Genomic DNA, 69,525 nt, shown 5'->3' with positions numbered 1-69,525 from the left:
CTGTCGGCGCGGCGGCCGCCGCCGTCGTCCGGCCGACGGATCGACTGTTCGCTGTGAGATGTGGACATAGAAGATATCGCGTCAGACTGCCTCCAGACGAGAGGAATTCACTTGACTCACCTCTGTCTCAACGGATTACGGAGGCCACGCAGCAGAAATATTCTCTGAGGTATCCAGCAGCAGCAGCAGCGACGACGACGTCAAGTACGGCAGCCCTTGCGGGAATTTATTTCGCTTTTTTCCAATCGTTCCTATTCATTCCCGCCACGGTGCATTCGTCGTTGTCCTAGGCGGACGGTCGCAGATCTGGATTCGCCTATGTGCTCATCCAGCGAAAATGGTTGGGAGAGGATGCCGGAATCGTGCGCATTTTCGGAATATTATCGGGGAATCTGTGCCTTGACCACTGCTCCGTGCGAGACCTGTATGAGAAAACTGATTCCGAAGGATTCGCATCGACTGAACGAATCTAATGACAGCGTCGGAACAAAACAAGAATCGTTGACGGCGGCCGTCGATTAATGTGTCGGTAGACGATGCGAAGAATTCACTCGGGACGATTGAGACTAAGGTTTCGACTCCACCTGTGCGTCTCCGGTGTTCGAAGAAGCTCCGACTCATGGCAAGTGTCTCGTGTAAATGAAGCCTCTCAACCAGAAACGACGATCATGGTTCTAATAATTGCCCCCTGTCGCGAAATAGCTGTATAATCTTAGCGAAACAAATCGAGCAATATTCTAGGGCGGTACCGTCTAGCGTGCGACCCATATTATTATTCAATTTTTTATCATCGGTTCCGTCGAGTCCCACATATTCGTTCCCGACGCTTCCATACTGTAACCGAGCAGCCCGAAGCAAAGCCATTTTGAGGCTCAAGGGTAGGATTAAGCACACCCTCTCGTGAAGGAGCCGCTGAACTTGCAAATGCGGGGCAAAGTCTCGGGGTCTCAAGTCGCCGCAAACGGCTTTCCTCCCGTCGTGCCCTGAGAAGGTCATTCGTTGCCGATTCTGGGCTCCGGCCGTATGCGATGCGAATACGTCCTTATACGATTCTCAATATCGAGACGGGAACGGAGCCATGATTCGTAGTGCAATAATTCGAGAAGATGTCGAGACTTGCAACAGAAGACGCGAAACAATAAACTCAACGCCTGGGTCTGGGTTCCTATCACTCAGAGAAGATCCTGGAACGTTATTCTTCCCGCTCCGAGCATTGGCTGGCGCGAAGAGCGGGTAGTCGCATTAACGAGGTGTTGATGCGCTACTCTCAGAGAACACTCTACAAAAGCTGGCCTCAACTTTACGCTGCTAGTCACCATCAAGCATAAATTATAGAAGGGATCCTCCTTGAAGTTCAGACGAGAATTTGATGCATGCTGAGTAACCGGCGAGCGGGCGCATAGACGGATGGACGGACGAACCGACCGAGCGACTAACCGACCATCGGACCAACGAAGAAGCGAGCGAACGTGGTCGATTCTTATGTGATTTTCTCTCTTAAGGACACTCTAATCCGAGTAGACAGAAACCCCCACTGTGTGATCTTCAGCGCTGGACTGGATTCCTGAGGCCCTCAGGCATAACGTCACACAGCCGGTGACGTCGGATAGGCTTCCCGACTACCTGCTCCAAACTCAGTCGACCGGGCTGGCGGCTACACCCAATTGAGCTATTTTTAAATTAGCATTCTACGTGATATCCAGAAAACCTATGTACATAATCGAAAATCACTTCCTGACACTTCTCCACGGTCCTTGAGCTCTATGATGCTGGGTTTTCCCAAACCCGAGCTTGTCCGGGGAGCGCTATCTACCTCATTGTACCAACGTTGAACTGAGACGACTATCGCCGTCGAAAAGTCCTCCCGGCCGACACGAACTCGGTCGATTATGTAATCAGTGAAAAATGATCTAAAAATCCAGGAGACATTGTTCCTCTCCGGACATAGAGTCCGATCGGAAAGGAGCCGGGTCGGGCGGCGGGCAGTCCGGCCGAGCGAGCGACCGATCGGACTAGCCAGCGGATGGACAGACGAGCGGACAGAGCTGATGGTTGAGCAGTTTGTGTAAAAAAAAAAAGAAGAGAAAAAAGCCGAGCCATACGAGATGATGACGATCTCGCTGCTACCCCAACACGTTCGTCAGGAGATCGAAAGTGATCGGCACAGGATATGGGAGGTGAATTTTTGAACACGAGGAGGAAAGTGAGGCTTGCATTGCCATCGACATAATTAATGCAACCAGCATCCTCCCAACGGTCGACCCTAACTCGAGAAGTTAACTGACTTACAATAGTGATTACGGAGACTGGCGCGGCTAGTTACGCTTACTTAGCTTTACTTAGTTATATTTCGAAAAGGAAAGACTTTCGTTGCACGTTTCATCCATAGCTCTCGCTTTGTCGCGTTATCGGTTATCCTTAATGAGATGCTCCTTCTTCTTGGGATGCAAGCACCGAATGATTTGACGAAAGAATCCCTCAACCAATTACTGTTTGGCTTATGACTAATTTCTTTGTTCTGAGCTTGCTCCTAATCCATCCCAATCGAAGAGCAGCGAGATATGGATCGGCTTTCGAAGTTATTTGCGTGATTACATTGCAGTTCAGATGCGTGAACTCTCCTCCCTCACATCCAGAAGGACCGTAGACACGATCTTCCCTATACGTCGTCGCTCAAAAAACGAAACGGAGAGTTTCGAATACACAAGAGCGCCCCCCGCAATCAAAGCTCTACCCCATCAAGCCAGACGGCACCTGTTACAGGAAAGAGGTACTACGCTGTACAGACAGACGATCATGCAGACGGGCCCCAGACGACAGCGGCTGCCAGCATTCGAGTTCCAACTGCTAGTAGACGACGACGGCGGCAGCGGCGGCGGCTACCCTCAAACCGCTCAAACTCTCTACCCTTTTCAACGTGGGAACGAGCGAAAGAACCGCACTGTCATTGACAGGACGTTACGCTGAACTACCATCGGAGTTTGTCCGGCCGGTAATGAAGATGGAGCAACGCCGAGAACCAGCTCTACGCACCACAAGGATCGAGTCAAAGCCAGGAAATCGAAATCGGGTGGACGGCAGAAATTATCCCCTCCCTGTAACCTCAGTCTGTATCAGCTTTTTGCATTATTCAATTAAGGTACCAGAAAATCTCGGGTTAGTCCCCGCAGAATTACGCCGTCTCGAGCATCATCGCTGTAACGATTGAGCGTCATCCGCGGAATTCCATGGAACCAGGGCCACGATGCATCGTCGATATTAGAACAAATACCCAAATGATTCTATGACGGTCGCGAAGTACACCGAATCAATTCGAGCGACCTGCCGCCGTCGATCGTTCGGTTGACGACGCCGACGTTCGACCGATAAGACGTGTGCGTGTCGTGATTGTTTCCTTCTCTCATTCGATAATTTGTCGATCATCTTCGGATTGATTAGTCCTCAGAACAACATAAACGGCAGCGGTCAGAAAAGTGATTCGTGAACGTGACCAGGAACTCGACCCCATTCCTCGATGGATTTCTCCGCAGCGATTTTCGGTGTATTTCGCCATTCATGTCCCCACGAAGGTCTTATCGGACTTACTTAAGCGTATCAGGGGTGAAGCGCAAAGGAGAAAAGTCATGGAATGCCAGGGAAAAGCGTAGAACATTGGCGCCGAGTCATCTGGGGAGCCCGACGGGAAGGGAACGGTTCAGAAATCCGCCACCCAGACTTTTGAGTACACCGAATCGTTTTTTCGCGACGACCGCGCATCAGCGATACGAGAGCTTAAGTATCTCCAGTTGAAATCACTCTCAATTTAGCGACGATCTACCAGCGTCGACGACGACGACCGTGTCTCACGCTGGCTCGGACCCGAGTTGCAGACTTTGTGACGTAACTTATGACCTGGTCACCTCACGAGGTCAGCTTCGCCCCTTCGACGAATGTGCCTCTCCTAGCGAGAGGGACACCCCGCCAAGTAGACAATAGTGAGAAGAAGAGCAAGCACACTTTCAAACTTCAAGTCGCCAGCTCATACGCCGACTTCAAGTAGGTACGTACAGTATGGTGATGATGACGATAATGCCTGCCTGCTTGCCTACATGTCTGAACGCCTGTTCCGATGCCCCATAGTCACTCGAACCCCTCGATTGAGGGTCTATGGTCGCCGTCGTCGCCGCTCTTCCAATCAGACCTGGCGACGTCACGTGAAAATCGCGTAAGAAAAGGACCTCCCATTCTCCTGAGACATGCGTCCAGGCTCGGAAAATTCTTTGGACTCTTCGACTTCAATTCCAGTTGATTTTTTTCTAGATATCCAAACTCCCGAATTTCTTCTCCGTACCCTCGGAAATTTCGATATGCGAGCCAAAACTAAAACTGTGTGAAGCTCGATGATGTATACGAACTGGGAGACCTACTGGTTGTAGGCCCGGATCCATGTATGATGTATACTCATGTAGTACAACTTCTCCTAAGCATTCATACTGCTCACACGGTGGCTCCTCATACAGCATACATCATACTGGACGTCATCATCGTTGGCCTCCCGCTTGATCTCTTCGCCCGCTCCGAATGATGTTATTGATGGGAAAGGCTTCCCACTGACCAGTGCTGCCGCTGCTCCTGCCAGATGGCTTAGCTCTAGGATTTTTTATGGCAGCGCTCCCTGACTGACTGCTTGCTTGACTGAATGGCTGGCTGGCAGGCAGGCAGGCGGCCTGCTTGACTGACTGACTGACTCTGATGTAACCCTGCCGCCCTCACATCGAGAGACATCCTCACAGACACAACAACGTTCTCGCCGCTCCCCCACATCTGACCATCCATCCCACAAGGTCATCAAATTTGTTGCACTTCTTCTGAGCTCGTTCTCCCATTCGTTCAACCACAATCGTTCTCGGCTCAAATTCCCCCTTTTTCCTCTCCCGATCGGGAGTAAGTCCGTCAACCCTCTTCAACGCGGATCCTCGACGAATTTTCAATATTCGAAGATTCGAGAGCGAAGCAGTTTACGCGACCTGTGGCGTCGATGTTGTAGCCGTTGGACTAGCCGGTTACGCAAGAGAACCTCGCGCTGGTTCCGCGCACGAAACACATTAAGGCGAAGCATACAATTGCCACGAAATATGGATGCAGGCTCAACGCCGCCGATGACGGCCATGGAAATCAGCTGGGCTCCGACTCGGGGTGCAGCTCGCGGTCAGGCAACAGTTGACAGATGATGAATCGAGCCAATAATAGGGTTAATAGCGGGGGAGGTCGTGGTTCTTGAACACGGACCCTCCGAGCATCTCGTTTCGGATCTCCCGCTTGCGGTCGCTCGACCATTCCTCATCGGAGTGAAAAATTGACGGAATGAAACCCTGTCAGTTTTAGAACAATGATGAAGATAATGATAATAACACCAATTCCAGGGAGAGTTCACGAAATTCAGTTCCCCTAGAAAAAAAGGATCAATCCGAGGGTCACGGCCAGCCTATTCAAGAACAGACGCCTAACGGGTTACTCGTATGATAGAGTGCTCACAGACTCCCAAAGGGTAATTGACGTCGTCGATGTTGCAATCAGGAAGCGGAAGTGGACACATCATAAAAAAACACTCTTTTTTGCACGAACATCTTCCGAGTTCGTTTTCGGCAGCGATCATGACGACGCTCGCGGGAAACTATCGATTGCCGAATAGGTGAACTCGGCGGTCAGTGAATGCCGGTTCTCGTATGGTGATGATCGCGAATCTGTCATCCGTGAGCAAAGGGTCACATGTTCACCGCAACATGGGGGTGAGAACCACAGGACGGAGCGGGCACACAATCGACACGCGAGATGTGCCGACTTCATCTTCTCGAACCGGAATGATAAATGCCAATGGCTCAAAAGGCAGAATTGAGATGCGAGTCATCGAGTCTTTCAAGCACGCTTACGAAACTCGGGTCCTGTCTCTTCTATATTTTTATCTTCAACTCCTTCGAAAATGGATCCCGTCTCCCGCGGGTCTCCGAAAGGAGTCGCCTCTGGAGAGGCTCTCGTGTAACAATATTTCCCTGCGAACGCAAAAGTGAGGAATCTTCATGGGCTGATGCGGGACACAGGCACAGACGCTCCGTCGCAGAGAAGGCCCAGCGTAGAAATCGTGGGGATCCGACGGGGGGAATCAGGAGATCTGGGTAGCGTCTCGGACGAGTGTCCGAAACACGACTCTGCCGGGATGGCTTAAGATTGTCAGCTTTCGTTACATCCTTTTGTCCTCAGGGCCACATCAGATGTATCCGCATCGTTGCAACGTCTCGTCAAAAGGCTTATGCAAGGATCAACCGATCATCATGCGGTCAGGTGGAAGCGATCTTGTCCATGCTCATGATCACGGAGACAATCCCGAATTCGATTGATGGATCCCTCTCTTTCTCTCTGCGCGATTCCTCGAGTGAAGGCAGACTGTTTCCATGAAGCTCGGTCCGCACGAATTTCTCGTTTTTGGCGCAGGTCGAGCGCGTCGCAGGATGGACCAGACTCCCCTGCAAGGACACGGTTATATTTTTCGGCTATCCGGACACGAGGTTTCCAGGCGCGATGTTTTTCCGGGAAAAGCCGCCCCTTTCGTGAGTAAATGTGTATCCAGAGAAAGTGTTGATCTTCTCGCATGGCTTGGCTCGAATAAAGAAGTCCTGTATTCCGAGGCTGACGCGCAGAGAACCGGACAGTTTTGATCTCATACCGACGATTTTCGACCCGCATATTCATCCGCCTTTCAGCATTGGCATCCGACATCGAGCGCGTGTCCGGTCGATCCGCACAGTCGACTCTCGATGACCTGCAGAACAGCGCCTAAAAGTCCATCGTGACTCGTTTTCGAAATTATTCGCGGGAATAATGCACAGATTCCGAACGAATGTTCAAAGAGGAGGGTACTCGTTTCGGAGGCTACCATGATCCATGATGCTGAGAAACCTCCTTCGCGCCCGAATTCGACAGGCTTCCGAACATTCGCATGCCAATATTTTGCTGATCGGATTAAGGAGCCGGAGACTTCGGTTTTTACGTCTCCGGAAAACCCGAGGAATCTGACTCCGAGTACCAACAACCATTTGAAGAAAGGTCTCGCTCCGTCACCGTTGTGCGGAGGGCGGAAATTTCTGATGCGAATCGGGTTCAGAAGCGAGAGAGCTAATTTTTCCGAAACACATTCCGGATCGATTACCGACGTTCCTTAAGCCCGCTGAGTGACATTGCCGACCGCCATTACCGGTAGACGCGCAGAGGGACTGCAGTGAGCTCGAGAGCGAACACAAGTTTTTGTACAACGGATGGAGGAAGCTCCGATACATGCTGGAACGAGAGGAGGTCTGTCTTGAATTTAAACGACAGCCGGGAGGAACAGCCTGCCTTGATCTTGGCGATGATGATCATGTCGACGACCGGGAGGAGCAATGGAGAACATCTTGGAGAGAGAAGGTGTCTGGAACACTGTCTGGAATGAACCAGGAAAACACCGCCCGCTACGGAACAACGCGGAAGCGGCTGCCGCATCTGCGCGCCGACGGCTGTCACGACCTCATAGATCGCCCTCGGCGCTTGCGTGGTGAGTAGTTTAATCCTCTCCGGCTCATGCGCCAATCATAATCTGACACTCTGGGCGAATTTATCTCGTGGGGAATTTCTAGACGATTCCTCTTTTTGGCTTTCAAATGAAAAAGCGCGAGCCTCTTGAGACACAAAGAGTTCCTCAGCCAGCCGAGTCCGATCGGTCGGCCAGCAGTCAGTCACTCGATGGCTCGCTCGGACCAACGCCAGTCAGTCAGCGTATGCATGCGAGTGAGTCAGTCGGAATTCTTGATGGTCTGGTCTCCTTCTTCGAATTCAACGAAAGAACAAAAGGAGCTTGCCCTAGACTTGTTTACACTGGTCGCCGTCAAGATCGGGGTACATAGTCGACGAGGGGCGCCGCCGCCTTTTATGGGGGCGTCTAACATTGTGACATATGCACGCCTTTCGAGTTTATGTTGTAATATGATAATTGTATGTGTTTTGAACAAATAAACAATCATACACCGATTCGACCATGCGGTTCGAGAGGCCAGAACGTGTACAAATCGGATTCGCGTGCGATGTCGCTCCGGCATAAACATGGAAACAAGTGACCGATGTCAATTGTTCGCTATCTCACTTAATGGCTCTCATTTCGGCGAGGCTCTGATGCTCACTCGATTCCACAGATTATCATCATCAGAGGGCGGACGCTCCGAGAGGTGACTCAAATGATCACTATTGGGATCAAGCGACACATACTCTGCTCGGAAGAGAGGAGAGACTTCCTTGAAAACACCTCGAAAATGGGAGATATTTTTCCGAGTTCAAAGAGCTCAGGACGGGACTAGGACCGATCAGACGCATCATCATCGGGGTCCTCTGATGTTTTTATTTCTCGAACTATATTCTCTCCCCTATGATTCTGCGCAATCTCCAATTTATCTGTACTGCTCCTTATTCCCCGGAAGCTCCTCCCGCTCCTTCGAAGGGGGAGAGCGTTCCCTCGGTCGGTCGATGCCTCGAATGAGTGCAATTCATGGCAGGGCAATAGAGAGGGTTCGCCTACGGAGCCGAACTTCTACTGCGGTTTCCCTGAAACTATCCTTCGATGCGGACGGGGCTATCAGCACCATTTAGATGTCTGAGAGATGAGAAGTATTGAATTGAAAGAAGCGACGGCTTGTCTGCTGTTCGAATGAAGGTCACATGGTCACTGCCGAGTGAAGGGTGTAAGAGAGCTGCTCCGAGGAGGATGTCGCCCAATTTCTCCGCAGCCCGTCGCGGGAAGTGGACAAGGTGTCTGAATCAATCCGTGACCATTGGTCGGTAATCGGTTTCTGGAGAGAGATGGGATCCGGGGGAAAACCAACATTTTCAGAAGCAACTCCATCATCATAAATCTCGCAGAGGAGATTCCTTTCCACCGAGGAGTGAAAGTGTTCGTTTAGCTCTTCATGAATCAACACTCTGGCCTTCCGGTCATCCGCTCGTTGAAAGCCGTGGCGACTAAATCAGTGAGAATCCTTTCAGCACCTGGTCACTCTCGGCGTTAAAGAGATCCGCGCTTTTCCAGAAGACCATACCTCTCGCGCGCGTTCTGTGCTGCTCCTGATCTCATATTGCGTGACGGCATCGTTGAAAGTCCTTCGAGAATATGTCTGCTGAATCCGGAGCCGATCGCTGATCATCCATAAGATGCCCGAATCTTCAGGCCGGATTCCGGAGGAAAAACAGGGATTCAGATCGTTCCGTGCTTGACTACCTAGAACACTTACCGAAGAACTTCGAATGCCGAGCTATCCCGCGTTCGAGACTGGGTCGCTGTTTCTTTTGTAGGTGTTGAAGATATATCCTGTTTTCGTCATGGCGGAGCTGGCGACGCGTATCGAATGAAAAAGTAAACGCTGCATCCGTTCTTGTCGATCGCGGGACTAGTAGGACGTTCGCACAAACTACATGTGCGTGCAAATGTTACTATGTCCGCTGGCTGTGCCGTCTCTGTTTGCTCGTGTGTATAAACGAGCTTACTGGAAACGGAATCAACTCCAAGAAACCCGGAATCCTTGCTGTCCCCATCGAAATCAGCTCCGCCTGCGAGCCCGATCGATTTCTGCTCAGGATGCCTCGTCCTTCGTCCGAATACCTGCGAGAGGAGCTCGAACAAAATCTCCTTAAAGAATGCGTATACTTTTTTTTTCATCATCATCGTGCGGAATCCTGACATGGAGTTTTCATGTTCAGTGTTTTTCAAGTATTTCCGTTAACGGGAAGTCTGGATTTATGGCCTGTAGACTGACGCGAGACAGAGCTGCGACTCGGTCTTATGTTCGGATGTCTCGTACTGAACCGATTGATGAACGGGGATGCAACAAGTCACTGCGAGCTGGGTACAAGGGCGGTTCTTGTCTTTCTGCAGAACCTCGGTTGGCTGTGCCCGTGGACTACAAAGCGATCCCACTTCCGAGAGCACTCGGCTAATTAAGACGTTCTCAGCAGCTCCGTAGCTCCCCATTTGTATTCGGCGAGGCTTTCACGCTCGATATTAGGCGTAGGCGGATCACGAAATCGACGTTCCTGGAAAGACATTAGTCCTAGAAGCGGTTTCTGATCAGTGCTTGTTTTGCCGAGTCAGCTTATCGAGTAGATCCGGCAACGAACCGGATTGGACTTGTTCCTGAGCCTGTAAAACCGTCTGAGGATGCGATCATGAAGTTTGATAGCGAGCTCCCGCTCCCAAATTAATTTCCGAAACGTCTTTTTCATCCAATGATTTTCGTTCACGACAAACGGGGGAGAAAAACATGGAAACAATTTCGTCCGATTGAGAAAGCCCAGATAGCTGGGATTTGAAAAGGAACAGTTCGAGACGATTCGAACCTAGGAAGCGCTCGTAGATTCAGGCTTTACGAGCACGAGGTGTTCGAGCAAACAGAATAGCGTTGTATTCGATGACCAGGTGGCTGGAAATTGGTCTCTAAAGACCCGATTCCCTGGGAAAAGGGATCAATTGAGATCGCGCATAAAGCGGCTCTTTGTACTTCCCCTGCTCTTCCTCCTCCCGAGCTTAGGTGACAGACAGTAGTCAAGCAACGTCGAGAAGGAGGCTTATTAATTCGTACGGCGGTCGCCTACTCCCCGCTCACTCGGTCGGCCAGCTTAAGGTCTGCTCAAGGTAGGTCTGCTTAAGGTCAGTAACTTCGGCGTGGGCTCAGACACTGGCTTTCCTTTCTTCCCCGGAAGCAAGGAAGCCTCTTCCTGTTGTGCATCCGGAATCTCTGGCCTGCTCGACGGAGCGACTGACTGACTGGCTGGCTGGTTATATAACTCGGAGGTCAAGGGGTGTGTGACAGGAAATATCTGAAACTTTCAACTGTACAAAAACGAATTCTGCTCCCGCCTAGAAAACTGCCTTTGGGTGGAAACCGAGGATTCGTTCCGGGGTTCATCCATTAGTTTGTACTTGTTGTTGTGTTCCGGCTCCGAGAGAGGAGTTGGCAAGAAGAGCTACGATGTGTCAAATGTGACCTACGGGTGTTCTCTAGTTCACTGGAAACCCCACCGGTGCCGTCGGACATGAACCTGACTTTCAGAAACGCTAGAATAGGCACAAGGCAAGGGAAGTCACTTTCTCGCAGAAAATCCTCTCGAAATAAGAAAGGCGATTTGAGATGCGCCAATAATCGCGCTCGTATTTCCGCTTCATGTCCAGCTTCATTTGTCCATAACCACACCCTGAGTTCGGACCGCGGTTGGCCAGCGGTAGCCTCTGGCTATCGGGTGCTCGAGACCAACTGGCGGTGATAGCGCCGATCATATTCAGAGCGGACGTTCCCATCGGTGTTTTGCTGAAATCTTTTTGTGGCCCCCGATGTTACATAAGTCGGGAAGTCCAGTCCGCTCGGTTAAGTCGTAGCGTTCGGCTTCCCACACCCTTTACTAGAGCTGGCCCCGGGTGACCCCCAAAGAGCGCGGGAACGACGGACCTCCAAGGCTCTGCTGCGACGACGACCGTTAACCCTGTGAATACAAGCTCAGTCTGGAACCAACCATCGCCGCAGCCGCCGTGGATGTGTGTACAGGTTCCCCCGAGTACGCACCTGAACCTCTCACTTTTCTCCAACGAATAGAAGACAATGCTAGAGTCTGGCGCACCGAGACAAAGGAATGGATTCCCGGAAATTTCCGACAGTCGCGCTGCCCTTGAAAATCCTCACGAACAAGATCGGAGTTGTTCCGGACAATTTCAAGTCTCCCTCAGGGAGACAGTCCCGAGCTCCTCTCGTGGAGCTCGGGACTGAGGGAATGGCGCCGGAAACCTTGTAGCGAGGCTTGAAGGAGGAATGGATTTTCGTTAATTTCCTCCATAACCTGGTCGAGACACGAAGGAGTTCACTGATGGCGCCGCTGCAAGCAGTGGTCTCTTCTCCGCTCTGAGGCTTAAGCAGATTTGAACATTTTATAAACGACGGGCCTACATAAGGCAGGCCATCGGAAATCCTTTTAAAGACTCGAACACACTTAAATGGTGGACGACGTCGGCGACAACGGTTCGTCTCTTTATCTTTTTCGTCACACTCGCCGTTTTCGCAGCCGTCGACAGATTCAGTTACGAAATAAGTATGTCGCCGTAGCGGGAGAGAGAGGAAGAGCTTCAATCCGAGCCGATGGTGGATATTCAACAAGAAGCTTTTAACGCTCGAAGCCCGAGAGGATAAAGCGCACACGGCGGGTAGACGTCGACGCTCCGATCGCTCTTCTGAGCCTGTCTTAACGAACGAGGAACTCAACTTCCAAGTGGGATTTCTATTTCAACGCACTCGCTCTGAGGATAGGAACCCTCGGATACAGTGAGGAGAGCAGGATTCCCGCAGTGCGCGGAAAACCACGTACCGTCTTCTCTCAGGGGACGATATTCTCCGCATCAACCTTATTTCCCCCATGACGCACGAATATTCCCCATCCGTAACGAACTCTTCCACAACTGCGATAATCGCGATCGGGATTCATAATATAATCGGCGTTCTCTAGCAGACCGAAGAATCGGGCCCATGGAATCGAGATCCGACGAAGGACTCGTTTCGGAAAGCTTCTCGTCCGAAATTTCGATCGAGTTCAGCACGAACTAATCAACTCGATTTCGAAGTGGTCCGCTCTCAGGTTCGCCTCTTACAGAATCCTTCGGTCATGGGGGGTGAAAGAAAGCACGAGAAATGAATTTCACCGGCGGTATTTAAAAAAAAAACGATTTCACTCAGCATCCGCTGCGGCAGATCGCTCACCGACTGACTGAGAGCTCGGACCCATCGGAAAGAACCGAGAGTGGACGAGAAGTGGACGCTGCTGGCGCTTCATGAGGTAAAATCGCTCTTTTTCGCCGGCGCTGTGCCTGAGTGTGTCCCCAGTGAAACTGCCATCCTCAGATGATGTATGGCTTCATACGGAAAGACAGACGCGGGCTTGTCCGATCAGCCGGTCGGTCGGTCGATACTTGCGTTTGCTAGTTCCCTGGCTCGCTTCTTGCTTCAATTGGTCTTCGAATCGCTACAAATCATAATCGTCTGCCAGCCTTCATCAAAGTCAAACTCCAAGGTCATTCCGTGGTGTTCACAGCGATTTATGCTTTTGGCAACAATTTTGCTATTTCATTTTGCTCTCATTTGTTCTCCATTGCGACACGGCTCTCGGGCGGGCTCTCTCTCTCTCTCCGTCTGTCCGAGGTCTCTCGTGTCGTCCACTCCGCATCGCTCATATTGGATCATGCTTGAGTGTTACGGGATTTCTTTCTCGGGGCTCACTCGAGGCGTTGATCTGATCGCCATCGAATCAACGAGTTACCCTGTTCTTCCCTCAGAGCGATGCCGATTCGCTCGGCAGGAGGCTCTATGGACACGCCGGTCTTGCGCTCTCGTCAGATTATTCTAGTGTTGTTCTAAATTCGAATCGCGGATGGATACGTCGGGAGATCTAATAATGGATTTAACGAGTACGTTGGTGGCCGTCGGGCTGATTCGAGTCGGCATGCTCAGACAACGCATTGTTCTGTGAATAATGATTAATAACGTCGAATCAAACGCGCGAAATGTTTGTTTACACGCGAAGTGGCGAGTCGCTCGTTCGTGGGAGTGTGAATCACCAAGATTTTCTTACTCGAAATCAGAAATTCCTAGTCAATTCTCATCAGCCAAATAATGGGTTGCTCGCGGCTCAGGAACGAGTAGAGGAGAATTAAATGCACGGATAAAGTCCGACACGCACGAACACAGTAGGGGTCGGAGATTGCGATTCCCTTCATGCACACTCCACTGACTGACAAACGGATTCTCGCTATCTCCGGGATATTCATCGTAGATTCGGTCGCGGAGTCCTTCCATTCGACTTCTTTCCTCGTCCGTTCATCCCAAAGTCCAAACGATGAGCAGCAGGTGCGGTCGAAGTCGCGTTAGAAACAATGAAGCGAAAATACGAAAGAGACAAGAGCGAGAGAACAAGGGAAGAAAGTAGCTCACAGGGGGCACGGGAGTGGACGACATCGACCCCCGGTTTTCCCCGAGTCTGTCCCCTTCCATAACCTCCGAGAGCGCATCTCTTCTTGGAACAACGGCCTACAATCGGTGGGAGTCGCTCTCGATATATGTATGTACAGAGAGAATGCGGGTCGAATTTTTTCTTATTTTTGAGCGACCCGAATTTTCAAGCGGAATTGGATTTTAGCTTGACATACATTTCGTTCCCGATGGCGACCACTGATTCGTTACTTGATACGCGGCGGGGCCGGCAGAGAAAACATGCCGCTGATTGTGAGTGAAAATCACTCAGACGACCTTCGAGAGTCTATTTTCGCCACGGATTCCACATTCTCGCGCGATGCATTTTAGCTTTCGAGCTTCCGGATTTTCTTCTCGAGCGCTCAAGTGCTTCATTCTTATCTCCTTCCGTGATATTAGCTCTCTGAGTGCGGCCGATAGTCGGCTCCTCGCGCGGCCCGCGACGCAGGATGTGGAGGGAGCGAAGTGAGCCGGGACAAGAGTCAGATGAGGGGAAATTCGGGAACAGAAGGTGCTGTCGCAAGGATACTCCCGGATCGTGCGGGTCAACCTGAGCTCGGGGTCAGAGCAGGCGGTGAGATCCGGGAAAACAAGAGAGGAAAGTGTGGAGAGAAACTAATTTCACTCTGTTGTTCGCTGCTGTTATCTGCGAGGAGCTGAACGAGCACTCAGGCAGGAAGGAGCACCGAAGACGAGACAAGCAATCAAAGTCGAAGCAAGGCGTTGCAATTACTTTCTTAACTGGCAATTTAATCTCTATCGAGTTTGGTTGGTCGCTCCTTGCGCGGGAGAGAGAAAATTCAATATTCCGACAGAAAACGGTTCCGATTCGAACACGCAACGTCATCAAGTCATCCATCCATCGTTCGAACCGAAGAAATAATCCATTTATCAGACACGTTTTCGTCACCACGTTATTTCGGAACGGAAATGGAACTCCCCGGCTCCTGACGATTTCGGTTGCAGCCATTTTATTTGTCATCGAATGCGAGCGAGAATACTTCCACGCCTACTCGGAGACCTCATCTGCTTGTTGAAAAGATCCTAAACACGTCATCCAGAAACTTTGATTCGATTTCGAATCGAGTTCATTGCTCGAGGGTCCACGACTCCCTTCCTCAGAAACTCCCACAATAACTAGTGATTTCAATATTTCAGTTCACGCGTTCATTGAGAGTTCTCCCTCCCGGAGTTATTTTCGATTTTGGTGCTTCAAGTGTGTTATCCTGTGATTGAACACCAATTGTCCGACTGGGACCGCTCCTTTCTCGAGAGACTTGCCCTCGATAATCTGAGCAACCACGATCAGAGGGAGCGGACAAAGAAGCTTGTCGCGATCAAACTCAAAAACAGGCCAGGCTAAATACTGCGAGCTCCTCGAGGGGGGGCTTGAGCTCGAGCTCGCTTGCCATGGCGCGTGTTTCACTCCTTGCTTTAATTTGTTTGTTTGTTCGTCAGCGAATGATTGGGCAGACACGCTCTCCTCGGCCACCCCATCCACCCGAGTTTTTCTCTCCGCTCCGAGCCATACTCGCTAGACGCGCATTCACGTGATGCACAAAAACAGTGTCACAAATTGAGATGGAGCAAGTGGACAGGCTAAGAAGTGACTGATTATACAGAAGAGATCGGACGTCTCTATAACAATGTCATCAATCCTCACAAACCCTTCGATATTTGAATCGCCGCGTCTCTGTCCTAGAAGAATCGCATCCTCGTCTCCTGGTAGGGCAAAATGACCCGAAACATTCCTGAATCCCTATTTTGATCCTGAATCTGGTGAATTCTTTCCCAAAAACCCAACGCATCTATTCCGTCGCGAAAATCTCTCCGCGAGGAAGAGAAAGGCTCACAGAGTAGCAAGGACCAAGATCACAGGAAGTTCTCATTCGGATAATATCGTGGAGAGGAAAATTGCAACGGATTCACGCATTTCGCTTCTGGTGGAATCCTCAATACCACAAACAGAGAATATACATGAGTTCCTGCACAGAGGAAGAGTTCTAGCTTGGCCCTGGGTCAATTTCCATGAATCGCCCTTGCGCCGACGTTCCCAACAGCTGCCAAAAACACGGCTTTTTTTTCGGAGAAGCGGACTCCATTCTGTGAGTGCCCACGGGCCTCGTCGTCGTCGTCGCGAAGCTTATGCTGAATTCTTGTGACTGCTCGCCACTCGCTGACACAACGCGGCACTCATTGCCTCCTCACCGAGCAGACTTGGCGCTGCGCTCCTTGGTTATCCTGCTCCTCGTTGTGTGTGTATGCTGTTTTTATCCCGATTTTTTTTGTTTCGTCCGTTTGTTCTTCGTAAAGAAGAAACGCCGCCAGCCAGAGAAGAGAGGGTTAGACAGGAATGAAGCTAATAAGCAAAATGAATCACAAATTAAACCTCTGGCCGCGCGGTCCTCGGTCGGAACAGCAGTTTTTGCCGCAGTTGCCACAACTCGGTTAATCAAGAGGGCGCGATACTCTGAGAGAACGATATTTTTCAGTATTGAGCCTTCCCCTTACGATAAGCTCGCAGCAATAGAATTCAATCGGGAGAGAGGGCGGAGTATCTGAAGGAGAAGAAACGAATGTCTTTCCGCAGCACTATTTCATATTCAGGGCAAACTCTCTCACTCTACCTGGAGCCGTACACCTACGAGTGAAGCTCTCTCTGCTTGACATTTTTCGCGAACACTGATCGTCGAAGAAGTGGGTGGCTTTGCACACTCGAAAGGAGCCGGAAGAGGAACTAGCGAATGGACGTCGGATAATACGGGCAGAGCGACCGAGGAGAGACCATCTGCGGGAGCGAGAGCCCAGCAGACACGTCGGAAGCGAGGGTAGGAATTCCAAGTAATCCTACAATGACCTACCTGTGCAAAAACGAGACTCCGAACGGCCGCTCATTTCAATTCCTTCCCTCGCCCTACATAGACGCGGAACTCACGTTTCGATTTGTCCGCCGACTCAGAGAGTTACATGGGTACATTCATTCCCCCGCCGCCTGCTGCCCAGTTCCAGAGGCTCCGCTAGAGGAGTTTGTCGCTCCATCCTTTTCCGATTCAGTCTCCGTCCAGTGAACTTCTCGGCGAAATTCTTTTTTTTGTGCTGGATCTCGCCCGGAGGCTTCTTCGTTCTCTCCTTTCGGAGAAGCCCAGGAGCAGAGTCGGAAAAAAACACGGGATGGAGGAAAAGGGGCAAGGGGCATGAGAGGAGGCAGCCGAGCAGCAGGCTCGACGGGCAGTGTGGTTCAAAAAGTGACTGTTGATGATGTGTTTCTTATGAAGGTTTTTAGTTGTGTCTCAGTTTCCCCATCCAGACGACGAGTCTCCTGAATAAAGAATAGCTGGGGGCAAAGGGAAAGAGAGCCAGGCTAGGGTTCGCTACGGCACTGACGAGCGAGATAATGCTCCTGAGATTAGAGCCGTCCGACCGTCCGTCCGTCACTTCGTCCGATCAGACAAGCAGGCAGGCGGACAGCGAACTGGCGCAGCAATCTCCGCTGGTTTCTCGGATCTCTTCTAAGTGTCCCTCCCTTGTCCGCACCGTAAGCTATTCTCCTCTTCACAGAGTCGTTCTCTCCCAGGACGTACGCAGTGCATGTCTTAGTTTCATCACTTTTAATGGTGGCGGTTGTGCCTCTGGCTTCGCCACGCTGCTGGATGCGGCGGTCGGGACTAACTCAGATGTCGGTACCCTCGCCATCGACAACGATATCGAGAAAGAGGAAAAACGTACTTCTGGAATTTAAATTTTCCGGATCGTACAGTGGGCAGAATCGGATCGAGAGTCCCTCTGCCGGTCTGCTGTGATCGCGGAGCTTTCCATGAAAATCCTCCGTCCCTCACAATGAGAAGGTGAACATTTATCGGTGACATGGTTGAAAATTGTATGTTTGAAAGCATTATGTTTCCGCGAGCCGTCGATTTCGGACCATGCCTGACGCGGCATTCCCGCAGCTGAATGGGGTCTCCTTTTTATGTTGGCCTTTTAAGGGCGGGCCTCTTTCGCCGACGGCATCATCCGGGCCTGCCTTTCGGAGAAAGCCGCCGCCGCCGTGGCCGCCGTCGCCTGAGGAGGCATCTCAACCAACCAGGCAGGCAACCAACCGGCCGGCCGGCCGGCCGGCCGACCGACGACCCACCAACCAGCCAGCCTGCTCCTCGGAAACCCGCTTGGCAACCTGTTTACCACGCTCGTCTCTGCTTTTGTGCTCCAGGATGCTCAGGATGAGGGACGACCGCTACGCCCTCTGGATGCGCCTTATGGTCCGAGGCCCGCAACAACATAAGCACACGTGCTTATCTCATCTCTAAAGATCGGGAGAATCCACGTATGTCCATCAGTCGCGCAGTTCCGGAAGATTTGAGGAGTTCCCTACATCCGATTCTCGGGAAGGACGAATTCTCGATCCTTTCCCAGAGGATTCATATTTTATACATATATACTGACGTGCCCCGTCGCGCTTCGCTGCGGCTCCCTGTTGGTCGTATTGGAATTGCTTAATGTGGGGTGAAAAGACGTTCCCAAGATTTCTGACACCCTTTCTTATTTCCCCTTATGACAATGCAAAGTATTTTTTGAGTTTTATATATGTAAACCGTTGCATTCTATATATTCACAAAATGGCGTGATGGAGAATTTCTCCGCTGCGAAACAGTGCAAATATCGATTTCCTCATCGGCGATAAGGATCTGCCGACGTTGAGACGCAGACGACGGATACCGACGGATTTCTGTGTGCTTTGTCCTTCCATTTCGATGATTATTATTCATCAAGCTCGTTGAAGCTGTTCGTGATTTTTGTAATTTTCAGAGCCGCTCCCGTGTTCTCACAGCATTCATGCTCGTATGGCATCGATGAAAAGACGCTTGCTTTGCCGATGAAAAGCAAACACGAGTTCAGTCGCCACCGCCGCCGCACGTCTTCAGATGGATGAAAACATCAAACGTTTCGATATCTCCCAGGAGAACTCGTGATCCTCAGGGCGATTTTTTCTCTCCTCGTCCATGTTTTTTTTCCTCTTCGTTCTCCTTTTTCCTCTTCTCTCACTGCCGCTACCGCCGTTCCGCTGGTTCCCTTCGTCGTCTTCTGCGTCGTTCGCCCGGTCTTTGGATGGCATGATGAAGAGAACGAATTAAGAATTCGTTCTCTTTGATCAAACACAACACTAATTAGAATGTTCTCAAAGACGTTGACGTCGTTGGCGTTCCTGCCTCAGTCGTCGTCGCTGCTGACGGTTTCACTCTCACATTTCGCTCTCGTTCTATCGTCTCTAGAAGTTTTCCTCCAGGGTTAGCTGGATCGAGGTATCTCATAATTCCTCCCGAATCCTTCAACGAGACTGGATTCGAAGGGAACCATCCACAGATCCGGCGAGGTGGCTGGAAGTTTGATGACTCGCCAGTTGTCGAGGTGTCGTCGCGTAGTCGACGGACTCGAGGAAACGGCAAATTAATTCGTCGTCTGTCAAGATAGTGCGTGTAGCCACCGAAAGGTAATCACGGACTTGAGTCATTAATTCCAGCGGAGAAGTAAGCGGAAAAGGCAACGACGAATTTTTCGAAACTTGTCTTCACGGTGGTGGTCTTCAAAGGCTCCCGTCGTCTGATCAAATTTTAATTCGTATGTTTTTGTCAGATCCCCACAAAAACCTCCCTTCCTCCCCTGATACGGGTTGTCGGCTAGCTTAAAAAACTTCCTTCTCTCGGACGGCGGGGGAATGGGAGGGAATCGAGCAGGGATGGTAAGGGGTCTGCGGGGGGAAGCACGGGTGGTAAGGGGTTTAGAAGGAATCGGTCGGAGGCGAATGGAAAATCGAGGCCAGAGGGGACGGTGAGGAGAAGGGAGGGTTAGTGGGCGAGAGCGGAAAGGGGGAAATGACGAGAGAGGGCAATAGTTTCGAACGAGTGCGTTTTTTTAATTACTCTCTTCTTCGAGAGCGAGCCTTGAGCAAGACTTTCAGATGGTAAGGAGGGCCTCAGAGGGGAGCAAGCGGGCTCCGCTCTCCTCCGCCTTGCGACTAATATGCAACGTCGGGACTCCCGCAAGTTGAACTGGAGTCGAGTTGGACTTACTCTTGGGGTTCGGACTCGCACCAGATCTTGTGGAGGAGGACGACGACGACGACCTCGACCACCACCGGCACAGCTATGTGAGACTGACGTGGCTGTATGTACTCAGCTGATTGTATCCTAACAAAGCCACTCTCAGATCACGCTCCTCAGGGGATGGATGTATTTCACGATCAACAGAGAAAAGAAAGGAACAGACAAACTCCAGACTGACCGACTTTGCCCGGACCGGGCGAGCGAGCGAGCCTGCCCCCGAGAGTCAGACAGATACTCATTTCCACTCTGAAAACCTTGAGGGCCCGAGGCCCTCGTTACCCCTGCGCGGCCTCTCATTTGTGTTTTGGAGAACCGTCGGGGGGAATCAGGGATTCCAAAAGGGTCTTCGAGGGGGTTGGCACGCAGACACACGTACCGGGTCGTTACCATGGGGGCGGAAGGGCCCGGACCGTTGCTGGTCGGGTGGTGGGCGGAGAGCGGACCGACGGACATGCCCGCCGAGCGACCCGCTAGCCGGCTGGCTGGGTTGTATTGTTCTCCAACGAGCTGACCCCTCTCGGGCATCTCTTTGTTTCAAGGAGGCCAAGCGAACTCTAGGAGCTCCACTCATCACTAGAGACTCTAATTCAGCAGCCTTACCCGAGGTTTTGTGCGAGAGACGACGACAACGACGAGGGTCGGCAGCGGCGGGCCTTCCTGCCATTCAGCAGCAACAACAACGACGTCGACACACGACAATGTCGTCGCAGACTCATAATGAACTTCACGTCATCATCAGCACCTCCACTGAAATCGCCGCCGCAGCGGACAATTCCGCCATCGCTCTTTCGAATGTTTTGAACCAGAAAACATTAACAACCTTGTTGCACAGAAATCTGACTCCTGGAAACGGTTATCGCAAAAATCACATGATATGACTACGGAAGCGGAATCTCCCAGACATCGCCGTTCTCTAATGCGATCCAGGGACGGTCCGAATTCTCGCCCCCATCTGAAAATACGAATGGGCTCTGAGAGAGTCGATAAGCCGCATTCATTGATGATGACTAACAGTCGGTGTGAACTGTTTCGAAGGAGTCAGGAAGCATCCTCGACTGAAAAGGTCGGACAGCGATCAGTTTCGAGCTCATTTTTGTTTATCATTCGGTCGATGAATCGGACGATGACGAGTCGCCTCGAGGAATGAAGTTAAAAATAAAAATTCAGCGGCAATTTTTAGAAAACCAGGGGTGTTTTGACCATTTGCTGCCGGCCCTCGGTCCCCTCCGAATGCTGCTGTTGTTGTTTAGGGGAGACGATCCCTACGGAGGAATAGATGTTTGTTCCTCGTCGAACCAGCCTCTGACTCACACAAGATGCACTATATCCGTTGCCAAGCGGGGAAAATCGGGGGAACGCATTCAGTTCAGGAGGGACAAACCCAGGCGAGTGGGCAGCGTTGTCCATTTGAAGAAGCGATTTGCTGCTGCTGCTGCTCGAAAATAGAAAATCTCCATTCGACACGCTCGACGAGATAAGAATTCTTTTGAATAAACTTCAAGGAAACTAGCCGGAATAGGAGGAAAAAATCCAGATGCCTACGGAGTACGAGAGTAAGCGACAAATCACGTCAGCGTAGAATTTCCAAGCTAGCTCATGCTAGGCGCTTCTTCTGCGTGAAGGAAACTCGTCACGTGAATTCGAGAATGAGCACACCTATTACACATTTGCATCTCTCGAGTCGACGATGTCCATTCTGAAAATTGACCGGCGATCACTAAACGACATCTGCATTGAATTGCAGCTGTTGGGCTAATGGATTGCGCCTGTCGGATCGAGAACGATGATGCAAGGGAGAGGAAATGTCAAAGGACGAGAGCTTGACCGAGCCAGTGGACGAGCATGCACCCCCAGAGCTGGACAGTGGTTTTTGTTGTTTTTTTTTTCAACGAGAAGTCTACAACTCGATTAAGACCTCGAATCTTGACGAAATTGAGCGCAGCAGATCGTTCGTCAGGAAGCAATATTTAGCAGATCCTGCGTCCATTAGCTCCGAGTACCGCTCGAGTGTATTTCTATTTTGCATGAAAGCAGTCTGTCCAGACCCCAGTCCAACTCACGGGACGGTGAAGAGACTCGGACGGAGGGGGATCAGATCAAAAACGAATGAAGCGTTCGTTCAAAACGGAATTTCCGGTCTGAGTGTGTTGCTCTGGAACTATCCTCTCATTGATTTTCACCTCCCTGATCCCTTGAGAGCGAGGCGAAGAGTGAAATTGAGATATGTGTTTCCGTGGATTTAGGAGGCATACTCTGCGGTGCTGGTCGCCATTATTGGGAAAGTTCGGAAGGCTGGGCTGACTGCCATCTCAGTTTAATCTGACGTCGGCGTCGCAAATGTCTTGCTCGTTCTCGGCCAAGTTCCAGTCGGTTTTCGCTTCTTCGCAACTAATCCTCCCCTAATAACCTCTCAGCTGCTGACCCGCCGGCCATCCAGTTCGTTCGGTGGACGGCCAGCCCGCCGACCGGCGGCAGCCATCCACTCGTCGTTCTTAATGCAAATATGGAGATATTTTTTAATTACAACTTTTCCTTGGAGCGTTCATTAGCGCAGCAGCAGCCCCTTCGGTCCGCTTCTGCTCTCTCGCTCATTCGACACATCTAGCGAGCGCACTCTAATTTCTCTCGTGTCTTTCAGCCGCCATCCTTGCTTTTTCGTCGTCCCTTCGAAGTCCCGACTTTCTCCGCTCGGTCGGTCGTCCACTCCTCTGCTCGGTCCGTCCACTCAGTGGAGAAAAGGACAAAAATTCAATTTCGAATCTTCAACGAAGTCGAGACGAACTGCGCTCACGGCAGCTCGGTGGCTTTGGTTCCGGCACTCGTTTAAAAATGAATATTCGGGGAGGAAGGATGATCGACCATGGACACTAGAGAGTGGCTGCCTCAGGAGCTCAACTCGTCGGGAGGCGGAATAGCGAATTCGACTTCCACTTCAACCAATGAGGAATGCCGATAGAATCCTCAACCAGACATTCTCTCGCTTGCTCTATACTCGAATCGTATTCTTCCCATTAGAGAAAGGTTCGGGAGCATCGCGCGACGGATTGAAAAGCTTGTGACCTGCCTCGGTCGGAATGATGAGATCCGGATCACTCATTGAGGATCCGCTTGTATCTCCTGTACCCATATCTGATCGATGTTTTCCGGAACAAAGATCGTGTGGAACAAATTATTCATGAATGCGAAATAATCAAAGTCTTAGTCGGACGCGCAGCCCATGCTCGAGTTATCTCCACCTTCGCGCCTCGGGGCCCATCCTTGCGATGAGATTTTATAAAGATGGCGCGGTACGCACACGAGTTTTGTATTGTATAATAGATGCGCATCATTCCTGCCCTGTTTCCGAACTCAGGAATGAATTCAGCGTTCGCTATTCTCCTGCCCTCTGCCGTGATATTCCGCAGACAGCGCGCGGTACAAAAATAGTCGACAAGCTAACATCTGAGAGCCATCGCAATCGATGATTCCGATGCGAAGCGCGGATCTTGATGACTATCATCGAATCGACGGGTAAGGGATGCAAGACATGATCCCATTGCAAACCTGTAGACCCGCGCTCGGGGATTCGTCTTTCTGGAAGGTGATCGGGCGATGGCCATGATTCGCCGTTTCCCAAGCCCATGAACGTGGTGTCTCAGAAGACTAATCTCCGCGGCTCCAGGAATTCCCCGAGTCGGAGAGGTGCAAAAAGACCGCTCAGCTAGGATGCATGGGAACATATCCGGGCTACCTTGGAGGATCCGCAATTCCGGATCCCCATGGCTAAACTACCGAAAACTCGACCGACAAGTGTGACCTTCGACAGGATAATCAGGTACGGCATCATTCGTCTATCCAGTCATCGAAATGAACATCGAGAGTTTTCGCGTCGTGTCCCAGAGCAGGGTCTCGGAGCAGAACGATGGGCACTGACTAGGTGTTGCATAAAGTGCGCCGACTTATCCGAAGATATCCCTGTGTCGAGTCAGTTGTCATCTGAACACTCTCGAATAATTCTCGAGGGTTCCTGCCTGTTACGAAGAGAGCAGATTGAACTGCTGATTCTTCCCAATATCTATGAATGGGTATCTCTCGTCAGCTGAAGCTTCTGTCTCTGCTCTCTACCACATGCATTAGCGTGGCACGAGAGCCAGCGATAATCCTTTCCTGCACCGAGAGCGATTATATCGAGGAAGGAAAATTTCAGCAATCGAAGAGTATGGGAAATGATGATTTTCCGCGTATAGGAGGCACTCTCCTCCAAGAGACTTTCAACTTTCCCCAAGGGGTCTCTTTCAAGTGGCTTCGACCGTAGACCGGAATTCAACTATTTCAGCATCCGCTCGAAGGAACAGGAGGAGCATGATATCGATCCTCCTCCGACCTCAGTCCTCGAACGCTTCAGATCGATTCGAATCGAGCCTCGGAATCGGGGGCTCATCTCGGAGGCTTTCACGATAACGGTCGAGTGCGGAACACCTGGCGCCACCTGGTGGAGAATCGGGAAAGCGGCCAGTGTGGGATTGCCGAGAGAGTTTGCTCGGCGGGAAGTCGTGGATCAGGAAAGTATCTCATTTCCAAGCACGGACAGCTCTGGCAATGCACCTATGCGCGGCTAATGAAGAAGGGCAGTCGCAGCCAACGACAATTTCGCATGGCAGTGGGCTTCCCTGAATTTCATCCATGACGACAGATTCCTTCCGCGCCGAATTTCCTGAAACAAACAGTGCGGGCGAGATTCGCCGATGACCATGAATCCATCATATGCGAGAATAATACGCCCCCCAAAAATCTACAATTTCTTCCGCGGCAGCTCCTTTCAGAGTCTCAGATCCTCGGAGTTTTCCACGGAGAGCCAGCTCCTCAGCATATTATATCGCTTGGCACGATCCGCGGCAGATTCGTCCAGGTTGGAAACGCTGAACTTTCACCGCGGTTTGGAGAGATTCCGGAGCAGTCAACAGAATGGATTTCAGTCTCCCAGAGACCGCCGGGAGCTCGGCTTTGCAAGAAGCTCCCTTTAAACTCGATGGGAATTTCTACTCTCATGGCGAGACAGGTCTCGGATTCCTCCTTAGGGTCGAAGCGGCCAAGGTGATTCCGGCCTCCACAAGTACCAGTATTGGGAATGAAGATCTTGGAGGGACCTTCGCGCCGGAATAGCAGACGATCCACAGAACAAACTGTTTCGCTCGACTGATCGAGGTCTCTGAGATGGCTCGGATAAGCTTTTCCCGCCTTGGGTCAATGACGTTGAGAGCCTAGAATCGAAGATGTTCTGGACGCTGACCCTCAGTCTGAGGTTGCTTCTAATCCGGGCTCGCCGTCTCCCTCCGACCCCTTCTCCGATGGGATGGATGCGAGAAACTTATGTTTGTAGCGTTCCTCTGAAGCTGGATGCGAGGATCCTACCAAGCTTTCGAAAAGCTCACAGAGCGCTTCCAGGCCGCCGCGCTGATGTCTCAAGACGATATCGCGGCACTCCGTACTAGAGCTTGCACGGCTGCAGATACGGTTGCATTCATCTTACAGAGAAGCTCATACGTGTGGTCAGCAGGATAGAAGCCGGCAGTGTCGCAAACGAAGCTGCACGCGGAAGTTTCGCGTTTATTATGAATATATATAGAGGGGATTGCACGATTCCCATTGATTTTTCTCAGTCTTTTCCTCCCGGCTGGTGATCAATGCGGGTAATTTGACAATCGAAAGCTCCACAGGAGATGAATTCGATACCGGACAAGCCGTGCCGCAGGCAGACTGTTTGAAGCCCGTGACGAGCAGTAAGTGTGGATTTCTGGGATGACATGATCAATAATATAATTAGACTTGAGGGTGATGAAATATTGCGTCTCTGACCGAGAGATCCCGGAGGCACCTAAGCCTTTGCATCTATTCTCGATCGGAGCGATTTTCGAATGATGGAACCGAGAAATGGCCCACCCACCACAGATAGTGGTTCGCCCGTAGTCCCTGGTGTGATCGGAATCGTTCATGAGACAACGAGGTCTGATTTGTTTTCCGGGAATTAGCACTGATATATCACGGAGGAAGAACTCATCGCGGGATTATCGTAAGAGGGTCCGCGATGATGATCTCGGGAAGAGGATCCGCATCAAGGCTCCGGGAAGTTTGGGCGCTCCGTCGACGAAGCTTGTTGGCGACGTCTCTGGAAGCATCGCAGCAGAGTGAGGCAAGAGCTGTAGTTTCCATCGCTCCACACCTGGAAGAGCGAAGACTTTGAAGGAATCGGAGCGAAATAGAGGTGTACCCAAGGATCGTGCGGCGTACTTACGGGGAGGGGGAAGGGTGCCATTCCCACCCTGAATCTCCATTCGCGCTGCTAGAGCATAGGAGCGGGTCGCCATTTTGGCCCCTCCCCCCCCAGAATATGTTTAGCGCCCCGAAAAAAAATGCGAGCACGCCCCTTCCCAAGCGATTGGATATCCTTATGATTATGATGAGTGATAAGGCATCGAGATCCGACAGTACCAACCTGACCGAATGGACATCGACAAGTTCCGTCCGCTGCGACCAATCTCCCATCTGATCCGCAACTTCTCGCACTCAATAAGGCGCAATAAAGTCTGCGAGGCATCTGGGAGCAGTTAATTGAGTTCGCCGGGCATTGAAGGGGCGGCTGTTGAGCTTGAGAGATGATGGACAAGGAGGAGATTGACATTGTCGTCTTCTTCGAATAGATTGCGGATGTCTCTTCCTGCCTCAAACCCAGCCCTGAGAGCCGAGGATGAAACTCACTCACCTCTGATGCAAATCAGCAGAACACTGAGAATTGATAACAGTCGGGCACACAACATTCTGTGCTGGGACCAAAACGGAATTCGAGTAGGTATCCCGCGCTGCGGACTTTTGAGCGCAACTCGTGAAGGTTGTTCGGTGTTGATCAAATAGGCGAGGCAGATAAGGGCATGAATTCACGCCACTATTCGCCGGAGCTAACTGCTATCGTTTACATTGTGGCTGGCTCAGAATATTCTCATATCTGGAAGACCCGTCAATTGATTGGAGCAGATAGGCATCGATCATTCGATTTGTGCGTTCAATTAAGTCCGAATAAGGTCGAGTGATGGGAATGCGACGCTTTCCCAAAGGGTGATTCCTCTCAAAGGAGTGCAGAAGCGTTGCAAATCCGCAAATGCATCAAAACCACGCCTGCCTCTGGAAGCAGGGATCGTTCGCCGACTCCGTCGCGAGAGGGGTCTACTACGCAGATTCGGAATCGGAATATCTGGAGCCGAGAAACCCCCGGATATCTCGAGGTATTTATCTTCCCCCCTCGTAGCATCACCCGACTTCCATCTCGGAGCATTCCGCGACCCACCGTTGAGTACGATCAAAACCCGAGGACTCAATTCCCATTTCCTGCAGGGACGGGTTCCCGCGCAGAGGGATGCTCAGTTGGGTCGGCTCCTTGACAAGCATCAAGGAAAACCCAATTCGGCTGCAAAATCTCTTTTATTCGCTATCTTTTGAACACTAGGATGACTCTACAACAAGACGAATCTCGGTCTCTGACACCTCTCAATGGCCTTCGGAACCTCTCCCCGGGATATCGGGAACAGCTCAGAGTTGGGAAGCTTCCAGAGATCAGAAAGAAGCTGAGCCGCGCCAGTCGGAGTCTTTCGCTTCGATGAGAAGGCAGTCCTTATAGTTGACTTCCATCTTGTCATTGCTCACGCACATTGGGTTACCTGAATGCGACATGCATTTCCCGGGAACCTGTCGAGCGGGAAGAGGAACTTTGACGCATCTTTCCGGCTTTAATCTCTCCGCCTCACTGATCACTGTAAAGACAAACAGGGCATGCATCGACAAGCGGAAGGCCCGCAGAAAATCTGTGAGGTGTTGACAAAGGACTCGCCTTCTGCGGAACCATGACGTCGATGTGGCAGAGATTGCCATCGGCGACCAGAAGCTTGGCTGGTTGACCCTCCGGCAATTTGCCCACCGGGAACTTCTTCACGCCTTGCAATAGCTTCAAGAACGGGTCCATCTTCGGCTGGTATTCGGAAAAGGTGGACAGTTAGCCCGGAGTCCGTCAGACCGGAGCAGCAACAAAAACGATTAAACCTGCGCTGAAGACCTCGAACCGCAGAACTTACGTTGGATCCCTGTACATCGATGGCATTGTCAACGAGGGATTCAGCCACGCCAAAGGCATGCGTGGCGAGGACTCCGATCACAACCGCTTGGAGCAGCATGGTGACGCGAAACAGAAGGACTCGAGGCGAGGGTCGCACTTTTATAAGAGCAACGCATCGGAAACCATAGTTTAATGCGGGCCGACTCGCATTCGACTCGACAGACCGACAGGGAAGTTGACTGACTGGCAAATCAGCTACCAGCCTGTCTCGCTGCTCTTTGTTGGCTTCACAATCTCCGCTCCTCTCGCGGATGTTGTTGCATTTTTCCGACTTCCCCGGTGATTGGAGAAACTCATCAGGGCAGCTCCTCTGACGACATCCGACCCTTACGTTTTCGTCTCGCCTCTACTCGAAATGAGTCGTCAGATCATTGTTCCATAACGGTTTTGATTTCGTCTTCTTCCAACACTGTTCGGGAGACAGCTAGTCCTCTGCAGTGTTCGAATCCGCGGAGCGCTTCCTCCGAGGACGGATCGTAAGCCACTCAGAGGACTCGCTTGTTCTGATCGAGGGCGAGAAACGAACAGGTCGATCTGCCCGATTCTCGGCAATATGGTCCACCTTTCCGGAATCGCTAATAAGAGCAGGACATGTAATACAGCGGATGCGAATCAGCTTTTCAGGCGGCGCAAATGCGGCTCTCCTCTCGGAGAAGGAGGGGGGGGGCTCGGAGCAGATGATGTAAGCGGGTATGCTGGTGGAGATTTGCCGTCGGTTGATGACACAACGGAAAGCAGTGCATCGATTCAACCTCCTTCATAAATTCAATACCTCCGGTTCAAAATCCACCGACGAGTCGCGCATCGTAGTTGTGGAAACCCACAGAATCGAATCTCTGTTTTTCCGGTCCGCGAAATGTGGAGTCTCCCTGTCCACCTAATGGACCAATTGAAATGAGTTCCTGATCCTCTCGAAAACTCAATCTCATGGAGCTCCTCTCGGAAGCGGCTTTCGGAGCTGGAAAGCTGACGGAACGCCTCGTTGGAGATAATCCGGCGCTCCCTGGAATGCGCAGACTGATCGATTCTCGAGCGCGGTAGGTCTCGGATCTCGGCAGAGCGCCCTGACCTCATCTGCTCGCGACACCGAGGGAAATTCACCTATTCACCTGTCGCGGTGGAAATCTGGGTATCTACATGAGTATCGTGCCTTCACCATTTTTCATCATCTCCAGTCATCATGTTTTATTCGATAACTCGATTCGGTACAAGCTCTCCGGAAATTCCTCAAAATAAGCATTCCTGGCTTCATTCGTTCCCTAAGAGGTATTGTTGCGTCTTGTTGAGTATTTCGTTTCTCGGCGACCCGTCCGCGGAACTTGGGTGCCGACAGTATATCTGTATCTCCGAATGCCTTCGAAACCCCGGAGTGTTCCCCGTCGTAACAATAGCGTAAATGTACATTCGAGCCGTATCTGATATCTCAAAGTTGATCTCTGGTTGGGAATTAGCTGCGATCCCGAGGGGGAGAACGAGATCAACTGCAATTCCGAAATTCGTTTCTACTGCTGAACATCGCTTATATACCATGTCAAAGCGACCCTCAGCCCTCAACGCGATGGCTTTCACAAATAATTCTGGCGAGACTCGAAACATTCGCCGGGTTCTAATTTAATCTTGACTCTGGTGACATGACTCTCCATTATGTGATCAGCTAGTTTTGATTTGTCGATGAAAAACGTTTGACACTGTGTACAAGCGAAAACTTCTATTTCTCCGGCGTCGATGGTCACCTCGTCTTGAATTTCGTCGAGCGCTCCGGGCGACGGAGCTTGCACGGCTTGAGCTTCTGTGCAGACCTCGTTGAGATCGAGCTGCGGAGGAACATCGACGACTTTCAGGAATTCCGAGCTGGTCGATACTTTATGCCGACGACTTCCTTCGCGACGTTCGAGAACCGCCGTTTGCTTGATCTGCTCCGGTCGGTAATCGGAATCCGAATCATGAACCGCGTGAATTTTCCGTCGTCCTCGGAGAGGCTTCCGTCTTTCCGACCGGGACTGTTTCTTGATATTGCGGATGCTCCTCTCGATGGCCTGTTTCTTCAGCTTCTGCTCCTTGAGATTCTTCCGGATGTTTTCAACGTCGACGTCGATCTCAGCCCCTTCGTCGATCAGAACCGATCCGTGAGGTAGCTCTTGTTTCTCTCTCTGGGGTTCGCGCTCTGCGACGTCCTCCGGTGCTCCTTCGTTCGGGAGTCCCGCGGGAGCCGGAGCGCCTTCCACCGAGTAGTCAACGGCCTCCTCCTCCTCCTCCTCCTCGTCGCTACTGGTCCAAACAATTCGTTGCCTCCTAGACTTGGCAGCCGCGGCCGCTCGTTTCCGAGCTGGCAGCGAAATTCTCACTTTCAACGCTTTTTTAGAAACTAAGTGGCTTTGCTCATCGGGGTCGTTCTCGTTCTCCCAAAGCATATCAGCCACCTCTACCGTCTCTCGGTGTTTCCTCCTCGAAGGAATTTTTTTCAAATCCTCCTCCACAGGCGCCTCACAGCTCTCTTTATGGCTTTTGAACTGAAACGGTATATGAGTGGTGAATTCACATCGATTGCACTGCAACGGAGTTTTGTGATAGTTACAGTTGCTCTTCCGATGTCTGAGATAGGTTCGTTCTACGGCAGTGCTGAAGCCACAGTTCTCGCAGAGGTGCGTGTGTTCGTGCGTGTGGCGGACCGCGATGTGCTCTCGCAGCCGACCCGGCGTATAAAACGTCTGGTCGCAGTAGTCGCATTTGTGACGGAGTCGATCTTTGGCATGGACCCGGTGCTCGTGGGCCCTCTGGTTGTTGCGGTCGCTGAAAGCACGGTCGCAGTGTTGGCATTTGTACGGTTTTTCTTTGGTGTGCACGGCCCTGACGTGCGCCGCTAGACAATAGCCCTCGAAGTCGCATAGCGTGCACTTCCTCTTGCCGGTCGCCGCCTGCGGATCCAGACCCAGATGCTTGCATTTGACGTGTTTGTTGAGTTGCTGTTGGTACTTGGTTTTGTATTCACAGCTTTCGTAAGGGCATTCGAGTCGGAAGTCTTCGTGGGCGAGAAGTGTGTGCTGTTTAAGACGAAAAGGTGTGCTGAAGAGTTTACCACATTTATCACAAGTACATTTTCCGATGTTATGCTTTCCTGCGAGATGCTCGTTCAGATGTCCACTCAACTTGAACCTAAAAAGCAAGAATGGAACGAGCCCTATGTAAAGCTTTGTTTGATAGATACAGTGACCTGAGGAATGACAAGCGTGAGGCTACACTACTATACAGATAAACAACGTTCGACCCTATGATGAAGGAATGCCATCGAGCCCGCGCGATAGGCCTCCATCGGTAGCAGGCCACCCCGGCCGAGTCGGCAGCTTAGCAGATAGGACGGGTCGAAGTATCACGGGTGGAATACAATCAGGACCAGAAAGAACTGTCCTTGGAAATATTGGGCCGTTCACCGCGGTGGCTGACCAGCTGGGTTTCACTGTATCGTTGGGACTTTCCTCCTGGGAGTACTTTTCCCTCGGATAATTTCTTTCCCTACTCATTCTCCCGGATCGCGAATCGACTCGTCCGAACGCTCATCCACCCGTGGGGGAGTTTTATTTTCCTCCTGGTCTGTTTTCGAAGAAGACCTCCGGCAGAATGACTCCTTTATTATCATCAATCATCACGGACCCAGATCATTCGAACTCGTGAAAGTCATAGGCCAAGACAGATGATGATTGCGATCGAAGAAAGGCCGCGGATTTCTGTCATCACATCATGCTAAGGTATGATTGGAACTTGGAACCTACAACAATTCATGAATCCTGAAGCGACTCGCGCTTCGGATGCTCGGAGAAGAAGCAGGCTTCGGAAATGGAGATAAGCATTTTACTTCAAGGTTTAGTTTGCTTCGCAAAGTTGTTCAAGCCCCCTTACAAATATCAACTGTTTGGGTGAATCAGTATACAAAAGTGGCAAGAGTCGCAAATTCAAAAACTCATCTCACTCGTGTGAGAGCTCTCGTTCTCATTTTCCTTCGCAAATTCGAAGCTGTGGGTGACCAGACTCAAAAGAGTTAAGGAAGTCATGTCGTCCCCGAGCGGACCAACCAGGACCCGGAATGCAATGAACGTCCGACGACGAGCTGACGAACTTTTAAGTACATTCTCGCTCATCCACAAAGGTCAATTAACTGTAATTACTGTATTACGAACTCCAATAGAGCATGTTCTCGGCTCAGTCCGTCGTGACGAACATCTGGAACTGGTGTTCTCGACTCATGTGTTCTCGGAACTTCTCAGCATCAACGAAGAAAGTGTTACACTGCACACAGTTCATAACCATCATGTCATCGTTGTCGCCGTTCTCGAGAACGATATCGAACTCGTCGTCTCCCTGGTCGGGAGCGGTTGGGGCCGCGGCCGCAACAACAGCTCGCTTCTTCGCCGGTTTCCGACTGACGGGGACCATGGGGGGCTCCTCGTAGAACTCCTCCTGGGAAGCTTCATCGGTCCGCTCCAAAGCCGCGATCGCAGCCTTCCGCTTCGGTGGTCGAGAACGTTTCTCGATTTTCTCATCGGGTCCTGTCTGTTCGACATTCAGTCCAGCGAGCATCGCCAGCGACGCGTCGCCATTATGTTCCGGAACCGGAACGTCTTTCGTCTTCCGCTTCCGTTTCCGCTCGGTCTCGCTATCGTTCTTCTCGAGTTGATCCAGAAGTCGAGCTTCGGCGAGATCGTCCTCTTCGTCCTCGAGTTCATCCTCCTCAATATCAGACATTTCGGGCTCGTCCTCAACGTCATCGTCTTCTTCCGAGGTGCTCTTTTTGCGTTTTCTCGACGTCCGTTTCTTCGGTGCTTTCCGTTTGGGTTGAGCTTTGGTTGGTTTTTTCGCGGACTGCGATTTCGGCGGTCTCCCTCGTTTTCGCGGTGGGGCAGCCCCAGAAGTACCTGGGCCTTCCTTGGTCACCGTCGACGCGACCGCCGCCCCGGCAGCCTCGGAATCCGTAGCCGTCGACGCGTCGGGTACCTGACCGTTGCTGACGTCGTCGTCATCGTCGTCAGAACCCAAAGCCCCGTCGGGTCGCACCGACCAAGGCATATAGGACTCCGTCGCTGCGGTAGCGGCGCCTTTGCGTTTCCGGCCGCGCGGAGCTCGTTTCGTGGAAGAGACAGTGCTGGCGGCGGTTGCGAGCGAGGCGTCATCGTTGCCGTTCTGGAATTCCACGTCGTCTTCCCCTGCACAATCTTCACTGTCACTCTGCCAGACCTTTCGCTGTTTCTTGCGTTTCACCTGGTTTTTCGAGTGACATTTCTCTTTGTGCGTTCGCATCGTGAACGGTATTTTCGTTTCAAAAGAGCAAAACTTGCACCTGAATGCGGCTTCCTTCTCATAGCAATTAGCGGCCACGTGGTCGCTCATTGTGCGCCGGGAGGCGCATGAGAATCCGCATTTGACGCAAAGATGAGGTTTTTCGGTCGTGTGTTTCCCGATGAAGTGGTCTTCGAGTTGACGGCGTCGCAGAAACCGATCGCCGCACACGTCGCAAACGAACGGATACTGGTCGAGGGGGAGATGAACTTTTTTGTGTTGGCGGAGATTGCTGCCGAAATGGAATTTCTTCCCGCACGTCGGACACTGGAAGCGGGGCGCGAGTCCGTGCATGGCGCTCTCGTGTCCACGGATATCGTAACCGACGTATTCACAGAAACTACACTTTTTCCGGAATTTGTTGTCGATGTACTTTCCGTCTTCGTGGTTGTAGTTGACGTGACCTTTCAGTAGGTATTTGCTGGTTGTGGTGAAGTCGCAGCCCTCCCAGGTGCACTTGAAGCGGAAATCCTCGTGCACGACCTTCATGTGCTCTTCGAGAGCTCCTTTATACGGGAAGAGTTTATCGCATCGGTCGCACTTGTGCTTTCCAACGTTGTGCTTTATGCTGTGCACGCGGAGTCCACTGCGCGATTTGTACCTAAAACGAAAACGGCACTTGTAGAAGCATCCCGATGAAGAAACAAGGACTCCCCTCTTGGGTTTTTCTAAATCTTTTTTCTGAGACTTTAGACAAGGTTCGGTGCGCCGCCCTTTGATTCGACGGGGATCATTGTGACGCGGGAAAATCCTCATTTCTTCGGATGTTCTGTGCCGAATTCGAATGCGACAGCGGTATACGGATGCGGCTGAGAGCTCCGTCTCACGGGGCGGAAGACGAGCACGACCCTATCTGCCGAACATGTCGCATTCTCTGAGACCAAGAGCATAGGAACATTTGCCGCGGGCTGAAACATCAACATGAACTTCGGCGCACTTTGTAGCGGGGCGGTTCACCGAACGATGGCAAAAAGTCTCAATAACGACGGAACTGACTCCATCCGACTATAGAACTTGATTCCGGTATCTAACCGAGGGCTATCAGAGTGAGGAGATGCTCTGTGATATTTCTTGCTACTGAAAAACTGACGTGAGATCCTTCACCGGGAACTATCCAGGAAGGATCATCAATTTCCCGAGGAGGAACAAGATATGCCATGATCCTGGTTCGATTCAGATTTCCGAAGGCGAATATCGTATCTTCGGAGCTTCAACCTCCGACCGCGCGTATACGAACAAGCCCGAGGGGCTCAGACTCAAGTATTCGGTATCATGTCCTCGCTCTACGGAAAACTGTTGGCGACTTACTTTGCATCGCAGTACTGACAAGCATAGTTCCTCTCCTGAGAGTGAACGGTGGCTAGATGTCTTTTCAGCATCCTTTTAGTCTTAGCGACATGGTCACACTCTGAACACCGGAAGGGTGGTCCATCGATCGGCGCCTCGATGACATGGATCAACGATCCTTGAGTCGTTTGCAAGGTTCCTTCAAACGAAAAGTGGACATGACTTTCAGTCTTTCGAAAGCATGTGCCGAACTCTCTCGACTGCCTCTCTCTCCGAAGAGCCATCCATTCCGGAGAACGCCCATTGCGTTTCACCAGCATAACCCAGCCGCAAACCCACCTCCAATCGGAAGATTCACGTTGCCGGCTACCGAGCTCGCAGGAACTCCGACCATTTGCACCAGAGTGTGACTTCCGGTCGTGACTCCGGCCGACGTGACCATTTGTTGCAAAACCTGCGGTTGTGCGATTTGCGCGTTCAAATGGGTTACTTGTGTAACGTGCGGCTGCACGATATGCGACAGGTGGACAGCATGAGCCGCTGAGGCCATCACGCGATCCGTGGTTGCGCAGCTGACGGACTGATGAACGGTGGTGACAGCGGCTGGAATGGAACGAGGCTTGAATTCCGTGCTTGGGTAGAGGACTCCAAGCTCTTCGAGGGAATCGAGCATGCCTTGATGCTGCCTATTGAATCGAATGTAGACGGCTAAGAAATCCAGGCTTACCGGAGGTCGCCGGAGCTGGATCACCCGGTTCGTGGGGATGGATGATAGGGGTTCTAAGGTCAGGATAGTCTCCTGGAGGTAACCTCACGAGGTTCGACGTCGAAGGGCCTTGTGGACCTGGAGGTAGGTCCACCTGAGGGTAGGCCGGAGTTGATGGGTACCAACCCAACAGCATTGAGTCGTGGTTCTCCATCTTGTGTGAGATCCTGGAAGATAGCACATCGTTTGCTAGGGAATTCGTTCGTTTCACTCGGACAATCGAAGCTTTTCCGCAAGCCAGATCGAGCGAATTATTAAAATGATAATAATAAAAATATCGCTCGATAATAATATTATCATTATATTCATTATTATGAGGGTGATAATCGTGAGGTTTCATTGGAATTGAGGCGACGTCCCCTTTGACAGCTATGGGCAGATCTTTCGTTCGCAAACACGCGAACTTCACCACCCCTAGGTGAGACAGCGAAGTGCGCGAGTGAACCTTCCTGTCGGAAGTCAAAGATGCTCTGGCTCCGCGCCGGATGGCCATGTGCGTTTCCCACTTTCCTCACGGAAACTCTCTCGCTGCCCAGAATGCGATTCCGGAAATTCCTCACGAACCGTCCATATTCCCGTCACATTACTATATTTATTGCGGAACCCCAGTAGCCAATGTGTACAGGAAGTGGGGGAAGTCCTTTTTCCTTTGGATCGGAGACGTACAACCGGAGAGCTTGACAATTTGCCGCGGATACGTCCGAGGCAAACCGCCGCACCACCTTTGCAATTGTTCGAGAGGCTCCGCAAGGCATACGGCGGCCAAAAGCGTCAACGCGACCATCATTCACTTGATTCGCTTATCCACGTTCTCGTCCGGCGAAACTCGCGCTGTCCGTCTTGGAGCGGTCGAGCTCGAGCGGATTCGTGGGTACGGGCGCCATGGTACCGAGAGGAGTCGCGACGATCGTTCTCTCTCTGCGTGCGCCCTCCAAATGGTACTCCCTATGCCCACGGGCTCATACGGGACAATAAGTTTATTGATGCATTCGCACGTATACGAACCTTGGAGAAGTATCTACAGTAGAGGATGACGGGCGGGCTCACACAGGGCTACCGTTCGAGAGTCACAAGCCGATGTTTGCGGCATTCGGAATCTCTGTCAGCACCTCGTTCGGTGAGGACATCTTGTTCGGCGAAGGTCAGCACTCGCATCCATGAGCCAACGGGTTGCGGGAAGCCTTCCCTGAACTGTTTCACGTTTGCGTCGACTCGATGTCGCTGTGTTGCATCTCGACGCTCTAGTTGAACTCTTGCTTGTTGTTGCCGCTGCCGCTGCGCTTGGCTCTAGCCCCTAACACTCTTTGAAGACGCCACCACCAGGCCACGCTAGAGAGGGTGCAACGGAAACAAAAATGGCGGCGCATTGTTCAAGGCGACTGACGCCAGCCAACCGAGAACAGCTGTCGGGGTTGATGCATGCGCGGCAGAATCAAACTTCGGCCTCGTTTCGCTCGCTCCGCTCTAAGCTGTGGCGTTGTGGAATTCTGGTCGCGAAACGAGTCTTTCAATCCTTCGGATCCGGAAAGGCTCCACACCGGGTATCGTGGCCTCCGTGGACAAGAGCTTCCACCGGGAAGAAATGACAGAGATCGAGATTGGGGGAAGAATGAATACGTGCGGATTTGCTCGCGCTTGTCGACTATGTAGCCATGATTTTCGGAGTTTGATCCTTCTTGTGTCGACGTCTCTCGGCGGCTAGTGGTGAGAGGGTTCTGGAAGCGAGATCTGCGAGTCGCGATACGATCGTGAAATCGTTAAATGGAGTGACATTTCGTTCAGATACCGTCCTCGGTTCTCCGTGGGCAGACCCGACGGCCTCGAAAACTCAGCTGTTTGGAAAACAGGGAGAATCTCCCTTCGCACAACGAGAAGCTGCGGGGTGCCACGAATAATTTAAATGGGAGAGGAATCCCGTGGAAATGCATAGATCCGGGCGGAGCACGGACCGGCAATATTGGAGGAACCAGCGAGAGCTCACGATGTGTCTATCCGAGCATGGACTCGGAGTCTCCTACACTCATAACGAGCGCAAGATCCCCTATGGACTCGTGTCCCGTGATGATGTTCGTACCAGAACATCTCTGTGAAGTCAGAAGGGACAGTCGACAGGTTCAGAACACTTGATTTATTCTCATAATAATAATATCACGTCAGTTCACATCACAGACATCATTCCACACTAGGCTCAAAAAGCTCCCCACAAATGCTAACCGAAGTAGCTGTTCGAATCAAGTGAGCCCTAAGGAATAATTTACACACGTAATAGACACTTGCGATGAAAACGACAAAGAAGTCCTTTCCCGATTGTGGAAACCCCAAGGCTTCATGCCGCCCATTAGGAAATTGCGAGCAGACCCACAATTCGATTCGCAAACTCAGATCATTCAACTCAATCGTTGATATTTGCAATGGTGTTCGATCGTGCACCCAATTTCGGTCGCCCGAACGTAGATTTCGATTGCGTCTGAATCACCTGCCGGTTAGGATTATTTTACGAACTATTTCCTCATACGCAGAGGATTATGACTTATAGCACACTGATTCGGATGAGGGTTTTCTGTTCGAAAAAACTGTAAAAAGCTCGCAACGCTCACCTTGCTCATTATATACTGCAGGGGCTCAACCAGACTCCTTCGGTCCAACGAGGAGACTTCTATTAACCGAACTTTCTCCCTGGTCGCCCAATTGACCTGTGATTAGGAATGAGAAGATCAATAAGGACTCCGCGGATGCCGGGAGAGTTATTTCTTGGCTGAGACGACCCAGGACGAATGAGGAAGTCCCGGCTTACCGCTGTGCCGGCGTCGACGCGTCTCGAATCCAGATCGAGTTTAGTCCCGATGATAAGGAAATGGACATCTTTCTTCGATAAATTCTTATCGATATCCTTCTTCAGTTGCTCCATGATGTTATAAGACTCCATGTCATTCACAGCATAAACCTGCAAAGTGAGGACCGTCCTGGCTTATTGGAGACCGTTGGCGTCGGACCAAACCAACATGGACTAGCGAATACCCAGGAACGACTCCTACCAGCACAAAGGCGTCGGTGTGTGGCATAAGGGTTCTCGGAATGTCGTAGTTCGAGCAATCGATGCCCTGGGTATCGTGGAGGTACACCTGTAATTTTATCGGTTGAGATTTTGAAGACATAGAATAGAATATTTGACCGACGTCCGGGGTTTACGTTCTGTGAGAGAGTTTGAGAACATCCAGTTGGGAGCCTGAGTCGAGCAAAGTAGCTCCGAGAAGTTTTTAAGCACTCACCTTTTCACGTATACCTCGTTCGGTTTCCACATAGCAGCAGTATATATCTTCTATTGTCTGTTGTGATTTCCTCTGCGGCGGTATACCGTAGACCAGCTGCTCGATGAGCGAAGTTTTCCCGCTGCCTTTTGCTCCGCACACGGTGATCCGAACGAATCTATTCTGGTGGTTCTGATGCTTCAGCATTGTTCTGGGGAAATTTTAGACGTGTCACTCAGATCAAAAAGGTGCAGAAGCTTGGATAAATTACTACGCAGTCCGAATTCCCGACGTCGGATCTCTCGACAAATGGTTCGAGACACCGAATCTCGAGACTTGTCGCGCGGAGATTGCACGGGATTGCAGTCCCTGGCGACACTCGGAGAAGTTTTGTGTCCAGTCGCTCCTCGATGTCTATCCGCTGGACATTTCGCAAATCAAGCCCACTCAGACGTCCTCTTCCAGGGAGTAATACGCACGTTGCAGCTCTGAGAGCCGCGTGATACGCTATCGACTGCTCAGTGTACACATCGATCGATGCGAGAGCAGCGACATGGGAGTCATTCAGGTCAGTTTTCCATACCTCCTGAACGAAGTTGGAACTGATTCATGGAAGCACAGCTGCTATCTCGCTCATCTTGAGGATCGAGACTCCGTCTCCTGACACGGGCAGCTTGTCCACACAGCGTGCCTTCCGGAAGCTGCGGAAAGACCTTCCTCGAATCGATTCAGCGAACGAGATAAAGTTTTCCTCCGCGAGAACCTGTCCTGTCAGCTGGTGACGAGTGTTTTCGTTTCTGTCAATGATGGCAGCCGACAGGATTTCTTGGACTTGATGGAAGAAATGATGATGCTGATTCATCACTATAGCAGGGAGATCACTGCGGGCGCTACCAGCGTGCATCGATCTGAGCTTCTCCTTTAGATGAGGGGATTCTCAGGATTTTTCCGCTCAGTTCCCCATGCCGCTCGCGATTTACCGCGAGATGAACTGCTGGTGTGGCGGTGAGCAGTCGACTATAATTAAAGTTAGTGGTTGATCTGTTCATCAGCCAGATTCAAGCATTCTGAATCAGCGGATATGTTTTCTTTCCGATGGCTTTCATCTTACCCTCGACATTTCGGTGCCGACTTCGCTGAACATTCGGTTCGGAAGCGTCCCGATGATCGAGCATTTCGCCTCTAGCTCGGCGAATCTCCGCCTTTCCCTCTGTTCGCTCTTGTATCGTCGAGGTTTCCTAGTATTCTACTAGACGGGCCCGTCGCGCGTTGCCGCGAGCACACCGTGTTCCTCCGTCTCTTCTTTTTCCCTTTCTCTCTTGTTCCCCATGCCCATTCCGGGAGTTTTCCCCATTTTTTCTTCTTCCCGCCTTGTTCCCCTATATCCTCATTTACGTCAATTTTCTCAATTCTTTCCCGTTACTCCTTCATCCCCCTTTGTCCTTAAATCCCCCTTTCCTCTCTTTCTACCCGTTTCTCTCTATTTACCCGTTCCTCCCTGCTCCCCCACTTCTCCCTATTTACCCGTTCCTCTCTATTCCCCCGTTTCTGTCGGTCGACCCGCTCCTCTTGATGACTCCGTTTCGCTTATCATCCCCTTCCTCTCATTTTGGTTTTCCGTTGCTGCCCCGTATCTTCCACTCGTCCACCGATCTCTCCTTCCATTGAATCCCTCCGTTTTCCGTCGTTTCCCGTCTCCCTCCTCCGAGATCCCCTTTTCTCTGCCTCCCCAGTCCCTTCACCTCTTGACTAGGCCTTCCAAAGATCCGTGAAATTTGAGATCCGCAGATCCCGGATCCGCGGATCCGTTGGGCTCGGATCCGCACCAAACCGGATCCAGAAAAAAATACGTATACACGTGTACAACTTATGTACAGTTCTCTGCGGATTCGCTGCTGATCTCCATATGTTTATGATATTTATGCGGAGCCTACCCTGAAGCATTTCATGCATTTTCCGCTTTTGGAACTCCTCAAGAAATGTTTCCAAACCTGGCTCGTCTGATCCGTCGCTACCTTGAAGTCCTCCATGATGAGGAACGCTCCATCTAAATACAAGGAGATCAACAAAAATCGATGTACGGGCTCGTCCCGGCAGGAGGGCTGCAGTTTATTCTCGATAATTTTAGGCTCTACAAACTTGTTCGCGGGGAGCAGTCCAGATCACGAACTGCGGAATAAGAACGCGTGCGCATGAGGTATGAACAGTTGTCTCTCAGCTGCTATCGACCGGATCCCGGTCATAAGTCGCAGCGAAGTCCGACGTGCAGAGCCGTCATGTCGGCGGGGAATGAGTGAGGGAACAAGCCCTCAGTTTTGAGACGAGAGGTTCCGAACCGAAATGAGAAATTCATGACTCGCGTTACCTGCTTCCTCCATCGGAGAAACGCGATTAATGGTCGTTTTCCCCCCGACTACTATGTATGTACGATGGTTTTTCCCTACACTCGTGGAATTCGTGGAACAAACTCGTGCGGATCCTGCGGATCCGGATCCGTAGAAATCCTGCAGATCTTGCGGATCCAGATCCGCGAAAATCATGCGGATCCGGATCGGCGGATCCGCTGGAAGGCCTACTCTTGACCCCTTCCCTCTCTCCCGAAGGTTCATGATCTTCTTACATCCGTCAATGCGTCTACCTGCTGCCTTACCTCTATTTCCAGCAGCGGTGAATGGAAAATGGGAATCACTGGATTCGGATTGCTCCGGATCGTGCGGGGACAGTCCCCTGATTCGCCAAGGTCTGAAGGGGAACCCTTTTACCCCTTCTCCAGTGATTCGCTGAGTAAGTGAATCCACCCGACTCCCTGTTCCACCTTTGTCCAGCCGAGCGAGGGAGTATTGATCCTCACGTTCAACAACGGAGCACAAAGTTGAATGCAAAAAAAATTATGCGGCGGAACGGTGAAGTGCTGACAGACAACAAGCCCCTCAAACTCTTCGGGAAATCTAGGTGGACTAACTGACCAAAATTCACGCCGATCCGCCTCACGGTTCAGAAACGTGTTGGCGAAACACTGACAGACATACATTCGCTTATCAGATCAGCGTAGCAGGTACGGAAGTTATAATCGGCTCCGGATCACATAACGGTTTTGTCGAGAGAATCGAGAGCACTGAATTCTTCGTCCGATCGGGCAACTCCCCACACTGCCCGGAGAACAGGGAGTGCTATCGGCGGTCAATCGAAGCAATTTCCGTATAACACGTCTGACACACTGTTCGGCCCTAGCTTCAGACCCCTCTGGAGTCTCTGGAGTCAAACGTATGTCCATGATGCTCGATCGTTATGGATAGCTGTGACGTATCGCAAAAATCCAGCTCAGCTCGGCGGAGTGCACGATTCAGCCAGTGGCGTAGCATGCCTCGATGATGTCCGGGGCGGATCCCTGAAATCCCGTGCCGGGACATCGATATGATGCCCTCTCCCTCTCTGATTTATCGAAAACCCAGATCTGTCATTGCACGATCGGAATACCGATGGAAGTCAATATAAGTCTCCATTCATTATTCATCACGACCGAAACTCGAGGAAAAGGCTTTCTGGGAATTCCATCGAGCATTGTGCTGCTCGGGGCGGACCGCCCCCCTCGCTACTCAGTCAGCCCCCGAGGACGATTTTAGAGACGTATTACGAATAGGGCCCGGGAGTCCGGCATTGCTACTTTCAAAACTCGGAAGCCCCGCTAGCCCTAAATCTCATGGGCATCGGTACTCTCGGTCATCGAGATCGCCCTCGACCCACCCGTTGAGCGGTTCGCTGTCCTTGGGTCCCACCAGTCGGCCCCTGGAGGGGTCTTGCATCTTGTTTTCTTGCATCTGTGACGGAAGGAGCATAAGTTGACGGAGGTGCCGGTGGAAGAAGACGGGATTCAGACACTGGGAGCAGAATAAGCAGTTCGCGACGTCTGTGGCTCTCTAATTCTCTCATGTCATTCGACTACCTAGATCCTAGATACGCAGTGGACTACGCCTTATGGGAACACCGGCTCATGGGATCTTCCGCTTCATCGGATGGCTCCCAAAGAGTGCGATTGATTTGAGCTCCGGCTAATCGGATGCTGTCGAACATGTGAACGAGCATTTCTACATGATCGAAGTCGACTCAGCTCTCCTGGGGATCAGGTTGTTCCGAATCTATTCGGAAACGAATCCGTCGACACCGGGGCATGCGGGAGGACTTCTTTCGACTCCTTGGGGGACCGTTCGATTTCCCGAGTGCATTCCAATGGGGAATACAGTTTCCGTTCATCGAGTCGCCATCTGCGCTAGAATCAGGCGGGGCGACCTCCGACTCGGAGGGTCTGGATCTCTCTCCGACGGAAACTCTAAAACTTCGTGAAGATGGTCTCAGTCTGGTGGCATCAAAGATAACTTCATCTCCGCGTCTTCAGACATGCATTGTGTCCGAGGATCCAGTCGAGATACTGGTCCGCCATGGGTCGCCGAGTCGCCGACAACTAGAAAGCTATGCTTAAATGTCTCGCTCTACGGAACTAATCCCTCCCTGCCTGTGAGATGCCGCCGCTACTGCATCTCTATGATGCTCGGTCGTCGAGAGGCCACAAAGCTTCTTCAAATAGCTCAGACGACATCCTTCAGACTGTCTTCGGGGCTTCTGAGCGGCAACTGAAGCAGAAACAGAACGCGGACTTCTTCCGTCTGTCTCTGAAGATCGTCAACCGATAAGTCGATTCGCTAGAAATACTGTCGCCGTCCGATAGAGGTAGACCTACGATAATAGCTCCCGCAGACACTCTCAACGACCAGGCCTGTAAGTCAGTCAGACTCGCCGTCAGGTAGGTAGGTAGGGAGACCGAGCGAGCGACTTATCAGCGGAGCGATATAAACTGATAACGGCTGCGAAGCGTCGCTCCTATGCACATGATAAAAATTAATCAGAAGCTACTTGACGCGAAGTGCTGAGCGCGATAATGACTAGTTTACGACCGGCATTCTCGAACTTCAGAAAACGTCCGAAGCTATCCCGTTCTGAGAATTGAGAATTCTTGCCATACTTCTGTTTCGCATACCGCTGCAGTCAGGAAAGACATATCGAGGGAAGATGCGATCTACGCGTTTTAGAATTATATCCCGAGTCCATCTATTATTATCGACCCTGGAGATGGCTGCGACCATGGCCTTCTCCATTTGCCCATTTCACTTATTCTTGTCCATGAACCGAGATAAGTTCCGTTACCGAAAAACGAGACGGACCACGCGTGATTCCAGCCCGGAACGAAAGCTAGGAGGGAAGAGCACGAAGGCGTTGATGGTTTCCGACGATTTACCGAGATTCGTGTGCAGGAAATGTCGAATGTTGATTCGTCGTACCCCCGGGTTCGCCGGCTTGGCTATGCGGTCCAGCTGCGGACTAAGTCACAATATCGATCCTCGTGTCTACGAACCATACGCAGTGCTCGGAAGCTCGATCGAAGTCTCAATTTTCCCATCTACATTGTCCCGTTTCCGTACGTGGAATCCGACGCTTCACCAGACGCGAGTTTCGACGCTCCCCCGGACGCGTTCCATCCGCGATAGAGCTTTGCTTATCGTTTCCTGATATTGAGAGACTTGGACTCAGTACCTGCGAGTCGACGAGTAGCGAATTAACTCAATCGAGCACCGGCTTGCGTAAACAGACAAACAAGGCACCCCGCCTAGCTACCGGCGGCTAGGCCGAAGCGAGACACCGTGACGGCGAGACTTGAGTATCACGCGATTTGACGAAGGGTCGCGAAGCCCAAACGAGCGGATATCGTCACGACGACGAGCTAACTTCAGACTTTTGCTTCCTCGAACGCTGTCCCGAGCATTGAGTGAGCGCAACCGAAAAGCGGACGGACCGACGGAACCGAAGGACGGCGGAATCGACGGGAACATTTCGTCTCGAGGAAAAGAAAGAAGCCGCAACTGACTCTCTAATTGGGCGACGAGCGGAGAAGCGACCAGGCGCCGACGGAGTTGCCCCCACCAACGCCATCGTCGCCGACCTATCATCAAGATGTGAAACTTTCCTTCACCGCATTCAAAGGAGTGAGCAAACGAGCGAGCGGATATCTCGCCCGAGAAGTTCAGCCCGTCCGACGGTCCATGGCTCCGGCTAGCAGCCACCCAGTCTCTAGATAGTGATACAATCACAGTCATCAGCTCTATGACTTCTAACTTGGCCACTGATTCGAGCGACCGTCAGATCGAGCGAACGAGTGAAAGAGAGTCTATGTCGAGACGCGTACGATGACGACTGCTGTGGGCGAATTCGGTAGGCCAGCCGGCTCGGATGGCGGGCCATGTTTGTTTTTATGTCGAAAGATCGGGGTTTCGAGTCCGCCGGATTTCGTTGAAACAATTTCATCGTAGGTATTTGAGCTTCCACATTGGACACAGCACAAATGACGGGTGCTCGCCGTGGTCGATAGAGCAAACGAACGCATTGAGACGAAGATCGCTATCAAGTTCGGAAATTCGGATTGCGATTCGGAGACTGCTCAGCTTTCATGTCTGGAGGAAATGTCGCCATCGTCCTCACATCGAGCACATGTTTTTACGTGGAAAATCAGACTCATGTAATCGATGGGTGAATCTGAATGGAAAAACAATCGCCTCGGTCAGTGAATTCCGCTTCCGGGAAAGCATCCTATCCGCCGAATTCGAGATGAAAATTCGGGCATTCGCATGAGGCTGTGGAAGAGATCGATCTCGCTTCACGGCTAGAACTTCATCGGGTCGAGGGTGGACGCGGATGTCGAGAAGATCTCATGAAATCCTTGCTTCGTTCAGAGCGAGCCGTGACTCCGACGCCGGAAACAAAGCCAGAAAATAAAGATCGGCGCTCAAATGGAGACTTCCGAGGATGCTCAGAGCCCGGAAGCCTGCCGTCCTTCCTCCCGGATCGTCGACTCGACTATCCAGATCGGATCGGACTGACGAAGTAGAACCGCCCGATCGAATCAAGGATCATGCATGTTCCGGCTCCAACAATCTGAAATCGGAAACGGAAATGTGTTTTCTCCTCCGATCGAAGGCGATATTCCCGATTGTACCTTCGAATGCCATGGAAGACGAATCCCCTGTTCTCCCCCTGTTCTTCCCTTATCTTGCCCCCATTCTTCCCACTCCTTCCCTCATCTTCCCTCTGAGAACCATCTTTGGAGAGCGGATACTTATTTTCCTCGCTCGGATTCTGTCAATTCCTCGCTTGAGGAAGACAGAGGTAACCGACGATTGGCTCGAAAAATCCCATGGGTACAGCTGTGCGTTGTCCTCGCCGAAAAGAAGTTTCCAAGCCGCGGACTTCCACCTGTGGCCCCCGGGAAGGAGAGACCGTGCCTCCCGATACGTCCATGTCGCGACACGCGCGAAAGTAGTTCCAATGGGTGAGGTATGAATCGGTCCAATGGACGTCACGCGTCGGCAGCATCTACCTAGGGCCTCTACGGGAATCGGTTCTGCTGCAGAAGGGTCCGATAACTCGGGTGATCCCATTTCACAGCGATCCCATTCAATATATTCGACTTTATGGACAGCCGGAGCGGGAAGACCATCTCAATATATTCGAGGCAGCTGCTCAGGTTGGGGAGTGTAGGTAAATGAGTCACGTTGAAACAGGAGTGGGAACTTGCGGGTTCTGTCTTTCGAGCTGCCACGAGAGCTGAATCATGAGCTATTGCTTCGCAATCTGAAAGCTTCTGTGGAAAGCGAAGCAAGTCGCAGGCGATCGCATGACTCGAAGAGGACCCATACCGATGGGTATCCCAACAGTGAGAATTGAATCGTCACAGAATTTTTCAGCGATTTCCGTGAGGGTTCTCACTCAATTTATTCTGAGGCGTTTTCGAGGCGAATCTGCCGGGAGAGGCTGAGAACGTGAAATGTTCGGTCAGACTCTAGCTCGAGCCAATGATAAATAATCGTCCGGACCGATCAGACACCGATGAATTGAATGAGTAGTCGCTACATGAGTCATGTAGTAGCATTACTTTTTGACGCGGCGACCGTGCTCGCGATACGAAGGGTACAGCGATACGACTGACTGAGACCGTTACCCTTATGGAAGCGAGCTCCAACATCGATCGAGTGCCCAGACGTGAACAGTAAACGCATGCCCCGCATGCCTCGATCAGAGGGCCCTCGGCGACCCCGAGCGGGAGGCGGATTGAAGAAACGCCCAAGATATCTCCTTCTCTTGACTCCCATTTCGACTTCGCGGAATCGATCGACAAGCCAATGGAGATGATGTGCAAGGAGACTGGAAGCGGAAGTTGTCATCGACCTCTTCAATCAGCCTTGCGGAGCTCTGTCCTCACTGAGTGAGCTCGACACGGCTTTTCCCTCAGCCAAGCCGTATGACCAGGAGAAGCATCAGGATTTCTCACCCTCGAAGCTGTCCTCAGGTGAAGCACGGCTCGTTCGCGAGGCCACTGGAGGCTATTTCGTCAATTTGCGGGATCGCACTCATTTCGGCGATGCTTCGTTTGAATCATCGCTGCGATTAAACACCTCGCATCCGTCTCTGTTTCGAATGTTCGAAGTGTCTCCGTTGATTGTCCACAAGAAAACCTATTCTTTGATTGCTCCCCACCGCAATCGAGGAGTCCCTCCTAACTTATTTTCCCTCGGTTCTTCCCGAGCGAATCACAGCCAATTATCAATAAGATCGATTCGCTTATCATCGACAAGAGCCTCAAACGCCAATCGTCACCGAGATCATCGCGACGACGGAATCGTTTATCCCTCATTCATCTTTATGCAGTCGCCGTTGATATCTCAATATCCTGGGCCTGGTCGGGCATCCCAGCTTATCGCAGTACGACGAGAGACGTCTGAAGCAGCTGCTTTGTCGACAGCGACGACGTCATCGACGTTGTGGGTCCACTTTTCATCAGTGAGGCGGTGGTCGACTCTACGTGGACCGCGGCCAATTACCGCGCGGTTCGTCTTAGGCGGCGACTGGGGGGCTAATCAGACGCGACGTCTTTTCGCTACCAGATCAACATCATCATGATCGTCTCGTCGCTCGTTCTCGGGGAGGGGTGTCTTGAGCAAACACACAGTCAACGAGCGGATGACTCGGTAGAGCGACACACAGACAGAGAGACGGACGGACGAACGGACCTACGGACACCAGCCAGTCAGCCAAGCATGCCGACCGGTCGACAGTCCGGGAGGCAGGAGGAGGAGATCTCCAGCAGAAGATACAGTGGCGACGGCGGCGGCCGCCGGCGTCGTTGTTGCTGTTGTTGCCTCGTGGTCGCAGCACCGGCCGCAACGAGAAACCTTCTTTCCACGGCTGGCTGCATGGCGCCAACAGATCCCTCTCTCGTCGGATCGAGCGAAACCAAGACCCTTGCTGTCAGAGCAAGTCTCTCAGATCGTGCTAAACAGTGATTCGGTTCAAGTCGTGATTCGTGTTTCAATAACCGGTGTCACAGTCAGTTCGCTCGGAGAACACCAGGACTCGTTCTTATCTCGGTGCAGCAAGATGGCTATTTACCTCCGACTACTGGTCTTCGCGATTGCTATATCGTCTCTCATTGGAGGTTTGTGTTCTTTTTTCTAATCCTGAAAATTCGTCGTGAGACCCGTATATCGTACTCGGACGGTGTTCGGATCGCTGCGCGAAGAGCTCCCCTGTCCTCTGATAGTTTCGACTTCCGACGCAAATCAGAGACATCAATCATGAGACCTCCTCGTCTCAACTGAAAATGATTCCATCTTGGCGGTCGGGTTGAGAAGATGATCTCGGTTATATCTATCTGGATGTCCCAACACAATATCTCTGTGATTTTCGTTAACACTCGAGTCGACCATATGGAAAGTTTTACGATAATCCCTCCACGATATGCTCATTCCGGGGTCCCGCCCGTGCAGAAACGTTCCATGTGACTTCTCTTACTCTCTTGAGACTTCTAGTCGTGGTGCTACAGAGGGCCGGGATTCGAAACGTCGATCCGGCTGTCTCGGAGGAGCTCGTCCTTTCTATAGCTCCGATCAGGATTCCATTCGCTCGAAGACCTGTACTCCGAGGATCTCTCTGGCATAGAATGGAACGATCAATGTCAGCCTCGTATCGATTGCTCATAAGGGAACTATCCAAAAATATCGTCGAGCAACAGGTTCGATTTACCTGGGTCCGGTTCGCTCGATGTGACACTGGCTGTAAGAGTGATGCGACAAGAGGTGACTCATGCCTCTGATACTTCTCGAGGACCTTCAGTGCGCGAGTCGGACCCTGCACGGCTCGGGCAGGTCATTCCTACTCGCTCCGATCTATTGTGGTCCTGCGCGGCATCTCAACAGCCTGAGGAATCTCGTCCCCGTGCAGAAAGACACGATCTGAGCAATTCAGTTCCGTATAGCTAAGTTTGATTAGGAGGAGGATCCTGGAATCTCGTGTGTATCTACTCGATAGCCAGAAGGCTCCGGTAGATCGGCGATCGGAACGATCGAGATCGATTGTATAGATTGGATCGAGCGAGTTCCGGGAGAAAAGAAACGGAAATCAGAGAGCACTCGTAAAATTCCCGGGGCCATAGGCGTCTGTCCGGAGGCGATCTCGAGGATTCCAGAGAATCCCTGTTCCAATGTGAGGGCTCTGAATTTCGATTCCGAGTTTAGTCGAATCCGGTGCTCTCAGCGATCTCCGTTTTTCACTCGTATCGTGTTTGGCGATCGAACGAGTAATGTACCTTGCTGATTGCCGTCTACTAATGAATGTGGCCCTGGTGGTATTCGTTGACAAGCCGTCGTCGGACGCGCTTCCACAGCCCATTTTCGAGCGGCGGATGAGGCGGCAGCTTCGAGCTCGAATCTGGGTCCGTAGGTAAGATGTCGGATTCTTTGCCGCGTCGAAGCCTTCCAGACAACCGAAGCAACATGTTTCTTCAAATCGCGGGCTGAATCATCCGATCTTGAGTTTCTCTCTTCGGTTTCACTGGAATCCCGCGCTGTTCACCGAAGCGCCGACCTTTAATCGTTACCTACGTTACTCGATCGTTGCATCATGCACGGACATGCTCGGCTAGCCGGACGGGCGGCTGAAAATGATGTCATACCTCCCTCGGAGTCGGGAGGAATATGAGAAGCTTCGATGGCGAGCCAGCCAGCCAGACAGCCAGAGAACCTGCCAGACGGTCTGGCAGAACGTTCGAGGGCTGGAACAATGGTGTCGATGGTGATCTTAATGGCCGGCATCGAATTTAAAAGGGCGTCGCGTGTATGTTTACATCTCCTTCTCCAGGCTCTCGCTTCGTGAACTCTGCAGAGCGTCGTTATTTCGTAGAGGTTCCGCGGAGTTCGCCGAGGCCGTCCACTTCCATTTCACTTTTGCGAGAGAACTCGTCAGACAGAACGAGAGTGAAAAAAAATGGATCTAAGCGTATGGGGAAAAGTTCGAGAATGGGCGGAACAACATTCTTTCAGAAATACCCCCTTGCATTGTTCGAACACTTCACGCATGAACGCCTCCGGCTGGACTGGATTCTTTTGCTTGATGAACTCCGAGTCGGAGTCCTCAAGCAAGAGAGCATCGACCAGAGAATAGACACCGAGCGAGACAATAATACGCGACAGAACACCTTCTGCTCTCGTATTATCACAGCGAGACTGGCCGGTTGCGGCCGGCGGGCCAGCCGAACCTAACCTAGTCTCGGAGCTCACTCAGCTCCGCGGAGCTATCGCGACAATGTCTGTCTATCCGTCCGTCCGTATGTCTGTGTGTATGTATGTATGTCTATCTCGGTCGGACCTTCGTTTGTGTGTATGAGTGTGAGTCCGTCTGAGCGTAACTACGCTTGTTACAAGATACATAGTAGCTACTCCGGACGGCCGACGGATCGACCGGCCACGAGGAGCCCATGAGCGCACAGGTCTACGGATCTGTTTTGTATGAGGTTCTTCGCCCGCCTTTGTGCCGGATCCGTTCGCTCTTCAGATCTCGAGTTGGTAGCCGTCCCATTGTGTAGCCAAACATCGTTTGAGGTTCAACAGATCGCCAAGTCCAGCTCTCGATATGTCGACATGGCTCTCGAGGAGCGCAAGTGGCTCAAGCCAAAGTAAACTCCGGCAGACGGTCAATACCGTTAAACATGCACACTGTGTTGTCGCTGACGACAAACGTCAAGGTTATCCACTGTCTTCCGACAAGTGGGCAGCGACCCAACCGTCGTTGACCGGCCCGGAAACGGCGGAACAGCGAAGAACTCGGAATCAATTCGGAATTTCTCGCTCGCCGGGGCATGCGGAGTCTCACGACCTCCGCCAGGTCGATTTTCCGTTGGAGGCAGAATAGATCCGCGATGGGCTCCGTCCTCCCAATGACTCATTTACGTGGATCATGGCATTCCGATTTTGTTCCATGAATCCCGAGCCCCCAGAACACCCTCTACAGATTCGGCAGCAGCGTCGGCGGCTGGCGCCGATTGTCTGTCTCAACTCCAGGATCAGAGATGAGCGGCTCGTTGTTAGATTCGACCATCGGATACTGCTAGACAACAGAGCGTTCAGTTCGAGCGCCGCCGCTCGATCGGGATAACATCTCCTGCTCTCTACCGATATCATTGCTCGGATCTCTTCCTCAAAGAATCATTACAATTGATGCCCGCGAGTCAGTCGGCCAGACAAGCAGTCGGTCGGTCGGTCGGTTGGTGAGACTTCGATGCCATCGTTCCTAAGCCCGAGATCGCTTCATTTGAGCCGAATGAGCGTAGAGACGATCTCTTATCATCGAATTGTCTCGAGAGCATCCGCTCTTCGGATAGCCAATTAGAGAATCTTCTGCTGAAGCCCAGTCGTTTTGGATGTTCTGTTTCGTCTCCGGGAACATCGCCTCAAGTAATCCAAATGGAGTTTACGAAATCTCGACGCGATGTTTATAAGGATTCGGAGAGCCGGTCGGATGGATAGGTACTTTCAAGTATCGTCGTTCGAGGGGTTCGGGACGGGAGTGTTTACGCGATTCGACCGAATCGGTAAACTCAAAATCATTGCCCGCTATAAAGCGCAGTCATCTGGTTTGGTTATTCCCGCTCCCATGAACAGCTCTGTTTTCTATACTTTCTTTTCTTCGCTCGAGTCAGCTGTTTCCTTCGACCGTCCGCCGACAAATGCCGCTTCGGAGATCTCGAGCGGACACGAGTGTCCTTCCGTAGCTTCCCTTGTTGCCAAGTACGATGTTGGTACGAGAATTCATGTTTGCCCCAACGTCGACGAAAATAATTTTTTTTCGTCATCGAAGCTGACTTCGGGAGCCGAATTTCAGCGCCCCGATGTCTCTAGAGAAATTCGTCTCCAACGACAAATCTCCAAAGGAGGCATCGGGTCAGACGTCGGTTCTGAGGTTTCAACTCGTAATTCTAGTTGTGATTCGGTTCTACGGGACGTAGACAACAGGACGGACGTAGGAGGCCACGAAGTTCTGAATCGTAATTCCTGGTTGCTCTGAGGTCCGACTGTGACGAGTTCTTCAGCGAGCAACCCGTAATTTGGGGGTACTTTAGGTTGGGTTACTTCTCTAGAAATCCCTCGCTCCGCTCGGTCGGTCGGCCGGTCGGTCCGTCGGTCAGGCGGTGTGTCTATCGGTCGTATGTTTGTCCGTCTGTGTGTCAGTTCGTAGGTTGTCGTCGGTCCGTCCGTCCGTCTGAGGAGTAATCATCATCATGCTCGTACGGCTGTATACGCTGATGACAGCCGGTCGAGATGTGACTGAGGGATTCCGTGACCGAAATGTTTGAAAAGGCCCCCGGCTTGATTGAAGACAGCGAAACGCGCCACCGTCAGACCTCATAACGCATCACGGGAACAAGCGGACGTCATGAAGAAATCCTGCGTCTGCTTCGGTTCCGATTCGATATTTTCTCTCCAGAATCCTAAAAAAATGTCCAGCATAAGGTACCGCTAGCTCAAGATCATGAATCATGATGGCGCTCGCGTTCGTGTGGCGAGCGTAGAGAATATCGGTCCGGAGCACGGTATTCTCCCCGCCGAAGAGATCTTGAGACCTTCCGAACGAACCTACGACGATACTCTCGGGGATCCGTCGGTCGATGGATCTATCGCTCTTGAGATCGTCGTCAGACGATCCCTGAAGAAGATCCGTGTACATGTAGAAGTTTCGCCCGCTACGAGGACGAGCCGTTCGGAAAACCCCGGTGGAAAGCAGTATCGGCGACGAGAAGAGAAAAGTAGAAAAGAGACGAAAGCTCCCAATAAAAGCTGGAGAGACCGAGAACGCCTCCTCCTACATGCCGGTATCTTCGGTCGGGATCGCTAGTCGCGTTGGTTCTTTCTTTCTTCTCCGTAACTTGGGATGCAGGCTGTCTGGTTGACTGAATCGTTCGTTTGCTCGAGCGGGTTCCTTTCGCGTCGCTCCCTCGGGCGGGCGCTCGCTCGTTCGCTTCGGCTGGCTCGGTTTGTCGCCGCTCGACAGTTTCGCAGTCTGTGATCCCCGATGAGCTGGCGGCGACTTCGAGGACTTCAAGGAATTTTGTCTGACGTTCGATTGCATGCGAGAGACTATCACGCTGCGAATAGCGCGTCAGCGACTTCAACCTGCTACGAACTCGTCTTACCGAACTCTGTTTGGAAGCTCGACGCTGTTCCCGATCTCGCTCAGCGCACGGGACACGAGTGCGATCGGAACAGATTTCCAATCGCTGCACGGCATAGGAAAGCCCCCGAAAGGAGCTCTCGACACCAAATGACAGGGGAAAATCCGATCTTTCCCTTCGGTCTCTGGGCTCGAGATGCAAAGCAAGGCCCAGACACTGTCGCTGACCTGAAACACGAAGACTCCGAAACGGCGATCGGGCTCGAGCAGCGCATTGTTGCGCTCCCAATCGCTCTCGGATTTCGGATTAGTAGCAATACAAATCCCCTGAGTCGGTCCGCTGGTTTTCCCTCTCGCATTTTTCGTTGAGACTCGGTGCTCTGAATCGCGACCGGGGGCATTCGAACGGATCGGAACCCGTTCGGTGTCCGGAGCTCCGAGAGAATCGAAACCTGTTAAAAGGCTCCTCGGGCACCCATTTCAGAGTGCGAGAAGAAGTATCGAGTTTCAAGCTCGGGCGTGGGTCCATCCATCTGGAACGGAACACCCGACCGCGTCCCGTACGCGATCTTCCCGACGGAGCGCGTTCGCTCTCGTCGACAGGCTGACCGCCTTTCGGAGTCCTCAACGGGTCTCGTGAGACGGTGGCTCTAAAATCATCCATCGTTCCTCCGAGCAGATAGGAGAATATTTTCTAAATCCTCTACTCTGACGGTTTATCTCGCTGTCGTTCCGCAGAAGTCTGACTCTTCGAGTCTGACGGTCAAAGTTTTTCTTTTTTCACGATTTACCCACGCAAGGCGCGACGTCAAGTACTCTCGCTTTTCGTCGACGACGAAGAACGACGATACTAACCTCTTGGGGATTTTTCTTCGCTCTCGTTGACCGAGCTGCACGGTGGATTGTTTATACTGGTCGGGTACTTAGACGAGATTTCGCGTGTGCTTCGTGGATTGAGTTAAGCCTTAAAAATGGCCCACTGGTCGCTGCCTTGTCATCGTAGCGTAGTCCTTCCACGAACAAGTTCTTCGGACGTTATCTAAGTAGCCCTACAGAGTCTTCACCGGCGGCCTCTTGGTTCGGGTTTCGTGAGGAGCTGCTGCCGTCAATGCCGCCAGCAGCGGATCTTCTGTTTGAGGCCCCGTAATTTTCGTTGGGCATTTGTTTGCTTAAGGCCAGGAAGTACATTCTACAAATGATCCACGGATCATGCTTGTCGGAGCAAACTTTCTCCGCGCTAGCTCGTTCCCCACTTTCCGCTACAGAGTCGGAGCCGTCGATTTCAATCGGGCGGGCTCTGCTCTACGGGCTCATCTACGAAAATCTCGGATGCGCCCTGGGCCGCGGACTCCGTGTGTTCAGACTCCGCAGTCGCGCTCGTTTTTCCTACTCCATCCGGTGGCCCCTTCGAGAACTACTTCAGATGTCCTCCGAGAAGAAAAGCCTCGGGGATTGGAAAAGATCAACAATGATATTCGACGGAGGCCCTCCAGACCCCCGCGGAGCTGTAATGAGTTCCATCATGATGAAGATCTGATGACAGGCAGACCACCTGATCGAGACAAGCATCGCAGAGAAAGCCGAAGATGACCTCCGTAATTTTTTCTCAACGTCAAATCAGGTTTCGATCTTTCGACGGGAGATCTTCATCGTGTGGCGCTCGGGGTTGAGAAATGCTTTCGATGTCAGCTCTCATGTCGACGACGGGACTAAGTGATCGGAAGGACGCGACGAGGGTTGCTGTAGCATCGCCACGAGTCACCAGCTATTCGGGAAGAGTGGTTTTCTCCCCACAACGCCCGTGGGAAGATTCGGTTCTCCAGGAGAACCGGGAGGAGAAACGACTACGAGGCGCGGTGTTTTCTGAACAGAGAATTCTCCCTCCTTGAATTCTTGAAAGTACCGTCTCTGCGTCTGCGCTAACCGATTTCAATTATACTACTACTCCGATTGGTTTGCCTTCTAAGAGGAGCGAGCAGAGATATTCTCTATTAGCGATTCCACGCTGAGCAATGCCGTCTGGTCGTCCGGCGGGCCGGCTCCGCGACGTCTGAGAGCGTCTTCGTCGATAATGTGGAGTGAGGCGGAACGGAGCGATGGGGAGTGCCCCTCGTTTCCTTCCTTAATAGATTCTCTAAAGGGTCGTTTATTAGAAGTCGCCATACTCTTTAGATAAGTCGACCCGGGCAGCAAACAGTCGCCGCCACCGCCGACGACGACGTCGTCGCGGCGGATATTGCCGGCAGACGGAAACGGACCGACCGATTTGCGTCTGCGGCAATTTCTTTTTTCTCCCCGTATCGGCGTCTCGATAACGAAGTTCTTCTTCTCCTCTCCCTAGGAGCCTGGGCCGCTTCCTACAATCTGCAATGCGCCTGTACCACCGATCTGTGCAAAGCACAGAACAAGACTACCTGCGACAAGGCAGCCATGTGCTTCACGCAGTACCTGAAGCGTCGAGACGGATCGGATCCTATCACCAGAGGCTGCATCACGAGCAGAACTTCGCTTCTATGTGAAAACCGACGACCAGCCGTGGCAAACTGGCCGGTGCTCGTTTGTTGCAAGAATCAGTTCTGCAACGAGCAACTGCCGGCTCTGTTCGTTGATCTCGTCGGGAACGTGACCATGAGTCCTCCGGTTCCTGTCCCCAGTAAGTATTTCGGTAGTTCTGCGCCGTATCCAAATGGGAGGACCATGTCGAAAACGAGTGGATTTAAACGAGGCGTCTTATTAATAGGCCGTTCCCCTTCCAGGCAACGCGGTGCCAGCCGACAAAAGTCCTACCGAAACGGAGGACGGAACCGAGGAGGTGGAGGAGGAGGAGGAGGAGTCCCGCGACGAGGAGACAAACGCCAATTACCCCTCAAACAAACAGGACACCAACTTTGAAAGCAACAAAATCTACAATAATCCTCGCTTCCTCGGTACCATCAAACGGCCAGAAACCAAGATCACGGTTCAACATCCCGCCGATCGCGGACTCACCATGTTCCACGCAGCCATCCTCATCACCGCTCTGGCCTTCCTATTCCTATTATTTCTGGTTGGTTTCATCATTCTTCGACGCCAAGCACGTCTCTTCAACACACCGTACATGGCTCCAAGCAGTTACTCGAAGGAGGTCCACCTGAGCCATCACGACCACCATACTGCTCCGACAAGGATGCCGTTGCCAAGAGGACTTCCGGTGCAAATGGCGCGGACCGCCTACGACAACAAGGTTCTTCATCGGCAGCCTTAGAGATCGGAGCCGTTGAAATGTTAATTTATTCAAGTTACCTATTTGAGTTGCCGTCCGTGACTGTATATACTTTTTATATATTAAATAGTGAGAGTAGGGAAATAGTAGGGGATGCTGCGGGGAGCACCATCGACAATCGATGACGATGGTTGTATTTAAGAAAATTTGTATTTATCGAAAACGGCGAATGTTGATGCCAGTTTAAATGATGATATTGCTGATGACGACGATGGCGAGGTCAACCGGAGCGATCAATTGGTGCGTGAAAACTCAGAGAGGCCCGAGGTAGAAGGGATGGAAGACGAGACGATCTACCAGTGTTCTCCGTATTCGAGGGGATAAAACCACAGAAAATGAACCTGTCTTCCGTGTCGTCCTACGATGTAAATAAATCGTGAGATTTTCGCGACGAGCCTGATTGTATTCATTCCACAGCCCGAACGTAATGAAGAGGAGAGAGTTCCGAGTGGAGAGAGTCCCGAAAGAAGATCGTGGCATGAAAACTCAACATGAGCATATTCTTCATTTATTTTCCCCGGTGAAAAATATTTATTCTCATAGCGCATTTGCGTATTCTCTAGATTAAAATATATACATCCACCATCTTCCTTGAACAATGAGCGAAACATCCGCATTTTCTTTCGCTGTCGCGAGATCATCCATTTACAGCAGTGAGCAATCGACAATACGCACCGTTTAAGATTGAGTTCGCGAATCGGTTCTGCAATTTACAAATACTACCAGAGAGCCAAGCTCAAAGCTCTTGCTTGTCGTGGTTGCACACGTCGAAGAAAACATCGTACTCCTTCCGGTTGCAAGTACCGTTCTCTTTGAATGCGTATTTGTGGAAGGAGCCATCCACGCAGATTGCGTAGACCGAGCTGTTTTGTCCCCGATCCGTGTTAGATCCGAAAGCGCAGATGCATGCGCATTCGGCTGACACGGTGAAACTCGCAAGAGCCCATTGGCTTTCGACGTACATCGAGATAAATCCTAAGCTTGAGAATTTCGACCTGCGGTTCAGTTGCGTGTTAGCCAAGGCGAAGATGTGGACTGTTCCCTTGTCCGACGAGCAGCACAAGAATCTGTCGTCGTGGGAGAAGTTAATGCAGTAGAGCGTCGCAGGATCCGAACCGCGTCGAAGCTCCACGAGATTGCTGCGTTTAGCCGTATCGAAAACTCGGATAAGTGTGCCTGCGAAGAGAGACGTCCTGGCAATTGGAATCTGTCCATGAAGTCTTGTCGCTGACCCTCATGCTCTGGATGAGTAGGGGTCGCATGCAGGAATAGAGCGCGAAAATTCACCTTTCTGACTTGCGGTCGCCAACATGGTAGCGTTTTGGTTCAAGGTGAAGCATTGTAGGTCGCTCTGGTGAGCGTTGATTGTGACAGGATGACAACTTTCGGCTTCATCCGAGCCCAAGTTGACGATTTGAACGGATCCGAGCTTGGTCCCGGGGAAAACCTGCGGAGGCGACAGTTTATTCCTCTGAGATCGAACGAGAATTGATAAAGCATAGACGTCTCCAAGGCGTCTCAGGAGCGACGAGAGCATGGGCCTGACGCCTGCATCCATCTGCGGAATTCGCGTTATCAGAAAAGTCACGGATTCGGAGGACAAGCGTACCATGATCAGACGTTCGCTCGTCGACATCGGGCTGAGTTCGCACAGGCCTCTGGGATTGAAGCCGGTGTCGAACCGTCGCAATTTCGCTGGGACTCCGGGGAATGAATAGATCTGAACCTGACGGAGCTGTACCACAATCATCTTATCTCTCCGGAGTCGAACCGCTAAAACCTGGTGGAAATTCGATGAATCAAAATTAAAACCTGACAGAGACGACCAGCAGAGATTCTCAGCTGACGGAACGTAAAATCGACTACAAGGGTCTCGGCGGATAATCTTGCTGGAGTCTAACCTTTGAACTAAAAGCTGAATCCATACAAAGGTCATTCTTCTGAAGATCATAGGCCAGAACTACGTTCTCGGCGTATTCTACGCGTCTACCGCCGGGAATCAACGCCAATAAATTAGTCCGGTAGAGCATCTCAGCCTGTAACGAAGCCACTCAATAGTTTGGAGCTTTCAGCGAGCCTGAGGGGAAGAGGGCACCCCCCTGATCAACTCGAGCGGAACATACATACCTTCGCGATCGAGCCCAAATTCTCGATGTGGACAAGTTCCGAGAGTGGCTCGACATTGAAGACCCGAATTCCGTTCTCGGTTGAGCACACGAAGCAGCCTGCAATAATCGGGATCGGTGAGCCCGCATGATGATGCTTTGGACGCTGGCATCGAAACTGCACTCTCAATAGCCAGAGGATGGAAGAGGCTCTCCACACGCTTTCGTGATAGGAACGAACTTAATTCTCTGACCCAGACGATACGAGTCAATGTCGGACATCTGAATCGAAGGGGTTCTCTCTGAGAATGAGATTCCCGCGCCGGGAATCTTTCAGAGACATTTACAGTATTCACGACGTATGAGAGAAGTCGCGGATCGTGGAAATCGCACGTCGGTGCTTGGGCGTCCCTTCCTGAGTTGTAGGATCCAGCACATCCCCCGGAATTCGCACTTACGTATCTCGTGTGCGGATCTGTGTCAAGTACCCCAATGCCATGCATGAGCTTGACGTTTCGATCCGCATCCCAATGTGCGAATCGAGGGGCCAGAACGACCTCGGATCGCCAACATACACAGCTGCGTAGATTTTTCCAAGAGAATTTTCGGCAGCACATCTGCGACTCACTTTGGTCTTGGTTGAATCTTAGAGAGTAGACTTTCTCCGTGGAGACCATGTTGCTGGAGGACTGTATGTTGTTGGCTGTCCCTTGTCGAATGCAGGCTTTGTCAGCTGTTTTGGTCTCTCATTCATGAATGCTCAGCTGGGGAACGAAGATTTAAACGCTCCAATGTTTCTAGCTTCCCTCTCCCACGATCGCTCGAGGTGCAGAAGCACCCGGGGAATCGAGTGAGTCGCTTAAGGTCTGGGTCTGGACGCGAAGCCTCCCCGATCAGAGCTGGATGGTCGAGGGAAGAACATCGACGGACTGGCGAATGTGACGTCGACCTCGATCGATCCGGCCATTGAGAGTCTCGATCAATTGATGAGTTTGACGGCACATCGAGATGCGCAACCGGATCGGCCCGCGAAAATTCGAAAATCCGCTCTCCCTCCGTCGAGACGTGGGCTTCGGCATGACGGAATCCGGTCCCCTCTGCGCACGCATGCTGGGATTATCCTTTGTATTCCGGGGAGACTCGGACGGGCTATGGGGGGGAGGGATTCCCGCAGAAGTTTTCCTCTTGCGACTTCGAATAGCTCCGGTCAGCTGATCGCAAAGCATGTCGTCGTGTGGCCTCTTGATGGTCCGTAGGTTGATGTGGTATTGTTGTTGTCGTCTCTCGGTGGTATGGGCAATGGGTCGTTGGACGTCTGTTCGTGTCTGGGACCGACGATCGACGATGCAGATGCTGTACTGACACTAGTAGCCGGAGCAGTGAGCGCGACGTATTCCTTCGTGTATGGCAGTCTCCCACGATCAACGTCGCTGAAACTCGAGAGTGGTAGAGTCTTTCTCGCTGTGCGCGAGACTGGAACATGTCATTCCGCTGCTACGGAACATTCGGTGTCATCGTTTCTCGAGGCCGTCCGGATCCGATATAATACTTGTTCTCAAGCTAGAAACTCATGTGAGATCCATGTGAACTGCTTGAAAATGCGGTGGAATGTTTTTTTCTCTACATTTCTCTGCTGGCTGTCAACGGTGATCTCGGACGAGGTCAGACTGGGTGAGTTCGAAATAAGACACACAGAGAATCAAGCAGAAATGAGGAGCTCCCCTCGGAACTCCGAGGGGATACTCCCGTGATTAGAGAGAGGATTCCTATCGAAGAGAGGGGACATCTGAGTCCCTGCAAACCCCGGAAACACATGAAGTGTGGAAAAGGGAGGACGCCTTCATCGGAACGGAAAGCTTCTCACGTCAGGCTCTGTGGAGACTGCAAACGACATGCTGATACGGACCGGGAGATATGCGTGACTCATGGGTTGAAAATTCTCATGGCGATTATCGAAGCAGATAACCTTCTAGTCTGAAGCTAAGCTGCATGCTGTGGCAGCTCATTGCGGCAGAGAGAATTCCCTCTCGGGTCGACCATTTGCGGAGACTCTAGTCTGTGCGGACATGCTACGTGCAAATGCCGAGAGGCAGTCAAGTCTGCCTGAAAGTAGTCTCCGGCAAGGGGGCTGGACAGTGCTGACAATGAGCTGATCTCCGGGGAGAGAGGATGCCTCCCTTCCATGCCCCCACAGAGAATCGGAACCGGAGGCATATGATTATGGAAAAACGTCAGGGGAGACCCCTCATTACGATATGATCGACCGCGCCGATATTGACGCCCCACAGATTCCGGAGAACGGCAGCTAATACGGAAATACCGTTTTCCCTCTGCGACTCAGGGCTCGTGAGACTATTGTGTCGTTTGCGTATGATTCATACAATCAGCAGAGCGTTTTCCCTTGAATGCGGTGAGAACGGTCTGGCTCTCGAAGTTACCCTCCATGTATTCCGGTGTGCCGCAGCAGCGCGACGTCATGGTGGCCGGGTTATACGCACTAGAAAATTCCCACTCTGGACCACGAAAACGGCGTAGATATGCCTGTTTTGAGTTCCTGAGCGGTGACCGTGATTGTAGAATCTATGGATAGAAATAACTCACTGACAGGTTTATAAGTGACGACAACATTAGTCTTGTTCACGATTTACGCCGCGCCGCTGAAATCCGTCGATTTGCCCTGAAATTCCCATGGGAGTCCGCCCCGGGTAGCCGTCATGGACATGGCATCGATTTCGAGCTGGTGCTATTCCGGCAGCAGGAATCTATGCTTACGAACGACTAATGATGACACCAGTAGTCTCATGCATCACTCAGTCGATCCGCTTTGACATTCTGAATAAGGCTCTGAGTCCAGAGATTAGCAGCAGCTGGGGAGAAGCAGGCTGTCGACGGAGGAGTGGTTGGGTGGGCTTACTGTGAAATTTTCTTTGCTTTCCTTTATGACAGATCAAGGTCTGGGAACTGTTTCGGGAGAGTCTCTCGCGATCTGTATGAGGCGGCGGTGCTCCTGCAATGGGCATCGCGCGAGAGCCTGGTGACTAAACACCTACTGATTTTCAGAGCTTGAAACGAATGGACCCGTTTACTATAAAGCTCCGTTGGCGATTTCGGGTCGTCTCGAAGGAGCTTACGACCGGGAATACGAATGGATTTTTTATTCGAGGCTACCAAGCGGTAATTTCGAGCGAATACTCTACAGAAGGAAGAGCGCGATGGTGAGTATCGATTTCTATAAACTTAGGTTTGATTTTATTCCTTTCGGTAAGCGATCGATTCCGTGAATTAGACCTCAACGCCGTGAGAGTGATGATAGCTCTTGGAGCTAAGATTTCCCCTATCTCCAGATCAACGAGACATTCGATTTGAGCGAAACTCAAGCCGGACAATTCGACATGTCTGTAAGGGTCACCTATACCCCCTTCCTCTCCCCCAGAACCATAGCCTACGGAGAGATCAAATTTGAGCTAACGAGTGAGTTCAAATTATTTTCTTCAGACTGGGTCCCCCCGATCGATGTCGTCACATTAAGTTATCGGGATTTCCAATGAGCTTTTGACTCTTGGTCAACTTCAAGATTCCATCTCAATTTCGCAGACAAAATCCCGGTGTTTGTAGACTTCCTTCAGAACGGTACAAAATTGACGCCCCAGGACGGCGCACTCAGAGTCAGCTCTGCCGATATTGTGAATGCGACTACCCGGATCAACGATCCCACAGGATATTTCCAGCGGGACGGAACACAAATTACGACTCAATGGGCGGTAAGCTTCCCCAGATCGAAATCTCCCGTCATACGAGAGGGGGCGCCGAGATCGGTGATAGATTGTCCCCGTAGAGTTTCGGCATGAGTCCATTGATTGCCCGACGAAATTTGAAGAATCATAAACTGAAGGTTGTGACGCGGTACCATCGGTGAGCCATGACTACGGTGCGGCAAGCGACTGCGATTCCGTAGCAAAGCCCGGGTCTTTTGCGGGCTCGCGCCTCAAGGCGCCTTACCGCGAAGGGAACTCAGGGCTCCCGGCAGGGTGAATTCCAGGATATCGAGGAACAAACCCCTGAGAGTAACGTTCAATCGTCCTGACTAGGCCTTGCAGAAAGCCGCGTTTCTCAGGGCAACCGCGTTTCCTCGTGGTTCCCATATACGTCTTCCGCTGAGAGGAAGCGTGAATTAAAGCGCCTATTCGGGGAGTGCGGTCCTTTGCGAGTCCTCGTCATTACTCCTGAACTCATGAGTCAATCTCTGAACTCCTTCGATCGGCTTCGTTTCAGGTGAATAATGGTTTGCGACTGAAAAACGCATCGTTCGCACAGTGGTATCCGACGGCGCCGGACAGGATTCAGGATACATTAGAGATGTTCATGACGGCAGTCGATTCGAACAACACCGTCACGGACGGTTCTGTCAGCACAGTGATCGAAGCCCGCGGTGAGTCAGACGTTTGGATTGAAACCACCATAACGAAATTCGACAGCGGGCTAAGCCGAGACCTGCGGTGGCACAAGGAGCCGGGGAAGCTCAATAGCGTCGGGTCTGATGTTCTGACGTCGGTTCTTTCCTTGCAAGATCCGATCTTGAACCTGAATCTCGAGGATAAACTCTGGTTCCAGAGAGGGAACCTCACACATCTCAAGTTCACGTGCAATGCCAGGTGACCACAGAAAATGCGGATTCGATCCGCCAGACAACTCTCGGAATCGATTCCTGCTCCGTATACTGAGATATACCGCTCTCTTTCCAGTACTCCGATTTATTACTGTTTCAAATACGCCTCAAAAACGACTAACATATCGGAGTTCAACTGTACGGATGATGACTATATCCGCCGAGATGTCTGTCAGTTCTCGTTGACTCATTATTTTGGTCGCGTCGGAGACCACGAAGTCATGGTATGCGCATAAAACCAATCCAGGAATTCGATAAGATGAATTGTTCGGAATTACATGCAGAAGGCCGCGTGGAGCACTCACGAAATCCCATGGCTTGCAGATAAAGGTACGAAACGCGGTCAACGACATTCTCCATTGGGACCCCTTGAAGAGCATCTATATCGTGCACGTGTACGACGGTCAGTCTCGTCTTCCTGCTCCGAAAACGATTAGTTTGGGACCCCGAAAAGTTTCGTCCTACGTTGTGGATATGAGCGGGGGGATTAACATGGAAACTCCCCAATCTTGCAGTGCCAACGAAGGGACTCCTCCGGTTGTTCATCGTTCCCATTTCATGCGTGATACTGGGAACCATCGTAGCGGTATCTGGCTACGCGCTATACGAGCACACGAAAGGGGACATGCGAGTCGAAGTTGCAAATTTCGACTTCGCTGGAAATTCGACGCGAGAAGAGCTTGATGCTTCTCTTGTTGAAAGAACATTCTGGACGCATCTTCGGGATGAACTCGCCGAGAGCAGTCCCATATTCCATTGGCTTACTCGGAAACCGCCGCAGCCGCCCGTCGATCGTGTGAACGACAGTAAGGAAGGCGATGACGAACCAATCTGCCCTGAGCCTTGAGGGCGCCTATCCGAGATCTTTACTTTGCGGATGAAACGAATTATTCGCGTCCGGTGAGTGATGCTCTTCCGGGTAAACGAGACCGTTGTTACGTAAGAGCGCCTCGGGAGCCGAGGTCATGAAGCGAGGGAAGCGAATCAACAGATTTCGTTATTTGCAATATCGAGGCAGTGAAGAGATGTCCGGAGAGTGTGGTATCGTCGTTACAGTAACCGGGGCTCTGCGTAGGTATTCGAGATACAATGGTCGAATCGTTTGTATAGTATTTAAATAGGATCGATCAATCGTTCGCTTCCACAGATTATACACTTTACCCCGTTAATCGCTAGAGCCACACCAGCGATAAGATGTAAAAAGTGAAAGAATAAAGATGGTTTATTTTGTAAAGGTGGATCTTTGTGAATCTTTTATCGGATCACGGGATGCAACCGACCCGTCGCGGTCCGAGGTCGCCCCCGCCATTCCGGTGCTGTCCCCTATCGACCGTCGAGGACTGGAGTGATCGATCCTCGCTCCGTTTAGGCCGGTGACGAGCCGCGCAACCGGTCTGAATGAAATAAAGACGCATCGTCCCGTCAGGTATTCTCAGGAGTAGCACGGGTGTGGTAAAGGGTGTCATCTTTATTTATACACATCGAATATACATGCTCGCCTCGTAACCATGAGACGTGAAAATATTTTCTCCACAAGACGAGGAGCTTGTCAGCATTTTTTCGCAGAGGAACAATCTCCTGCGCCCGGGTTCCCTAGGAATAGCTTGCCAGATGAACATATGCACAACGGATACGCGAACGGCTTTTCTGCCGGTGCATCGGGCAAGAGGCCTCTCAACCGAATATCCGAGCTGTCAAAGTAGAGCTGAAAGCAAAGGAAAGCCTCTGATGGGTCACGAGCTTGCCTCTTGCGCAGGATAGAAGGGATAAGTTGTACCGCGGAGCTGAGCTCGGCGAATAAAAGAAGAATGTGTCTGCCTACGTTATGAGGATAAGTTTTTTTGGATCCCCGAGAGACGGGTTTGCATATCGGGAATAGGACCGCTCGGTGCGGAATCGGAACTTCTGAGAGAACATCTGGGCGCTGCCGAGCTGTTTTGCCCTTGTGGGACTCTCCGGCGGAGACTCTCTCAAGGAACTCGGGGAAACTCTGATTGGATCGGGTTTTATGCCTGTGGGCGCTGAGATTCGGATGCCGGGGCACGAATCATGATAAGCTTCGAATTTGAGTGATTGGCACGGAAGTCGTCCCAGCGATGAGCCGTAGACTCGGAGGAGGCTGCTTCGCTGAAGCATTCCTCCGGAGCCCTTATCCGATGACATTTCGTTCTCACCTGATCATGTGTCCTCAGAGTGATGTTTGAATGAGCAACGAGATACACGTCCCCTGCACGAGACTCGACGAGTGCGGGACCGGGCGAGGTCACGACGACCTGGCCGAGAGGACTCTCCAGCAAGAGACGATTTCCGCCTCTGACAAGTGGTGTCTGCAGCGACGCGTTCAAGCGCACCCCATTCTCAACTGAAAGGCAGCCGGCTGTCTCAATAACGAGAGATTTGGGGGAATATTATCCGGATCGTAGTCAATCACTCGATGGATATCAATGAGCTCGGGCAGATGTGCAATCACGAGGCAAGCAGAATCCAGAAGCGAATCGATAGAAAATGAATCATTGCATGCACCGGGATCTTACCGTGGATTGTGGTATGCTTGACATGAAGACTGTCGTTCGTGACACGGAACAACAACTCTTCGTCTTGGTTGAAAACGCTGAAGTCGTCTGAGCTGACGGAGAATGTCGCTCGGCCGATCGCGATTTCGTTAAAGGTTTCTCGGCCAACGGATCTCAACCGGACTCTATCGTTCGCTTCGAGCAGCAAGCTGTTCGCCTTCAGGAACGGATCATAGGCAACACTATTCTGCTCCCACTGGGAAGGGAAGAGATTTCCGAGTCATGCTCGAAAGGCTTGCTTGAGCGGATGAATTCTATAGGGAGATGAGAAAGGAAAAAAACACTCACTCTTGCCGCATGTCGGATGTGGTTGGTGTAAATCCCGCGGTAAAAATGGCTATCACCGTTTATCTTCACGGAATCTTCTTCGATTTCGATGTTTGCAATGCCGTCCATAGAGATGTGAAAGACCCTGACGATGGGATCGTGCATCTTATTTGATTCTCTTTCTCGAAAGAAGCATGCTTAGCCGAAAGCGAGAAACCGCCCACGAAAGTTCTTCCATTAAAAAGAGATCGATTCAGACTGACTGTTGGCTTAGAACATCTGAGTCACATGTCTTTATCTCTCTCGAGCCCGGATCAATATCCGAATTCGGCCGGAGAGCGGGGGGTACTCCCCGAGATTGGGACAGGATTTGCCAGATGATCAAGTACTCGGAGAGCTCGTTCCGGGGAATCAACGTCCTCAAATGGCTTGGATCCACGCCGATTTTATTGATATGACGCGTTGCCGAGTAGATTGCTACCATGGTGTTGTTCGAAGGAGCCCCCTCGACTGCGCGAATATTCCCATTCGAGGGTGGGGGGGGGGGAGGAGGGAGAACAGCTCTCATGGGGTAGGGAAATTCACTTCGTTGGAGAAAAGGGAATTCTGCTTCCCAGAGCCTAATGGAAGAGTTCTGTTGCTTCGACATTAATAGATCAACAAGTTTCCGCTCGCACTTGATGAAGTTAGAACGAAATAACGAGAACTCCGATCTTATTTCGAATTCCTCACAAGAATGGAATCTACGTTCTGGTTCTGTCACCGGCCGTTTCGAGCGGCTGCGGGATTCGGATCTCACCACTGAGAAAGTCGCCCCCACTGCATGTGCGTCTTCCCAGGAAATGGAGTGCAGATCCGTAGGCTTCCGTGCTCAGTCGATGGAGCAGGACGTCAGTTTACGAGAGAATTCATCGCGAACATTCCGCGGGGAATCTCCGCGAGGACTATATGCCAGGATCCCTGACATAAAAAAAATTACTACTCACCGGATTATCCAGAATGTCAGAACGAGATTCAAGATCATGAGCCATGACAAGAGGAACACCAACAAATACAGGAGCCGTTTCCTCCAACCGTAAATCCCAAGCTGGAACTCGGTAGCCGCGGATTCATGCTTGAACGGAAAGAATGCAGGTCAGACATCGTTCAAGTTCGCTGCCTCGGGAGGTGGCTCTCTTCAAGAACAGTGAGACCCCGCGGAAAATTTCCAGCATCGCTTCCTCGAAATCACTGTGCGAGAAACTCACGAACATGTTGGAGTACGAGCGAGCTCTGCTCAGCTCTATGGCTAAAATCGCCTGAGAGGGTCTCTTGCCAAAATCCCACTGGTCCATCGAAATGGCAGGAGGAGAGCTCTCTCGGAAGCTGGCTGACCTCACGATCATGATTCTGCAGTTGATCTTCGAAAATAATAGATATGGTAAACAGCGGGGGCATACTCATGCACTAGCTCACTCACTCGCGAGATATAAACGTCTTAAGTAAACTCCGCGCTGTGCATATCCATCGAACCAAGTGGTTTTTGAGAGCCCTGATCTAGTGCGTATCTATTTTTAGAGCAGAAAGACTGACTCTTGGAGAATGAGAGAGGCGACATCATTCGAAGGAGAAGAGTCGGGCTCGAGTTCCGCCAGCTTCTGCTTGCCAGATGAGAAGACATCACTGCGCGCACCGGGAGCACGGAGTTTTTTGCTCTTCATCATGTCGATCGATGAGCAGCGGGTTCGTGAGGCGCGATATCCTTGTGTCTGAAGACCGAGACGTCTCTCGACTCTCTTGCTTGAGAAACCGAGCTAGAGCTCCTGCCTGCGGCACCTCTGCCAGATGATAACAATTCGTTCCCAGGATAGATCTGAGCTTATCGAACGCTGTCCTTCCTCAGCATGGGAGCTGACGCTTGTCCAATATTGGCGTATCCCCCCGTATTTGAGGGGCGGACCGGAAACTCCGGGGTCTAGGTGAGGTCGTCGACGCCAGGCCAGAAACTCGGCATCTCGAGGGAGAAGGCGAGGGCAATACACATCGAGAGCACCCCAGAACCTCCCGAAGCTCTGAAGCGCGAACCTTGCGACGCAATACTGAGGTGATCGAAGTCCGGAAACGATAGAAATCGCTCTATATACTCAGAGAAGAAGTAATAACCTCTATCTCCATCGATCCGGGTGCCGTGGAGATGGGGGTGGCGACGGATCATATGAGCTCCGGAAAGCTCGGGTGACTCACACGCGGGAGCAGTACACGCCCAACACGTTGAAACGTTCAAGTGCGATGTTTTCCGGAGCTACCTATGTACATACGTCTGACATGTCATGATCTGCTTTTCCCTCGAGCTATCCGCTAACCGCGGAGTGAGAGATTCCCGGCGAGATCGTTTCTCGGAGCTGCAGGAGAGGCTTTCTCGCGAGCGCTTCCACGGAGCAGAAGTTTCCTCGGAAAAGGAAAAGTTCTAGTGAAGAGCTACGTGAATATGTGCGGTCGCTCAACAGGCCCCCTTTTCCGGGCTCCGATACAGCAACTCTTACATTCAGATCTCCAACGCTGACGCTGCAAAAGTAAGGAAGACGCGACCCTCGACATCCGGAGTGGGGGCATCGAGCTCGAGACCAATCCGAGATTCTCCCGGATGCTTCCAAACGTAAACATTCGTCAATTTCTCCTAGCCTCACCCATCGAGTCGACAGCCTCTCGCGGAGGGTCAAAGTTCCTAAATCCCCGTTTGCCGAGCCGCGGATTATTTCCCGTCGTGCGATTTTGCGATGATCGGAATAGTGGAATATCAGCCGCCCGATGGAATCCCCGCCAAGTATTTGGGGTCTGCTCGATAGGGCCCAGACTCCAGTGGCAGAACAGCAAACTCCTCTCCAGGAACACAGTCACGGACTGCTGTATGCCCGCCGAGTTTCTCAAGCCGCTAACCCTCGAAGGATGAGAAACCGATCTCGGTTCGATGAGAGGAGCCATCACCTCCCGTGAATATAATGAAAGGGAGAATGTTGTCGTAGTCGAAGGGCGGGGAATGCCTGAAACCTCGAGTTCCGATTCCGAGAGACACCATCAGCTGGAAAAACATTCCGGCTTTCTCACGTCGATCAGCGAATGGCAGGACCGCGACAAGGAAAGAGAAGTACGAAACTCGAACAAAAGGTATGAGAGGGATGAGAATGCAATATCATACATAAACATG

At 51.6% G+C, this 69,525-nt stretch overlaps 5 protein-coding genes across 5 annotated transcripts; 2 read left to right on the top strand and 3 right to left on the bottom strand.

Annotated features, from left to right (window-relative positions):
* Window positions 1–37,789: 37,789 nt before the first annotated feature.
* On the bottom strand, window positions 37,790–39,729 carry kappaB-Ras (NFKB inhibitor interacting Ras like 1). Its single transcript, XM_003748205.1, has 6 exons — window positions 39,508–39,729; window positions 38,946–39,135; window positions 38,712–38,798; window positions 38,471–38,620; window positions 38,274–38,369; window positions 37,790–38,152 (listed from the first exon to the last, which is right to left on the bottom strand). Exons 2-6 carry the CDS (start codon window positions 39,129–39,131, stop codon window positions 38,069–38,071), a joined length of 603 nt encoding a protein of 200 aa, XP_003748253.1. The 5' UTR covers window positions 39,132–39,135; window positions 39,508–39,729; the 3' UTR covers window positions 37,790–38,068.
* An 8,675-nt stretch (window positions 39,730–48,404) lies between these two features.
* LOC114828492 (uncharacterized) lies at window positions 48,405–56,712 on the top strand. The gene is made up of 3 exons (XM_029112836.1): window positions 48,405–48,462; window positions 55,810–56,121; window positions 56,225–56,712. The coding sequence occupies exons 1-3, from the start codon at window positions 48,405–48,407 to the stop codon at window positions 56,710–56,712; spliced, it is 858 nt and encodes a 285-aa protein (XP_028968669.1).
* Window positions 56,713–57,289: 577 nt separating this feature from the next.
* Window positions 57,290–59,619, bottom strand: LOC100902522 (WD repeat domain phosphoinositide-interacting protein 4). The gene is made up of 6 exons (XM_003748204.2): window positions 59,464–59,619; window positions 58,858–58,955; window positions 58,632–58,766; window positions 58,340–58,510; window positions 58,018–58,177; window positions 57,290–57,906 (listed from the first exon to the last, which is right to left on the bottom strand). The coding sequence occupies exons 1-6, from the start codon at window positions 59,510–59,512 to the stop codon at window positions 57,467–57,469; spliced, it is 1,053 nt and encodes a 350-aa protein (XP_003748252.1). The 5' UTR covers window positions 59,513–59,619; the 3' UTR covers window positions 57,290–57,466.
* Window positions 59,620–59,953: 334 nt separating this feature from the next.
* On the top strand, window positions 59,954–64,738 carry LOC100902379 (uncharacterized). The gene is made up of 9 exons (XM_003748203.2): window positions 59,954–60,506; window positions 61,896–62,050; window positions 62,180–62,306; window positions 62,430–62,596; window positions 63,108–63,264; window positions 63,403–63,487; window positions 63,578–63,725; window positions 63,826–63,904; window positions 64,017–64,738. Exons 1-9 carry the CDS (start codon window positions 60,128–60,130, stop codon window positions 64,346–64,348), a joined length of 1,629 nt encoding a protein of 542 aa, XP_003748251.1. The 5' UTR covers window positions 59,954–60,127; the 3' UTR covers window positions 64,349–64,738.
* A 312-nt stretch (window positions 64,739–65,050) lies between these two features.
* On the bottom strand, window positions 65,051–67,726 carry LOC100897463 (delta-sarcoglycan-like). Its single transcript, XM_003748250.2, has 6 exons — window positions 67,589–67,726; window positions 67,328–67,455; window positions 66,363–66,486; window positions 66,036–66,270; window positions 65,676–65,863; window positions 65,051–65,206 (listed from the first exon to the last, which is right to left on the bottom strand). The coding sequence occupies exons 1-6, from the start codon at window positions 67,724–67,726 to the stop codon at window positions 65,051–65,053; spliced, it is 969 nt and encodes a 322-aa protein (XP_003748298.2).
* Between the last annotated feature and the right edge of the window lie 1,799 nt (window positions 67,727–69,525).

The sequence above is a fragment of the Galendromus occidentalis genome, unplaced genomic scaffold (genome assembly GCF_000255335.2).
Source record: "Galendromus occidentalis unplaced genomic scaffold, Mocc_1.1 scf7180000077529, whole genome shotgun sequence".
Taxonomy (NCBI): Eukaryota; Metazoa; Arthropoda; class Arachnida; order Mesostigmata; family Phytoseiidae; genus Galendromus; species Galendromus occidentalis.
Note: the sequence above shows the minus strand (reverse complement) of the source record. Positions and strands in the feature narration are given on the sequence as shown.

Bases quoted from the DNA above. Each gene is read 5' to 3' on its own strand.
- kappaB-Ras (XM_003748205.1), bottom strand. From the start codon at position 39,131: ATGCTGAAGCATCAGAACCACCAGAATAGATTCGTTCGGATCACCGTG. The intron at 38,621-38,711 runs GTAGGAGTCGTT...CTCACTTTGCAG, and splicing joins ACACCGACGCCTTTGTGCTG to GTTTATGCTGTGAATGACAT. The intron at 38,153-38,273 runs GTGAGCGTTGCG...CCTAACCGGCAG, and splicing joins TGCAGTATATAATGAGCAAG to GTGATTCAGACGCAATCGAA.
- LOC114828492 (XM_029112836.1), top strand. From the start codon at position 48,405: ATGGCTATTTACCTCCGACTACTGGTCTTCGCGATTGCTATATCGTCT. The intron at 48,463-55,809 runs GTTTGTGTTCTT...TCCTCTCCCTAG, and splicing joins TATATCGTCTCTCATTGGAG to GAGCCTGGGCCGCTTCCTAC. The intron at 56,122-56,224 runs GTAAGTATTTCG...TTCCCCTTCCAG, and splicing joins TCCTCCGGTTCCTGTCCCCA to GCAACGCGGTGCCAGCCGAC.
- LOC100902522 (XM_003748204.2), bottom strand. From the start codon at position 59,512: ATGGTCTCCACGGAGAAAGTCTACTCTCTAAGATTCAACCAAGACCAA. The intron at 58,956-59,463 runs GTGAGTCGCAGA...CGATTATTGCAG, and splicing joins AAGATTCAACCAAGACCAAA to GCTGCTTCGTGTGCTCAACC. The intron at 57,907-58,017 runs GTGAATTTTCGC...CTCTCTTCGCAG, and splicing joins GGCGACCGCAAGTCAGAAAG to GCACACTTATCCGAGTTTTC.
- LOC100902379 (XM_003748203.2), top strand. From the start codon at position 60,128: ATGGGCAATGGGTCGTTGGACGTCTGTTCGTGTCTGGGACCGACGATC. The intron at 63,488-63,577 runs GTGACCACAGAA...CTCTCTTTCCAG, and splicing joins AAGTTCACGTGCAATGCCAG to TACTCCGATTTATTACTGTT. The intron at 63,905-64,016 runs GTCAGTCTCGTC...CCAATCTTGCAG, and splicing joins TATCGTGCACGTGTACGACG to TGCCAACGAAGGGACTCCTC.
- LOC100897463 (XM_003748250.2), bottom strand. From the start codon at position 67,726: ATGATCGTGAGGTCAGCCAGCTTCCGAGAGAGCTCTCCTCCTGCCATT. The intron at 67,456-67,588 runs GTGAGTTTCTCG...TTTCCGTTCAAG, and splicing joins GCTCGTACTCCAACATGTTC to CATGAATCCGCGGCTACCGA. The intron at 65,207-65,675 runs GTGAGAACGAAA...CTTTGCTTTCAG, and splicing joins CTCTGAGGACACATGATCAG to CTCTACTTTGACAGCTCGGA.